We start from the raw sequence: 60,948 nt of genomic DNA on the forward strand, positions 1-60,948 counted from the left end.
TCATCGTTGAGAGTCTCTCTGCGCTCTTCGTGGAGGTCAAAGAAAAGGGACATTTTAGTGTCACAGATAGGAAGAATTCATATTAGCATACCGCACCACCCCTCCATCCCTCTGAGCCTCAGATTTCTTACCTATTAAATTGGGGAGTGGGAATGCGTGAGATGCGAGCAAGGTAGTGCAGAGCAAGCACAGGACCCAGCGTGTGCTGCTGAAGCCTCTGGAAAGAGAAGCATGTGAGCCTCCCATCTTACGATGTTTAGAGATGCTAAAGCGGTTGTATAATACTGTGACAGCCAGGAAAAGTGTGATAAGCTCGGATTATCCCAGACAACTTGATAGAACATACATGTGCCTAGGTAGGCAGAAAGACAGACAGACAGACAGTTGTAGGTACACACTCAGTCAATCCTTTCCAATCTGTAAGTTCTGCGTCTGCCGAGTCAGCCAACTGCACGTTGAACATATTCAGTGTCTATTCCAAACATGTGCAGAATTTTTCTCTTCATTCCCCAAACAACACAGGAGAGCCACTATTCCCACAGTGTTGACATTGTACCAGCTATTACAAGTTGCCTAGAGATGACTGGAAGTGTACGGGAGAATGTAGGAGTGATTACCGTGTCATCTTCTGTAAGGGTCTTGAGCATCTTTGGATTTTGGAGTTCAAGGGGTAATGCTGGACCCAGTCCTCCTCCAGGGTACCAAGAGATGACTGTGTGGCATACATACATATATATATATATATATATATATATATATATATATATATATTTTTTTTTTTTTTACATAGACACAGAGAGGTAGGAGGAGAGCCAGAGGGAGTGAGGGAGAGAGGGAGGGAGAGGGACAGAGAGAGAGGTGTCCAGCCAGTGATGTGTAATGATGTCACTGATCAGGATAACACGTGTCTTGTCTCCTCAGGTCTAGGAACCCCTCCAGTAGCCTAGTCAGGGATATTCCCTTTGTGTCAGGAGATGCCAAGATTTTCTGGCCTCAGTGTCTCCCACTCTTTTCCTAATCCCCATGTCTCCCTCCAGCACAGAGCACCTGGACCGGACAGAGCCAGGGGCTTCAGCAAGGCCTGACTGCCCAGACATTTTTGCTGAAAAAGGCAGGTCTAGCTTTACTGCCCCTGAGGAACACGGCCTTTAACTGCAGGGCTGTATTTTGCAGTCACTGAGGCTGGGGCTGTGTAGAGCCCACAGCCTAGACTTCTCTGCCCCAGGATAGCCATGTTCAAATGTGGCAAGGCCTCACCTCAGAACAGGTGACGCTCTGGGTCCTGAATGCTTGTAAGAACCCCTACCCCATACTTGCCCGGCACTTATGCTGTAAAACATTCACACTTAGCTGGTCACTCCGAGGGCAAGCCCCAGACCTGCAACCCCAACTCCTCTCATATGACTTCAGTAGGCTGCCTCAGCCCTTGGGCCTAAGTTTTCTCCCAGAAAATTTGTTAAAGGAAGTGCACCATCCTGGGTTGCTATGGGGAGCAAATAAAACAGCCATGAGCAATACAAGCAAACACCAGGTGGGCTCCTGCCTCCCGCCACATCCTGGGCTGGTCTCTCCCAGCTCCAGCCCGCCAAGACTGGAAAGCACAAGAAGACAATCCTAGAGGCAGTCCCTGGGCTCCACAGAGGGACTCTGGGGCCAAGCATAACAGCAGGTGATAAGAACTGTGGGCTGCAAACACTGACGTGCTGGCCTGGCACAGGGAGCAGCAGACCACAGCCCAGCGGCTCCTCATGCCTCGTGGTCACACCACTTGTTGCCCTGGAAAGAGGAGGTTCCAAAGGTACTCAGGGCAGACTGGCATGCGTGTCCTGAGCAGAGCCCTGGGACCTGGTCAAGCCTTGGCCTTGTGGTGAGAAGACCTAAGAAAAAGCCAATGGGTCTTTGCTCAGAGCAAGGGAGGGCCCCCACTCTGTGCCCCACCCTTGGCCATCGGATAGGTCTGAGTGTGCAGAAACCAAACCCCAAAGGGGCCCTATGGGCTCTGGCTGGGAGCGTGTGCTTGATGTAGTGTAGAAAAAAACCTCAGCAGCTGTCTAAGAGCAAACAACTCACTTTCCCTCTCTGAGGCCCAGGACTGCATCCAGAACACCAGACAGTCAGAAGCCACCCTAGACTGTGGAATGCAGGTTAGACTACAGGATGCATTGAAAGCATGGTGCCTCGAAAAATAGAGGGAAGGGCCAGGGGTCAATGGGCCTGATCCTCACTGAGGGGCTGGGAGCCAAAATGCTACCCATTGGAGGCTATGTGATCACTGGAGGGCCCCATTTGCACCCAAGACCCACAGTGGGGGCATCTGTGGACCTAATTATAACTGAGCTTAGAGTAGGATTCATGGCTATACTCTCAGAATTTGAGAGGTTGAGGCAGGAGAATAAGTATGAGTTCGAAGCTTTTTCACAGTGAAAGCCTGTCTGAACCAAACTGAACAAAGCTAGAGTTGGCATTGTGATTTCATGGCTTCCCTTCCACAGCTGACCCCCCTCCCTCAGAGCCCTTCCATATAGATGTGTCTAGCCTCAGAGTCTTAATGGCTTGTTCAAGGAAGCGCTGAGCCTACAGATGAGAACTTGTGTTGGACACAGCCTAGGACTCATCAAAGAACTGGGTCCCTGTCTTTAAAGCCCTTGTAAAACTGAAGACTCTGCACGGGTCCGGCAAGTTTCCGGTACATTCAACGTCCTACATTAACTGCCAACCTCAGTGGCTTTCTTTTTTTCTTGTTCTTCCCTTCACTCCTTCCTTTCCTTCGTTCTCCCTTCTTGTCTTCTTTCCTTCCCTTCTCACTTCCTTCTTTCCTTTCTCTATGAGGCTTGAATCAGATAAGCACCCCATTGCGTAGAAAATGGGGTCCAGGATCCAGGCAACTCATTCCCAAAGCAGACGTCAAGCCTTTCCAGACAGGAGCATCAGTAACCACAAAATGAAACGTCGGAGAAGCTATCCACAAGAGGTGCATTCTAAATGACCAAGGCTGTGACCCTGGGATCTTAATCCTGAGCTGCAGTAGAAGAGTGGCTTGCATGGCATCCTCTGGAATTGCTTCCCTGAAGAGGTCCAAGGATACTGAAGCTAGTCCGAGATATCCCACAGTCACCCCAGTGTCAGCAGGAGTAGGGCCACAGATCCTCCAGGCAAGGCTTCCTTGGCTACCACCTAGTGTCACCAACTTACCACCTAGGCTGAGGAAACTTAAGCCAGAGATACAGAGCCTGCAAGCCAGCCAGTTCTGTTCTCACATAGCTTCGCTGTAATCAGTGTTTCCCTTGCTATAATTAGGGAAATCAGGCTGTTTTCTGTGTTCCTGGAAGATGCCTGAACTCAAGCCAGCACCCTGGAGCTTTTCTAACGCGCTCTCCAAACAGGTCCACCAGCAGTGTGGAGGACTTGCCAGCACGTTCCCGCTTAACCAGAGACTCAGTCGAGTGTGCGTGCACACACACACACACATACACACACACACTCTCTCACACTCACTCACACATACACACACATACACACATGCACTCACACACACACTTAACACACACACATACACACATGCACTCACACACACACTCACACACACTCACACACATACAAACACACTCATACACTCACACACACACTCACACTCACACACACTCTCTCACACTCACACATGCACACACATACTCACACATACTCACACACACACATAACACTCACACACACATACACACATACACACACATACAAACACACTCATACACTCACACACATACACACACACTTAACACTCACACACACATACACACTCACTCACACACACACACACACACACACACACGTTCACACACTTCCTGAACTGAGAGCACAACCTCCTGGCCCCTGAGGACACGCCCTGGTGTTCAGCACAGTGCCGGGCAACTGTGGCTGCTGGGCTAGTGACTGAGAAACCAAGCCAACAGCTGCAAGAGAGCTAAGCCTCGCAGTTCATTTCTTGAGTCTTCAACCCAGGACTAGCACTTGGCCCGCCCCCTGTCCTTTCGCTCAGACACTGGGCACCGTTACTGAGGTCCCCCTCCCAATCACCTTCCATGGATTTCTCCCGTGGATTCATTCATTCAGTGAACATCTGTAAAATCATTACATGATCCGCGCTTTGGTTTGGAAGTGGGAATGGTTTCTACGAAGGACCAGGATTCACATTTTTTGCTTTTGTTGCCCTCTCTCCCATTGAAAGCCACGTTCTGAAACTTTTGAGGCCTAAACAGATAGCTTACCAGTTAAAAGCATTGGCTACTCTTCCAAAGGACCCAAGTTCAGTTCCCAGCACCCACATGGCAGCTCACAACTGTTTGTAACTGCAGTTCCAGGGGTTCTTACAGTAGAATCAGTTTAATCTTATTCCCGACCAGCTTACAAAGAAATGAGACTCAGACTATGGTTACTTTATTTGGCTTTGACAATTACTGGGGGCTAACCCCTCATCTACTCTTCTAACTGCTGGCCTGGCTACCTCCCCAGGGGTGTTCCCCAGATCCTTGCTGTTTCTCCTGGCTCATGATACCTTTCCTCTCACGGCGCCTTCTCCTCACTCCTTCTGGTTCTTCTCCTCCTTGCTTCTTCACCCCCAACCAGGTAACTGAAAAGCCCACCTATCTCTACTCCTTCCAGTAATTGACTGCAGCCGTATTATTTAACCAATAGTTTTAAGAAATAAGGTTCGCACAACAAAAGCTGATAAATGTGGAAATTCACTTGTAGGCCTAGACCTTTGGGTACAGCATCACAATACATACCAGCAGAGCAGACCTCACCTTCATACGGACACACATGCAGCCTAAATATCAATGCACATAAAGTGGGACTTTCGAATTGCTAGAACAATTGATGCTGGTTCGCTGGAGTTGAGAAATAAGTGACACTTCAGAGAGACCAGCGTCATTGAGGAGAAACGCTCTGGGAAGTGTTTTCCCTGAGTCAACACACAGAAAATATGGTCCAGAGGGGATCAAAACTGCATTGCATGCTGGCACCCATGCTTGGTGATGTGTAAGAGTCATCCAGGTGGTATTGGTTTTAAAGGCATGAAGGGGTCGTGGAGATCACTTGAGATGTGACACTGTGTGACAGGGCTGAAGTGCCTAAAAAGAGGCCAGGAGAGGATATTGGTGAAGGTGTGACTTCATTTGCAGTAGAAGCCCCAGAATTTGAGGGGTCATGAAGAGAAAGCTGGAGCTTGGCATCTGGCAAAGTCCCTGAAGAGAACCCGAGAAAGGATATGGCTGAAGGCTCAGTCCAGTTGCAGTAGAGACGCCAATATTTTAAAGATGCCAATCTGTGGAATGATGGCCAAGGACAGCAAGAGCTATGGTGCAGGACTGACCTGAGCCCCCAAGACAAGTTGCATGGGCACTGGATGGCAGAGCAAGAGAAGTGTGGCTGTCAGCGCCCTTTAGAGCCTGCAGGGCGCTGAGGGACTCTTAGACAGCAAGCACTGGGCTTTTTACACTGTTGAGTTTTGGGTTTGCTTTGGTCTGATTGTTGATTGTTTCCGTGCCCTGGTTCTTCCCTCTTGAAGTAAGAAAGTATTTAACTTTTATTTTATAGAATCCCACAATTAAGAGACTTTGAAATTTTATAGAAATTTTGGAATTTTAGAGAGACTTGAATATTTTAGAGAAGCGTTGAACTTGCATGAAACCAGTCATGCAATCAGATGCAGGCTAGCTCTCTGTTGTCTCTCAGAGCAGCAGTGGCCGTGCAGGGTCATTCATTCATTCTCTGGTTCACTCACTTGTATGCCATAGAAGTTTTGCTGAGCTCTCAGTGGGTGTTAAAAGAGACGCAACTCCAAAGTTCTGTGTGGAGCCATGGCACGACATGGGATTTAAGTGCAATGAATACACAATAAGCCCCACTGCATTGGTCAGCACAAAACTCCACACCTAGAGGCTGGAGAAATTGTTCTGTGCTTATGAGTGGGTATCACTCCTGCAGAGAACCTAAGTTCGGATCTGTATCCATGCCAAGTGATTCACAGCTATCTAACTCCGGGTCCAGGGGACCCAATGCCTCTGGCGTCACACACAATTTTAAAAGTAAAAGTTTTTTTAATTCTATATTTAAACAAGAAGATATATATACCCAGGTGATGGTGACACACCTTTAATCCCAGCACTCGGGAGGCAGAGGCAGGCAGATCAGAGTTCAAAGCAGCCAGCATGGTCTATAGTTCAAGTTCCAGGATAGCCAAGGCTACACAAAAATCCTGTCTCAGAGAGAGAGAGAGAGAGAGAGAGAGAGAGAGAGAGAGAGAGAGAGAGAGAGAGAGACAGAGACAGAGACAGAGACAGAGACAGACAGAGACAGAGACAGACAGAGACAGAGACAGACAGAGACAGAGAGACAGAGAAGCAGGGACAAGCAGACAAATAGACAGACAGACAGACAGACAGAGAGAAGACACTTCACGTCATGCCTCACCTCACTGAAAACTCTTGGAAGGCTGCTGTTAGAGTAGGAACAATCACACTGTTTTCTCTCACATATTATTGCAGGGAACAAACTGAGTCAACATTCTCAGAAGGCCATTGAGCTCATTCACACCTAGAATTTATCTTCAATAGAATGGGGGCACCGCATACAGCCTGGCAACTGGTCACGTGGCATCTTGATTGGAAAGAAAAATTGAAGAGGAATTGGGCTGAATGGAACACAAACCTGAATAAGCTTCCTACTTACTCATTCTCTCTCTCTCTCTCTCTCTCTCTCTCTCTCTCTCTCTCTCTTTCTCTCTCTCTCTCTCTCTCTCCCTTCTCCCTTCCCCTCCCCCTTCACCAATCCTTCTTGTCCTTCCTCTCTGCTCAAGAAGGAATTGTAGGGGACTGTGCCGAGTTCACAGAAACTTGGTTTCCTTTTCCCAGAGAAAGGAACTAAATAGCAGCCTGAACTCTAACCCAACACCAGCTTATTGACAACCCCAGACAGGGCTGGTTCAGATACCTCTTGCCGCCCCATAGCAAATCACCCATGACGCTCAGTGTCCTAGAACAGCATCAAGACTGGACTCAACTGAATGGTTCTTCTGCAACTGTGGTGTCTGCTGGGGTCGGGCCACACAAACTGACACCAGTACTCATGGATCTGTCATTTCCTCTAAGGGCTTTCTTCTCTCTTTTTCCTTCCTCTCCTCTAACAGGATAACTAAATCTTTTTTTATTGCAGTTCCGAGAAAGGTTCCAGCAGAACGCTTTTTAAGCCTCTGATCACACCAAGCTTGGTAATGTCTGTTGAACTAAGCAAGACAAAAAAGTCAACGTAAGAGCTACACACAGGTGTGAGTGCAAATGTGTGGTGGGAGTGATCTCAGTCTGCTCCAGAGGCTTCACTAGGATAATGCCTATTTGACCAGAGTACAGCTCATCACTGACTTAGCAGCACCCCCAACTTGGGCACCTGGGGCAGCTGCTCAGCTTCTGTACGCCTCTATTGAAAAGCACGAGCATATGCTTCTCGGGATCCTTTTAAGGCATTGGTGCAAACTTACTCAGCATTGGTCCTTCTGAATGCTTGTGTCCAGCATTATCTGGACCACCCAATGACACTCTCTTACCACAGGGAGTCAGAGACATACTGCAGATCCAGATAACCATCCCAGCTCATGGGAGAAGCTAGAAAATCCAGAGATTGGACCTCTGTGAAGGAGCAAGGTGAGCCTGTGCAAAGGAGAACCTACTGGGGACTGGGGCCCATTTCCCACATTGGTCCTCCCAAGATGACTCACTGCCATGAGATCACGGATCCTACCTACAGGTCACAGGCCACTCCCTCTTACCTGGAAGCTCCTCTGGGATAGCACACTGCTCAGAGAGAAAATGGAAATCTTCACTGGTACACATGAGGGAAAAACTGATAGAGATTATCGGGACATAAACATCTGTCCTCCAAACCATCCAAGTCTGGGCTCAATCACGGATGTCTGTCCCATCTCTGTCACTGGAAACTCGGTGACCCTGGTGAGTCATGTTGCTTTTCTGGAGCTCGGTGTTGAGAGAGATACGGCGCCATTGATGTCCCAGAGGTATCGAAGGAATTAGTTCAGCACACAAAGCATAGAAGTATTCGATAAAGGCTGTTCTTGCATTCACCTAGGGTAAGCGGTTTTGTTATTATAGTCACATTGGGGATGTGCGCCCTCTAGTGGTAGAGCCCCTCCCAGTGGTGGTGCAGAAGCTTTCTGCCTCGGGGGAGGGTTGAAAAGGGACCACAGAGTTGGTTAACTCTTCCAGAGGGGCTTTCCTAGGGCAAGAGCTGAGTTCCGATCCAGGGCCACAACAACGGAGTCCAGGAGCGGCAATCTGTGTATACAGAAAGAGTAGAAACTTTAACTCTGGACCCCTGGAAACTCCAGAGAACTCTTCACAAAGGAGCAAACCCTGTAGCTAAGGAGGGACTCAGAAAGGCTTCAAAGGCAATTCTCACTCTCTCTTTCTCTGTTCGATCCTCACTCTCTCCACCCTCCTGTTCTGCTTGAGTTGTACAGGCTGAGGTCCACAGAAGTCATAGGAATCTCCCTCATCTTCCAGGCCATCGGAAGCAGACTAGACCAGCCAGCACCTGGATTCTAGAGCCATGCTCTCCGCCCTCCAGTGCAAGGTCAGCTTAGCCCCGCAGGCGACAGAAGCCGAGATGTTTCATTGAAACACGGAGTAAAGTTTCGAAGAAGGGGAAAAGGCAGCAGGCGGAGTTCCCAGGGCTGGATCCTTGCCCAGCTGGTCCCTGGGCTCTGGGAGGGTGGGAATGACGCAGCCTGGGCCCGGCAGGTCTCTGGAGCACCATTCGCCGGGAATTTGCAGGCAGCAACAGCCAGAAGGACTGCGAGACTCTGGGAAAGACAGCTGAGCCAGTCCAGGCTGACTCACGGGGGCTCCGTGCATGGGGCACAGCGTGTGCTCAGCATCCCGTGTAGTTGGAAATCTGAGAGACATCCTCACCCCTACCCATGCACACATATACACCACCACCGAGAAGCACTCCACGCCAGCAGAGTGGGTGTACCTGGGGGTGAGGGATTAGAAACCTCCTCAGCAAAGAAGGGCCAATTTGGAACAGTGAAATCCCTAAGGGCTTGTGGGAGGGGGTGGCAGAGCAGGAGGCCAGGCGCAGCTGTGGGCTGAGGCCACAGACTGGACGCTGCACAGACAGACAGCTCACTTTCCCTGGACAGGCCCCCTTCTAGTGCCATGTGTCCTTGAAACCTTCTAGTAGGGTGAAGCTCATGGGGAATTCCACATGTTTTTGTGGGATCACCCCGAAATACAGATGGAGATGAAGCTGACACTGAAAAAGGAAGAGGCTTCAAGCTCCTGCGCCATTTCTACCCAGCACAACTGTCCCTGCGCCATTTCTACCCAGCACAACTGTCCATAGCTGTCCTCTGAGGTCCCCTGAGGGACAAGTGGGATGAGGAAGGAAAATCCGCCATCCTCCGGACCCAGGCTCTAGTGAGATGCTAGAACCATCTTGTAGCCCAGCAACCACCAACCTAGAGCACCTTCCCAGTTGTGAACCCCTGGGGCTAAATGTGTCTTAAAGCTATGCACAGTGACAGGAAGAAAGCAGCCTCAAATCCCAGCTCTGCCATGCACTCAATGGACACTAAGCATGTCGTTTTGCATCTCAGCTGCCCAGTTTCCTGAAGTGATGGGTAGCATCCTCTGCAGAAAGCATTTATGGGGAAAAAAGAAAGCGCCAACTGCTGCCTATTGGTTGAACCCTTTGAGACCAGGTTATGTTTAGTTGCTCTGGCCACACCCACTGATGGGGTATCAGTCTGCCCCATCACTGACAGCTCCATGGTCCCACTAACTAAACTACACTGTCAACCAATGACGTGTGAATAGCATACAAATGTCATTATATGTGGGAGCTTGTGTGTTGGAGTGGGGTGACAAGGCCCCAGAAGACACTGAATGAGGCACTCCTGTCCTTACCAGGACCTGTCAGGACTGAACAGATCCTGGCTTGGCAAACCAAAAAGAGAGTCTGAGAAGGGTTCTTCTTGGAACCTGGGATCCCTGAGCAAATCTACTCACCAGCCACCTCTGAAGCACCCCCTCTGGGACATACTTTAGATTAGACCCTCCAAACAAAGCAACTAGGGGCCCAACTCCATCATTCTCACGGCTAGGGGGAAGCCTGCTGGATACTTTAATGGTAGCAGGCAGGAGGCTTGGACACGTGTCTTCCTGGCGGGATAACTCACTAGTAGGAAGGCCTTCGGTTCAGACCTCTCCACTGAGCCCAGGACCTGCTTGTTTCTAGCTGGTCCCTTTAAGAAGAGAGGGGAGAGACCATTTTCTATCCTGTGCCCCTCCAGCTGCAGCTGTGAAACTAGGGCTCTTGCACCCAGGCTGATCTGGGCTAAGAGAGCCTCTGCTCACCCCTTGACCTTCCAGCCACCCCTCTCCTAGTCCTAAGCCCCCATGCTTTGGTCCTGGCCCCTCATCAGCCACAGTCATCTCAGCTGATCTTTCCCTGGCCGGGACTCCTGGCTGGGCTGCCCAGCCCTTCCCTTCCCACTCCGTGCTTGGCAGAAGGGTAAGCGTCTGTTCTCGAGCTGGGCCCAGGGGGGCTGGCCAAGGCTAATGAGTGCAAAAGAGGGCGGAGGGCTAGACTGTCTAAAACGAACCCCCTTTCCCAAGGAGCCGGCCCCGCCCACCAGGGGGGATGTGAGGTGAGATCAGCTGTGTACACAGAAGACTGAGAAAGTGGTTCTTTAGGCTTCTAGAAGAAATGACTGGCCAAAGAGATTTCAGACCCCCACAAGAACAGATAGACCAGAGAGAACAGGTAAGGTGAGTGCTGGCCCTGCCTGGCATCATGCTGGCTGCCTATCAGTCTGATGCTTTCCCACAAGTGGATCCCACCTCCCACCTCAAACCCTCTCCAAACTCAGAGGACTCCAAGCCCCTGTTTGGAGTATGGAGAAATGTTGGGGACAAGTCCAGGTGCTGCCACCATCACCTGTCCAGCCTCAGTTTCCCCATCTGCAAAATAGCAGCGATGCTACCCACCTGGCATTCATGTAGATGAACTGCTGGCATTAGACGGCACTCAGTTGGTGCATACATCTCTCCACAGGTCTGCTGGCTCTGCTCCCTCACCTGGACTCAACAGTCCCTGGTAGGGACTAGGTAGGGACCCCTGAGCACTGAGCAGTGGGTCAGCCCCTCCTCTCTGCTCTGCCATTTTCCTGCCTGAATATGACCTTGTTCAGCAGAGTGTGCACAGAGCTTCGGTGTAGCACTCCTGCAGAGAGAGTCAGGGTTCCGAGGACCTACCCTCAAGCTGTCCTTGTGCTATCACCGAGGGAATCAGAGTGAGCAAAGAGAGAGGCAACAGAAAAGAATGGATGCCCAAGGTTTGAGTCTAGACACCCAAGGTCAAGAATGGGTCTTCCACTGCCTCTGCTGGCCCAGTCTTAACCCTCGGTGTCTTGCCCTTGCTGATCCAATAATGCATGGAAGGTCCTAAAAGATTCCCTAAAGGCTTCAGAGCTCATGAGCAAGCCAGGGAAATGCAAATTCAGCTCTCAAGACATCTCTGGCCTTTCATTGCTTTGTTGAGTCAAAGAAAATACTTTGACCCTTTTATGGGGATTTGGGGAGGGGATGTTTGATCCAAGAGAAACAACTTCTGAAGGACTCCAGCCAAGAAAGTCCAAGGGCAGGGCCAGGAGGGTCCTCGGATCACAGCATGGGTAGGAAGCCGAGGGAGCGGGAGCCAGAAGACAGGCAGGTAGGCGGGGGACCTCCATTCCAGCTGCTGAATCTCTCTCTTTTTTCCCTGCTGCTGCTGCTGCTGCTGCTGCTGCTGCTGCTGCTGCTGCTGCTGCTGCTGCTGCCACCCCTCCAGGGCTGTGCAGAGCCACAGACCACCATGACTCCTAAAATGATGGCTTCATTGCCTGCTGGTGCACACTCGTGAACTCTATCATCCATTCCCTCAGCACCATCCAGGAACCTGCTCTCAGGTATGCTGCAGCCACACAGGACCACCCTGAAGACCCAGTGCCCTGGCTGGGGCTTATGTTCTATGCACCCACTCTGAATTCTAGGCCTCCCTAGAGTCTTCTATGAAGTTTTCTACCCATGTGTGAGCTAACAGGCAGGAGTGAGGTGTCACAGAGCACTAAATGGGCATTTTTAGCCTGGCCCTGGAATTGCATACTTCTCTTGCCTGTATTCCGCCAGCCCTGGGACAGCCACCCTGTGACTACTCACCTACAGGGGAGAGTGAGAACAGAAGAGACAGTTTTCATAGATAAGCAGCAAGTATGTCACAAGCAGGAGGCTGAGGAGGAGGAGGAACCAAGCCTATAGGAGCCTTGGTGCTTCTAGACGATGTGACCCAACCTGCACCCCTGTCGGAAGTGTGGAAAGGGTGGCTTGGGAGGAGCTGCAGTCCAACACATCACAGGAAGTGACAGAGACCCCACTTTTGGAGCCTGGATAAATATGTCATCTCTAGGACAGTGTCCTCACCAGTAAAAAGGCTTGTCGCTTGTAGCTGAGAGGTGGGACAGGCATGCACAGGAGGCGCTCCACACGTACGACTATCCTGGCCACTGTGGACTCTTGAGTCCACTCCCCAAGTGGAGGAGAGGAAAACGCACCCCCCTGCTCCCCAGTAAGCCTGGTCACAAGCATGTCCCAGCCTTGAAGCCCCAAGAAGAGGGGGGAGACTCCATGGAGGAGTCTTCACCCAGGTTCTGAAAGACCTTTCTGCCCCAAATGCTCAGAAGCCATGGACAACTGACATATCCATTGAGCCATTATCTAACAAAGGGGACAGCTGAGCATCTAAAACCTCCTATCCCCAAAACAGGACTGGTTGATAGGCATCACAGCATGTGCAAACTCTGATCCATTGCATGTGGTTGCCTGCTGGGCAGTGAGACTGCAGAGGTTTTTATCAAGGCTCCCATGGAAAACAATGCTGGGATCGATCAGTCATGTCTGCCATGGGTGAGAGTAGAACCTGGAATCTATTAGTCATGTCTGCCATGGGCAGGGGTAAAGCCCACTGCAGGCATTTATATTCCTCAAGGTTAGGATAAAGATTGGCCCTTCTTGCCATCTTTATTTTCTCCCTAAAATGTTTACAAACAGGCACAGAAGATGGGGTTAAATAAGCCAGAAAAACCCAGAGGACAAAAACCAAAGGGCTACTTAATTAAAAACCAGTTTAGAATTCCCAGCAACTCTGGTCTTTAGTAGCACCCAGCTATGTAGCCAGAGCCCAGTCAGCTACTGGAGCATCCTGAACTACAGCCAACATTCATCATCATTTCCCGTCCCAACAACGTCCCCACTTCCTCCTGGGAAGGAGCATACCTGACAGCAGGTTCCTTGTCCCCATTACCCACCTTCCATTACGTGTTCCTCAGCTGTTCCCCCTATACCCAAGTCTAGAGTTTGAACCTTGAGCAATGAGTCACATGGGTGGAAGTGGTGGCATCTGGCCCTGTTGTTCAAGCTCAAAATAAAGAGGCAATTCCCAATGCCTACCCTATCACAGATGTTTCTGCATCACACTGTAACTGTCTGAGTCCTCAAATCCCTGGTCGATGGAGGAGAACCTGCTGAGTTCACCGATATATCACTGAACTTTAGCAAGCTGCCTATGCGCTATTGGCATTCGGTAAGTTCACCCATTCTGAAATAACTGAATGAGCGTAAATCTTAAGGCTGGGTATATGGCTCGGTAATAGAATGCTTGCCTAGCATACACAAAGCCCTGAGTTCAAATCTCCAGACTCAAGAAGGGAAAGAAAAGGAAGGGGAGGAGAGGGAAGGGGATGGAGGGAGGGAGGGAAGAGATGGGAGGGAGAGGACAGCAGAGTCTGGAATTAGAGAACAGGATTCAAGCTCATTTGCTGTGTGGCCTCTGGCAAGCCTCTCTGAGCTTCTGTCCTCTCTTGTGTGAAATGGAGACAATCTAAGCATATCTTTGCGCTGTCGATGGATTTAAATGAAGTAGAGGATATGAGACACAGAGGGAGCTCTGATCGTAAGGGAGGGAAGAAGTGAGAGTTTTAGATGATTTGAAGATCATGTCTACCCCAAGATCACTGAGCAGGCAGAAGGCAAGTGTTGCCTTTTCCAAACATAGCTTGTGATGCAATGTCTTCGTTAACCAGAAAACTGAACTCAAAATAGCTTAGTCAGTCAGGGAACTGTGTTGACTCAAGACATTGGAACAATTTGGGCATTAACTTCAGGTAGGTTTTGATCTGCCTAGGTGCAAACACCTAGTTTCTAAGAAGCAAAGACTAAGTGATCAAACACTAATTCATGGCCCATTTACTGAGCACCTGAGAAGAAACTAGGGTTTTGTTTTGCCAAAGCAGATAATGAAAACTGCCCTTGACCTGACACGTAGAACAAATACTGGCTTCGATCACTCAGAGTTTTGTTTTGTTTGCTTGCTTTTTTTGTCTACATGCAACAGAAGCTGTGTTTCTGTTATTGTTATATTGTTTCTGTTATTCTGTATAGTTTAGTAGGTAAGATGTGTTTCAGCGCACAGTCGGAAGAGATTCTAGTCCACAGCCCTGGCTTCGTTGACTCTGAGCCGGTGCTGAGACAGAGCAGCGCATCATGACAGCAAGAATATGTCCAGAGGCTGCTCAGTTCCTGGTAGACAAACATCAGGGAAAAGCACTGATCCCAGCATCAATGTAACAAGCAGGAGCACGTCTGTAATTCCAGCACTGTGGAGGCAGAGAGAAGTCCCTGGAGCTTGCCAGTCTAGACAACTCAGTAAGCTCTAGGTTCAATGAGAGAGCCATATACACACAAACTAAAATTTAAAAAAAAAAAAAAGCAAGGTCAGCAATAAAAAACAACCCCCCACACACACACCCACATGTGCACACACACGCATACACACACACATGCACGCACGTAGGCGCACACGTACACGCACACATGCCTTCTGATACCAATTTTATCAACGTCCTATCGATTCGATGATGGAATGTCTGACATACACAAGTTCAAAAGAAGAATTTTTTTTTTCTGTCTTAACACTTTCGGAGTGCTCCATCCGTAGTTTCTTGACTCCCCACCTTTAGGAGAAGGTAATGGGGAAAGAACCTTCGTCAGTGACGAACAGGAAGCCGCATGGAGGAACCCACATCACAGCAGACAGGAAGTGGGTAAAGGGAAAACAGGAAGTAACCAGCCCATGACGCAATCAATCTCCAAGGACACGCCCCCCTATGACCTGCTTCCCTCAACCAAACAGAAAGTCCCACCACCTCCTTATGGTCTGTTCAGGAAGTCCCACCTCCTTATCGTCTGTTAGGGTTTTGAATCTGTCAGCACCAAATCATCTGAAGTTTAGGTTCCAAACCGTCTATCTCCAAAGCAACAGCCTTTCAGACACACCCAGAGTTGCGCTTCGCTGACCTCGTAGGTATATAGTAATCCAATCAAGATGAAAACTCAAGATTAGCCATTACATTAACTATAACCAAAGAAACGCATGGGCAGAAAGGATGAGGAGGCTGGGAACACGGCTTGGAAACAAACAGGATTCAGTGGTTGACAGAGCCAGGTCAGGTCGGGCCAAAGTCAGGGAGAGTGGCCTGCTGCTGCTGTTTGCGTATGAGAGAAGCCTTTGGCTTCAGGCTGCAGGGGGGGGGGGGGGGGCGCTGATGAAGAAAAGGCTAACTCTGTTCTTCAAGTGAGAGATGACAGAATCTCAGACAGGGCTTGAGGACTGAGAGACCCAGAGAAAGCGATTCAGCAGGACACGGAGCACAGAAGAGGCAAAAGTGAAGAGCCACCAAAGGTTCCAAGCTTGAGAGCTGAAGTGGCCAAGGCTGTGCCCTCCACTAAAGGAGGTTTGCCCTAACTGGGTCTCAGTGGGGTTGATGCAGGCAGTACCTTTTAGCCTACTCAAAGCCTGGGCCAGGGAAACCAGTCAGGGATGGACAGACCGCAGAAGGATGCTCAGCCTGGTATCAGACGCGAGGGTAATTCCAAATTCATTTGGGTACGGCGTGGGGCCTCTAGAGCCAAGTTCTGGAATGCTCTTTGCCTCTGGTCTCCTGCTACAGACATCATCTGCAGAGAATAGTCCCAGATGTAAGCATGATGATTTCATCAGGGTCCTCGTGTGAAGGGACACATGTGCAGGAGATGGCAGCCCATCAGACCGTGGAAATTCTGACCCAAGAGGCTGAGACACAACAATGCGGTGGCCTCCTGCCCCTGCTGGCCCTCGCCCAGTTCTCAAACGTGGCTAATTAGTGTAATGAATTATGACAAATGTGGATGGCGCCTCTGATTTGCTGACAGCAGATACAAACAGAGGCGCTGGCCAAGAACTCCAGTGCATACATTACACACACACACACACACACACACACACACACACACACACACACACACACCTCCGCCAAAAATAGCTTACCATCAGCCTGTAATCCAGCGACCTCCATCTGTTCTGGAATCTGGCTAGTAGCAAGCTGCTGCCGAGAGTGGAAGAGAAGGTTGGAGACATGTGGTCTCCCCACCTTTGATCACTCAGACTAGCTTCTCATCGCTGCTTCTCTCTGCCACATGCACCTCTGGTTAGTGAGACTAGCCAGCCCTGTAGTCCATCAAGGAAGGAGCTTGAGTTCTCCAAGGACCTGCAGTGTGCTTTATATACAAGACCAGAATGGCTGGGATCATCACCATGCAGAACTGTCGATCAGCTAGGAGGGAACAAAAAGTTGTGAATCCTCGACAGGAAAAACTAGTTGGCAATGATACAGGTAGCATGTGGATAGACAGAAACATGTGCGATAAGAATTTAACAGCTGTGTGTGCTCATGCGTATGTGTGCATGTGTGCATGTGTGCATATATGTGTGTGTGCATATTTTCAAATCTGAGTGAAGGTATGTGCATGTGTGCATATGTGTATACATAAATGTTTATTGCATGTGTGTGTGCATGTATAGGACTATTGGAATAATCCTATAATCAAAGAGAAGCTATAACCAGGACAGGGAGACAACTAGAGTTGGTGACTGATGGATGACACCCCATGGAACTGAGGGACAAATTGGATGAATGGATACGTAAGAGACAGATACGTAAATAAATTGGTAATAAACATATAACGAAGATGGTCAATAGTTAAATAATGGATAAGTTGATTGATTCTGAGACTGAATATTTGCCTGCTTATTAAAATGTATTTATAGTACCCAAATCAATGTAGTCTTTTGACAGGCAGTCACGTACACTGTGATGGTTAGTATTGATTCTCAACTTGACTGGACCTGGAATCAAGTAAAAGGTCCAGTCTCTGAGTGGGTGTTTGAGGACATTTCCAGGGAGGAGGGATGAGAAGCCCTTTCCCCAGAGCAAGCAGCCCAGGCATAAGGAGGTCTGAAAGAAAAGCTGTGCTTCCCCCCCCCCACACACACACACCCCCGGAGCTGAGGACCGAACCCAGGGCCTTGCGCTTGCTAGGCAAGCACTCTACCACTGAGCTAAATCCCCAACCCCAAAGCTGTGCTTTTTTGCCTGCCCACCTTTATGTCTTGCTGATGGGTATGTCTATCTTATTGCTGTTGCTGCTGCTGCTGCTGGCCATAGCTTCTTGGGCTTTTCAACATAGACTGAAGACTACAGCAGTTTCCAGGTAGTTCCAGGCAATTAGTGCCAGGTTGGGGATGCTGAGGCACCAGTCTTATAGAGCGAGCAAGTTCTCAGCCTTTCCCGTGTGCAGGCAGCCATTGCTAGACTACACAGTGAGTATCTAAATTCCCTTTGCGGTATGTTTTCATCCTTTTGGGGTTGTTCGTCTAGAGGTCCTGACAAATATAGACAGGCAAGGTTTAGGTCACCGGATGCAAACATTTTCAGCCAGCATCAAACAATGTTAAGTCCTCACCCACTCTCATTTCTCCTACTGGAAATAAAGTATCCTTTCTGGGACCCATCTGGGGCCAGACTCTGCTCTTGTTTGCCTTTGGTTGGTGATTTTGCTGTTTTGGGTCCCGAGTATAAGGACCCAAAGCTAAAGAGTCTGCTTTAGGGAGAGAGGAACATGTTATTGGGTTGTATCCCAGCAGAACTCACAGACCTAAGGCCCGTGAGTCCATTGCTAATGACTGTGTTGAATAAGGTGTTTAAAAGGAGCGTGCCCAAGGTAAGGTTGCTTTCCAACCTTCTTCATTTGGTTGGTGGAGGAACGACTCTCAGCTTACAGACTCCTCATGAAAAATTGCAGTCCTGGTTACATCGAGCAGCGAGACTCTGTGCAAACTGCGTATCCTCTTTGCAGCCACCCATCCATCCGCCTTCCACACTGCAGCTTCACATCCTTGTGGGACAGAAGCTGGCTGCCCTGGACTTCCCAGCCCTGCCTCCAGGGGTAGGGAGTGCCCTTTCTGGGTGCAAACTTAAGACCGGCCAGCAACAGAGGGACAGAGAGCCATGTCTGAAGACACGGCACCTCCCAGAAGAGCCATGTAAAGACTCAGAAACAGTAATTCCAAAAGAACCTGTTGTCATAGACCTGGAAGGACTGAGCAGATAAATGTCTCCCACCCACATACAGGCACAGGCACACATATGCGCACAACACATATAGACACATACACATATACACACATGTGACATACAACTGCACACATATACATGCACTGCACGCATACATTTACCCATTCACACAAGTATACACTCTCGCAACACACACATCCACGTACACTCACACGTGAATATGCACACTCATACACCTCCATGCAACACGTTTACACACATACATGCAGCAAGCATGCACATACATACACGCACACTTGCAAACAAGCACACACACGAATATATATCCACACATGCACACATGCACGTGAGCACACGCATCTGTCAGCTTCTGTACCCCCCGCATTTCTGTACATCCACATGCCACCTGTATGCAAGATCCCCAACTAGCTTTTCTTAAATTAACTCTTTTCTGACTTTCCTCATATGTACTTAAAAGGGAAATTTTCATTCCTTCCATATATAGAAAGTGATCATCAAAATATACTCACAACATTAAAATAGAAAGCAAATGTTCGTCCTGGAGCCAGCTGCAGCCCTCCCTCTGAAGGCTGAGCACATGTTTATAGCAGGTTTGTTCCAGCATGCACTCTGTCTGGGAGCTCCGTGCAGGGGAACCAGGGCTTACCCTTCCAGCCTAACTCAGGGCCCACTCAGGGCCCCTCTGGAGAGGGGACGGCTGAGGAAGGGAATCCTTGCAAGAGCTGTAGAGGACAGGGCTGAACCCCACGCAACCTCACCTCAGAACTAGCCCTGCTGGGACTGGTTGCTCTCCCCACATTATCCCTGTGTGCTCAGCACCGCTGTGGGTCCTGTCTCCTTCCTGAAGCATCCTTCTTTCTCTGGAGGACTCGCTCTTCAAACTCTATTTCCCCCTCTGTAGCATGGCAGCAACACACTCCATAAAAACCCAATAGATTCAAAGAAATTCTGTCACCTCAGCTGAAAAGGCACTGCATGGCTTTCTCCTGTCTATCTCTTTGCTCCACCATCCTCAGTGTTGTGACTTCCTCTCCTTATAGTTACAAAATGGCTCCCATAGCTCCAGCCATCACATCCTCACAAAAGCCCAAACTGATAGAGAAAAAGCCAAGACTTTGCTACACACTTGCTGTTGCTTGGAGAGAAGGTTTTCCTGTGTAGACTAGGTTGACCTTGAATTCACAATCCTTCCATCTTTGATTCCCAAATAGTGGGGTTACAGCTGCGTGTCACTGTGTCTCTCCCCTTTGTCTATAAGTTAAGAAGTCTCCCTAGAAAGATTCCACACCTCTATAACTCATTGGCTAGAGTGGCATCCCATGATCCTCTTTGAGCCAGTTACTAGCAAAGGGAATACAGTTGGCCCGAAGGGTGTCGGAAGTCCAGGCCCTTCCGTTCAGATTCAGGTGGGCGTGGCCTCTCTGAGGTCCCCATCCCCCCATTATGTGATCAGAGATGTCAGCCACATCTTCCCCAGCATTTTCCCTTTATGAATTTACCTTCAGAGAACCTAGAAACGCCCTGTGACCAACAGAAGCTTCAGAGACAATGGGTGAAACACATCTGCCTGTCTCTCCTTCTAGCCTCTTATGCACAAAGGCCAATACTCTACACCCAATCTCTCTGTGTGTCTTGTTCAGTCTCATTGAATTACTTCACACTTATGACTTTTTTTTTTAATACTGGGGCTACAGCTCAGAGTCTCTTAGGCACAAGCAAGCCCTTGACCACCAAGCCACACCCCGCTCCTAAAGGTATTGGGAAGCAACCTGTTGTGAGCTTGTCTTTGTCTCTAGCCTGAGAGACCCTTCCACCATAGCATGGATTTGCTCTAAGATCCATCCGGAGGCTCCAGGCAAACAAATACAGCCACGTTGACAGGATGGAACTGAATGGACCAGGGAAAGGAGGAGACAGGAGGGAGATGCAAGGCGGACCACACCGCCCACGGAGGCTGCAGTTATTTCCTGCAATGTCCTCCTAGGATCACCCCACCCCCTTTCTCCTTTCCTATATTTGTTCTCTTCAGCTTGAACGTGGCTTCCTCCAGGCAGGCTTCTCTGACTGCACCTGTACAGCCCTTCACGTGGTAGCATTTAACCTCAATATGGTTGCTCTTGACTGGTTTGCTTCTCAGCAGCACTTTTGGATTCCAGGGAGCCCAGTACAGAGTAATTCCTCAGAAGGAGAGGAGAAAGACAGGAAGACAGATCTGATATAAACTGCTGTGTGCCCGGGTTTCCAACAGGAAGTCTTCCTAAGGGACTCTGTGGAAGGCAGGCAAGTGGCCGATGACCAGAAGAATGTTCATGATTGCTTATCTGTGTATGTGCACCAACAAGGGGACAGGTGAATGGTCAGATGCATGGATGGACAGGTGTATGGATGGACAGGTGCGTGGATGGACAGGTGTGTGGATGGACAGGTGCATGGATAGACAGATGCATAGACAGATGCAAGCATTGACAGGTAGATGGACAGATACATGAATGGACAGGTGGGTGGACAGATACATGGACAGATGCAAGGATAGACAGATACATGGACAGATAAATGGACAGATGCAAGGATAGACAGATACATGGATAGACAGGTGGATGGACAGATGCATGGTTGGACAGGTGCATGGATGTGCAGGTGCATGGATGGACAGGTGGATGGACAGGCAGGTGGGCAGATGTATGGATAGATAGGTGGATGGACAGATACATGGATGGACAGGTGGATGGGCAGATGGATAACTGAATGCTTAATCTTAAGTTTATGTCTTCTGAATCAAGCTTCTCCTACTGCCCATATTTCTCTCCTTATAGGGAGACCCTGTACTACCTACCATTGAGTGCAGTGAGAAGCAAGATTTGGAGAATGAGAGACAGGTAGTCAAAACTGTTGCCACTCCTGACCCCAGCTATGCCTGAGCTCAGAACAGCCCAGCTAGCCAAGACATAAGCCATAGTTTGTCTTTTTAAAGATGCTGGATACCAGCAGGGAAGGCATAGCTCCCTCCCACAGGATAAAGGTATCGTGACTTAGCATCCCACCTGTGGATTCCATGTTCTAAAATTCTCCACAGCCCAGGGCAAGGCCCCATGAGCAATCATAGAAACTAGAGCTGCTCCCTTCTCTAGGAAAGTGGAGAAGAGGAGGGGAGCGACGAAGATCCTATTGGTCCCCAGGGCATGCGCAGGAGGTCAAGCTAGGACACAGCACTGAGGCTGAAGGTCTGTGGGTGAGTTCCTGAGAGATTCCTGTCTCTGGGCTTCTTGGAAAGTATCGCATGGTGGGTGCATCCCAAGTTGAAGGCCTGGCATGAGGACACATCTCACATGGCACAGGAACATCCAATGAGGGTAAGAACACAAAAAGAGAAAAACGTTAACCCCACAGCGTCAGGATCCTTGGAACTTTCCAGTAGTGTCAACCCAAGAGGGGCCCCCAAGCCTTCTGAAGGTGAGCCTGTTGGGTGGAACCCAGCAGCTACGTGTGTCCTGGGCTTGCAATGTGGTCTGAGGTAGGGACCCCAGGCAGAAGCTTCTCTGGTAGATCATGTCTGTGGTCCATCACTTTCACTTTCAGAGACTGCAGCTGGGTGAAACTGGCTTTTCCCTATCCCCATCCGGATCTAGTCCTGGCTATGTCAGCTCCTGTGTCCCCGGTGACTTGTGTGAAAATGTGCATGACAGAGGTACATCTGATCAGAGTCAGCAGGACTTTCTCTGGAGCCTCTGAGAATGGCGAAGTTGTTAACTTAGCTGGACAGAAGGTGGGAAGGACAAGAAACCTCTTCCCGAGACTCAGAAGAAGCACAACAGAATGGAGCATGAAGAAAATGAGCACCTAGATCAAGCTTTACCTGAAGCCTGATGCCAGCTTACTTTTCCATCATACATATTAATAAAGCTCTTGCTGGGCTTTGGCTTTCTGGGTTTCTAGCACCTGCAGCCCAGAGAATCTCAAACAACACAGGGACAGGAGTGGGGATGTGGGAAAAGCACTAAGGCTCTTTAACCTGAGTTCAAATCCTGTGGTGTCCCTTCCTGTGCCATGTCCCTGTCCCTTGTCATGTTGTCTCCACCACACCATGCCCATCCCTATCCCTGTCCTCTCGACCCTACACTCCCTAAGCCCCAAGCCCCTTTAACACCTGTGTGACTCTGGGTAAGCCTCTTTGCCTCTCTCATCCTTTATCTTTGGTGAAGCAAGAGAACCACCAACTTTTTGTGGAGGGAGAGAAGGGCAGATGTTTCTCCAGCTTAATAAAGCCGGAGGAGGTTGGGAAATCAAACAAAAGCCCTCCAGTGAGCAAGTTCCCTTCCCAGTACCTACTTCTTTACTGGTAAGAAGCAACTTAAGAGACCTGGAAAGAAATGAGAAAAACAGAAGAGGGCCGTGTAATGATGCTGCAACATAGTGACGTCTCAGCCTGCGTGGGGTGGACCAAGCGAGCCCTCAACTGCAGACGGTATTGGGAGCCCCCTTCCGCAGTGCAGCGGACAGAAATTCTAAAAGAGCTAATTAGGCCTGCACACTGCCCAGAGAGGGGGAAAAGGCTGCCTAATAACTGGCTTTCCCAGCAGGGGGCCACATCCAAGGCTACCTGCCACCTTCCCTCCTGGCCAGAGATGGAAACCTCAGCCAGAAGGCCAGGCAAGTTCTGTCCCAGGACAGCATGCAGAGCTGAGCCTAGAAGCCATCTGGTCCCCAATTCCACCTAATGTCTGCAGCAGACATTGAGGTAATTGCCTGGTTGGGGCAGTGCCTGGACATCTTTAGCACCTAATTCACTACTGTTTCTCTGGAAGCCCCATTCCCTGCCTGCAAGGGAAAGACATGCCTGTTTACAGGGATTTTAAGCCCCTGGAATCCTGGTCTGACCTGGCAAGGCTCCAGCCGACCCCAGAGCCAGGAGAGCATCTTTGGCTTCCAGCCCAAGCCCTAAGCTGCACGACCGCCACGGGCAGCCCAGCCTCCTGCCCCAGGCTTTTGGGTTCTATCCCCAACTCCACTCCCAGCAAAGGTGGAGGATGGGAAAAGTGAGACATGGGATTAGGGACATGGGTTCAAATTCCAGCCCAATCACTTCCTGACATGGGTCCTGGAAACAATACCATTCTAGGCTGGTCTGTTTTCCTGTCTGCAAAGGAGACACTGTGATGCCTCGGTCCGTTAACAGCTGAGATAGCAACAGTTCTGCTGGTGTCACCGGTCGGACTCAGGCACACACTGCTACAGAACCAGCAGGAAGACTTCATCACCGCAGCACCCCCGGTAAATGCAGAAAGCACCTTGTCCCCAAACTCACTGTATCCCAGATTTAGTGTCCCTCCATACCTCCTGCCACCATCTTGAATAGCTATGTCCAGACCCCTTTGTACCCTTATCCAATGCCAGTCACAGATCCCCCACTGTGCGCATAAGTAGGGCAATGAGCTGGTGTCCCCTCCTGAAACCTCTTCCCATCTGACACTTCTGATCATAGAACCAGATGGAGGAGGGATCTAGCTGTCCAATGATGAGGACATCCTGAGTCAGGCTGGGTTATAAACCTAGAGTCCCTGCTTCCTCTGTGGGTCTGGGCTGCTGCTTCTCTGAAACAGATGGGCAAAGACCAGGGAACAGAGTATCCCAGCTCCTGCCCAGCAGGATGAATCCCCTGTTGTCTCTTTAGAATGAGACATCAGCCCCATGAAGTCAAAACAGTTGGGACGTGAAAGATAGCACCCTAGAAAGGATTTGCCTGAGGCCAGGCAGGGCGGATGAACCAAGGCACACTCTGGCTGCAGGTACTGTCCAGAGAATAGGAAAAGCAGTAACCAGCCTGGAGATGCTGAACATGGGGTTTGTATCTCTGTTCCATCGAGCGGGAAGGGACATGAGGGGCACCAAGACCATGAAGGGCAGACTTCAGGGTTCCAGAGATTGACTTAATGGGTTTGCAGGAAATGAAAAAATGGCAAACACACAGAGACACAAGAGAAAAGCTGGGATCAGGCAGTCTGGACTCTCGGATGGAGACGCTGTGGCATTCTGGAAGCTCAGTGTGCTTGTTATATACAGTTAAACAGGGAGGCAAGTTTAGCTGATCTCTGTAGGGGCCGCCTCTCTCTGTAGAGACAGTCTCTCTGTATAGGTTAGTCTTCTTTCTGTAGGGGCAGTCTCTCTCTCTGTAGAGACAGTCTCTCTGTATAGGGTAGTCTTCTTTCTGTAGGGGCAGTCTCTCTCTCTCTCTCTCTCTCTCTCTCTCTCTCTCTCTCTCTCTCTCGGCAGTCTCTCTCTCTCTCTCTCTCTCTCGGCAGTCTCTCTCTCTCTCTCTCTCTCTCTCTCTCTCTCTCTCTCTCTCTCTCTCTCTCTCTCGGCAGTCTCTCTGTGGGGCTAGTTTCTCCCTGTAGGGGCAGTCTCTCTCTCCATAGAGGCAGTCTCTCTCTCTGTATGGGCAGTCTCTCTCTCTGTAGGGGCAGTCTCTCTCTGTAGAGACAGTCTCTCTGTATAGGGTAGTCTTCTTTCTGTAGGGGCGCTCTCTCTCTCTCTCTCTCTCTCTCTCTCTCTCTCTCTCTCTCTCTCGGAGCAGTCTCTCTGTGGGGCCAGTTTCTCCCTGTAGGGGCAGTCTCTCTTTCCATAGAGGCAGTCTCTCTCTCTCTGTATGAGCAGCCCCCCCCCCCTCTCTGTATGGGCAGTCTCTTTCTGTAGGGGTAGTCTCTCTCTGTGTAGGGATAGTCTCTCTCTGTAAGGGGAAGTCTCTCTCTCTCTCTCTCTCTCTCTCTCTCTCTCTCTCTAGGGGCAGTCTCTCTCTGTAGGGACAGTCTCTCTTTGTGAAGGGGCAGCTTCTCTCTGTAAGGGCAGTCTCTCTTTGTAGGGGCAGTCTCTCTCTCAGTCTCTCTCTGTGTACGGGTAGTCTCTGTAGAAGCAGTCTCTCTCTGTAGGGGCAGTCTCTCTCTGTGTAGGAGCAGTCTCTCTCTGTAGGGGCAGTCTCTCTATGTAGGGGTAGTCTTCAGGCTGTAAACATCTGGGGAGAGAAATCTACAGAAGACGTTTTCTGCACACGCTATCAACCTCACATACCAAAGAAAGGCTTTGCCTCTGAGCTTCGGAAGCTTTACCATTTTCCCATAGGTCTGAGGCTTTGGTCCTTGACATGGCTGGCTCATGTCAACAATACACATTCATTTGAGAACTTCACAAATTCAAGAGCTTCCTCTGTTCCCCACAGAAGCCAAACCAGGGATCAGGAGTTATATAGGCACCTCCAAGCATCCAGACTCGAGGTCAAGCTATGGCATTAGAGATGGGCAGGGCTGGACTCAACTCCTAGCTTCTGTTTCCTTGCCATGTAATCTCAAGCAAGCAACTCTTTCTCTCTGATCTAGACCTACCAAGCATAGTTAACAATGTTCACCAAAAAGGCCACTTGAAGTGGGCTGCAGTGCACAGCATGAGTTCTGAACATGGTGAGTGTGGTCCTGAGATTCCCTGCACAGCTGTGTGGTGAAAGCCCGTCCTGGCCTCCTCCCTAGAGTGAGCGTTCCTAAGAAGACATTGTCCGTGGCAGGGAAGTCTTCCCGCTGGCCCCCTATGCTTATCACTTACATATTTCTCCTAACTCAGGAAATACACCGAGCATGCTAAGCAAAAGGAAGCTGGGCCACATCTGCCTGCGTCTTCCCACCTCAGACCCAAAGGCCCCAGTGCAGCCTGGGGGACAAGCTTGGAGGCTCGAGCCATCTTGGGGATGCTACTTCTGGGCAGTCAGAGTCGGCAGAGGCTTATGGGAGGCCCCACGGTATGTCCTTGAAGAGGATCAGAGCACACCAGGCCTTTTCTCCTTTCCCTCTCTTCTTCTAGGCCATGATGTAGCCATGAGTAAGACTATGGCCTGCCACATGCTTCCCTTGTAGCCTCCTCCTAGACCCACACACTGGGGTTTTCATCAAGAGTTTCACTGAGGCCTTGGGTAAATTGGTGATTGTGTTGAGTCTGGGAGTATTTCTCTGTCAAATATGGAAGGAGGCCATGGGCCTGGGAAGGTTCCTGCCCTGCTTATTGTCTTACTTAATGCTCTTGGCCAAGCAATTTTATGTTTCTTAGCCTCAGTACATCATCTACAAATAGGACAACCAAAGAACTTTCCCATCTACAGGGCACCTAGAGAACTTCACAAAGTTCCAAGGACATAGGCTGTGTGCCTGGCAGGAGGGAGAACCAAGTGGCAGGAGCTGGGGACGAGGTGGGGGTAGGGGTGGCATGTGAAGGTGGTGGGCGGATCACAGAGCAGATTCGCTTGTCCAGGGCAAGCTTTCAGAAGCCAACCAACGCCTTCCCTGGCCGGACGACTTCCCCCTCCAAATCCCTTCCGCATGTGGGACCCCTCCAGTCAGTCTCTGCAGGAGGAGGGGTGAAAGAACAGAGGGTCAGGGTCCCCTCTCACTTCCAGAGACAGTTATCCTGAAGGGACACCCCCACGCCCCAGTTGAACCCCCCCCAAAAAAGGGGGTTCCCGGGAGCCTTGTCTGCTTCCAGCCCTGGAGTCACCCTGGAAGAGAGGGGTCCTCAAAAGTCACCAAGGCATAAATAACCCTTACTCTCAGCACAGGAAACTCAGGGATGGAACTGACCTCAAAAATCCAGCCTCAGCTTGACCAAACACTATGGAACTCATAGACTGTGATGGATTCCCAGCACTTAGCAAGAGTGAATGGACAGGCACATCAGTGAAGGAATAAATCAGAATCACTAATGGTGAAGTTCCCCATGGGCCCGAGGTAAATTCCCCAGGGCCCAGACGAACAAGGCTTGTGAACAAATGGCTGGGTTTATTGCTTTATCAGGGACACTGGGAACCTAATTTCTCCAGCGATTCCCATCTGCTGGGAGGTTGCCTGCTCAATGCCTTGAATAGTGTGCCCCAACACACAACCACCATGTTGAATGAAAAGCAAATGCATGATAATGGCCCCAGCCGTCAGCATTAAACACCGAGAGAAAGGAAGCACCAGAGACGGCCCTGCCCCAAGCCCTGTCCCCAGCCACCACACTCTTCACCGGTTTGCTTTTTTTTTTTTTTTAAATAATTTGTGGGTTGTTTTTAATTGTTGGGGCAGTAATACTTGGTTCATGAGACTGCAATATACAGAGAGGTGAAATAAATAGCTTATATATATAATATATATAATATAGCTGGTTTTAAAATATTCCCTTATCATTGGTGTACTAGGTCACGTGAGTCACGGAAGGTCCATAGCAGCATCCTCCAGAACTGCGGGCAAGGCAGGCCACCATGATTGGACGAGGCGTCTGTCGTCGGAAGGTCGAGGCGCGGAGAATTCTCAGGGGCGCCTTCCCTGCGCGGTGTCGCGGGACAGCTTGCAGTGGACAATAAATAAATGACTGCAAACCAGAGAGCGATTCTTGTTGGAGTCTGGGGCAGGGAGGGGGTGGGGGTAGGGCACTACTTTTCCTTTTTTTTTTTTTTTTGTTTTTGTTTTTGTTTTGTTTGCTTTCAGAACCTTTGGGGGGGAAAGGACTTTGGTTTCTCGCAGCGTCAGTTTTCTCGTTCAAGTCCTCCTCTGGGGTTGAGTTTTGAATTGTCACCTCCTAGAGAGAGGCAAGCACCTGTGGGTTGACAGTGGTCCCCTTGTGTGAGTCCTTCGTCATGGGGTTCAGGTCAACAGTGGAATCATATCACCCCTCCCCCCAAGACTTTTAGGTTCAGTTTTTGTCTTCTTTTAAACACAATGTACAAAAATAGAGATTTTTTTTCCTTATTTTTCATGTAAAAATATTCCTCTGACGTAGTTCTCTGGGGGGGTGAGTGTGACCGGACCTAGCCGGGGTGAGTGGGGCGGATCCGCCGGGATCGCTTAGTAACTGTGGTGTACTTGAAGGGCTTCTGCAGCTCAGTCTGTCCCTTGGGGTAACGCTTCATGAAGTGCACATCTTGCTGGTTTTCGCGGGTCTTGGGACCCTTGCGAGGCCGCCCCTTCTTGGTGAAGCCCACGTACCAGCCTGAGTACTTGGCTGACATCAGGGCCGTGTAGTTGTTTTCCAGAACCTTCTCAATGAACACGCACTCCTTGCTAGTACCATCAGGCTGCAGGAGAGAGAGAGAGAAGAGGGCGTCAGAGCCTGGTTAAGTGTGCCACACAGCAAACATTACTCACAACCACAGCGATGGCTGGGTACTGGGTCCACTGCACCCAAGTCCCCCCAGATCTAGGAAGGCTTTGCTCAGCTCCCAACCTCACAGCACGAGCACATGTACTTTATAGCCACAGAGCCACTAGACAGAAGTGCCCGGGGAAGGGAATGAAGACAGGCACGAGCAGATATGCCTGGGAAAACATGGCGAGCAATCAGATACCAAATTCTGCTTAAAATTTCACTTCACAAGCACTATAGAGCTAGACCTAGAAGAAGATTCAGAAGTCGTACTAGAGCCCAGCGGGGAGCCTTTTGTCAAAAGGAAAAAATAAAAGAAAAAAGAAATTGAAGGAGCAAAGTTTCGTGGAGAGGGCACAGGGCACTTGGGACAGGGCAGGCTGGGACAGCACAGCAGACCGGGTCTAACCTCTGCTTCCTGATACGCAGAGTCTTTTGTTATAGGCCCCTATACCTTCTCCCATCCTCCACCCAGGGAGTAGAGCTCCACTGTCTCACAGAAGTCCACCTCATCCTTAAAGAGGCTCCACATCATCCCTACTAGATCTAGCCAATCAAATAGTAGCCCCTCCCAGACATGTGACCCAAGCCCACCAATCAGTGTGCTATGTGGGTCCAACTCCCAGTGCCCGAAACAAAACAAACAAACAGAAAAGAAAATGGGTTTAAATTCGAGGTATTTGTAAGGCTGAAATGAGGGCAGCCATTTTACCAACACGAAGGGAAATCCTGCTGCGCAGCGATGCCAGCCGTGAGGAAGCAGAGCCAAGCAGGGGAATGAAAGAAACAACCAAACCCCGGTCACATCATTTGGGCTCTGAATCCAGCTGCATCTGCAGTTCACGTTACCTCACCACCATGCGGGCCAACGATGTCTCATTTCCTTTAACTCAGCTGATGTTTTTAGTCTATCATTTGTAAGAGAAACGGGTCCTGGCAGATCTGCCCAAAATCTGACATTCAGTCAGCTACTCAACTCTTCTGCGACACAGTTCAACACAACTACACTCAGTGTGGGATGTGGCACGCCTGAATACTTAGTATGAAGTAAGCCAGGAGCCTCCAAAAATAAGGCGTAACATAGCCAAACTCCACAGGCTGCGAGCGTAAGGGGGCCTTGGAGTCTCGGGTTGCCGAGTAGATCTCTTGAGGGCACTGATTCTGGAGCCAAGAGCCAAACGAACTCTAGCACATCCTGTGACCTCAGGCTACTCAGTCCTTGCTCCAAACCTCAGATTCCTCACCGAGCAAAAGAGGACAATGACTTCTGCGTCATTGCGACACACACAAGGAATGACACTTGGAAAAGAGTCTGACACACAGGGGGACTCTCCAGGTTGTTCCTCAAGAGCAGGTGGCTCTGTTGGGACTGCCCTGAACAAAAGACGATGGGGAGACAGCTTGCAGCCTCCTTCTGGAACAGTGATTGCTGGATGGGAGAGAGTAGGAAACACAGAGTTGGACGGGCTGACCTAGCAGCACAAGTTTCCAGCGAACATCTCCAAATTTAGGCCAGGCCCACTCCTCGTTCCGGACGGCTGCCCAGCCAAGTTGGAAGCCCAGCGGTCTGGCTATGTGTGGAGACTGAGGTGTGGGTTCCAGCCTTTTGTTTGAAGTGGAAAACTGGCCTGAGCTTCCAGGGACATTTACCTTTGAGAGGAGGGCAAGCTTACTCCCTGCAGACAGAGTGCTGAACTCGGCAGAAAAGGCCGGGGGGGGGGCGGGGGGGGAATGCCGTCTTTCCAGACGGCTGAAGGATAGAGGGCAGGTTCGAGACACACACGATACCCAGAGGATAGTCTGGGTAGACATTGTAGTAAGACTATTAGAAAGGAAGGCAGAAAACATGTGTAAGGCAGGTCGGGGAGGCAAGAGACCTCTGGGTTTTGGGTCTCTCTCATGGAAAGGTCTAGAAGCTCCTCACCCAATTCTCGACCTGAGTCAAAGCAACCTGAACCAAAGCTAGACAACGCCATTCTGTGTCTGCCCTTCCAAGGTTGCTCTGAAACTGCCATCACTAGGACGCACCCTATGACTGCCTCTTCTCTCTCTAGGCAACTCCTTCCCTTCCTCAAGAGGCAATGGTCAAACTCAGGTGCAGCCTGCTGTTGGCCTTGTAGCCTTTCTGACTGAGTCCATAGGTGACAATCTTTGCTCACTCTAGTCTTCACTGCTGGGTCCCAAAAGCCCCTCTGTGTCCTGAGATGTTAGAACCAGCCCAGAGCCCAGCTCCCCAGCCTTTTGAAGTAAACTTAGATATGTACTGAACATTTGTGGTTAGAACTTTACTGGTCTACACACTCCATTTCTGGAAGTCTCTGGCTAACCCACTCCTCTCCTACCCCCACTTGGTCTCTCTACTCCTTCATTCAGTATTTACTGATTGCTGACCACAGGCCAGACATTCCCAAGTACGTTATGTCATTTTGCCCTCTTACGTCATTGAGAGCGACTCTACCTAGAGAAAGGAAACATCTAAAAGAGTCAAAAGGGCTTGCCCAAGGTCATGGCACTGGAAAGTGTGGCCCCAAGCACACTTGTCTCATGTCCAGTTCTAGAGAAGTCCCTGGGGAGAAAAGAGGAGGCGGGGTGAGTGGTGCCCCTCCCCCCAAACTCCTCACCTCCCTACCGAGCCATGTTGGACAAGAAGTAAAACTGGGTACAAAGTAAAAGTTGGGTTGCAACAGTGTAGCACAGTCAAGCTTTCAGGCTCAGTGCTTATCTACCTTTACTCTGTGCCGGTCCCAACACCCAAGACACAGAGGGGCTCTTGGGTTCAGAGGTAGATCCTACCATGAGTAGAGAGTTTCCAACATGGTCTGAGCCAGAAAGGCTAAGAGTGCACCTGAGTTTGGCCCTTGTCACTGTTTCTGAACACTTCTATGGCCCTAAATCACCTACAATTACATTAAAAAAAAAATCAATGTCTGGGCCCCACCTCAGAGCTTCTGACTCTGCTGGCCAAGACAAATAGGAGCATCCGTTTTTAGAGAGCAAACAGGAGCATCAGTTTTTAGAGAGCAACCTATCACTCCAGAGCCTTGGAAGGTTAGTGGAAATCAGTCTTCCCTTCCACTCCCACTTCCCTCCCACCCCCTTACTTCCTGAGAGTCACAGTCCTTCCATGTGACGTGTCCTTCCTGATGACATCACTAAGTCACACCTCACCTAAAACCTAGAGACTTGTTTTTTTTAGCTCTTTTGGGGGTGGGGGAATCCCCTTCTGCTGAAAACATGGAGTTTTCAATAACTTACAACTAAAATAGTCTTAAAAAAAACACCTGCCCTGAAGGACTCTGCAGCTCTGTTGCTCCCTAAGGACAGGCAAGGACAGATGAGGAGATTCTGGTTAGCATATGATAGATGCTCAAAAATTCTTTCTGGCCTGTGCTACCTTCTGCCCAAGTGGTTATGGTTCAGAGAAGTGACTGGCAGCAGGCTACCAGAGCATGCAGGACTGCAAGACTGCAAGACAGATAAAAGGAGTGATTCCTGCCCATGGCTGGAGCATCTGAAAAAGCGGTTTTCAGGCCCCAATGCATAATCCCTGTGCTGGCCACTCACAAGGTTGGCACCTATAGCCCACAGGAAGGAAGAAAGCTGTCCTGCTTAGGTATTCCATCTAAGGCAGCAGAGGCCAGAGTTCCTGTGGGTACAGAAGTGAGGTCAAGTCCTGCCTTCTGGCTGGTGATAGTATAGCTCAGCCCACATAGTGCCTACTTGACATGCACAGAACTCTGGGTGCATTCTCAGCACCACACGAAGCAGGGGTGTTGTACATGCCTCTAGTCTCTGCACTTGGGAGGTAGAGGAAGGATGGTCGGGAGTCTGTGGTCCTCCTTGGCTACGTAGGGAATTCCAGAGTCCCAGAACAGCCTTGGCTGGAAGAGACCATTTCTCGACAAATAAATAAAGTAAAATAAACCTATCTTCAGAGGAAGGAGGAAAAGACGGTCAGTCTGAGCCTACTTAAATGCTAGCATGGGTCCCCCTTACAGACAAAGCCCCAAGGTTCACTGGGACAAGGTACCTAGTGGGCCACAGTACTAAACTCCCCGGCATCGTTCCTGCAGACCCTGCCTCTTTTTGCCTTCTGCACCTGTCAGGCTCCACATGAGCTCCTGACTGGGAAGGGAGGGCAGACCTGAGGATAAGGAGGGACATCAAGCTGAGCAAGTGGGGCCTGGGGTGAGGGTAGGGATGGCATAGACAGCCGAGGTAGGGCCATAAGTTAGCTAGGGGCTAAGTGAGTCTAGAGACCATTGAAGGCGAGCCAAGAAGAAAGGTCCATGGAGAGAGCAGGATAGGGCTGGAATGGCTCATGCGTGAAGCCCTAAGTCTACATCTCAGAGATGGTGTGAGCAAAGCAGAGAACCCAAGCTGGGCCCTAAACTTCCACGGAGAAAGAGAAGATCAGTTGAAGACTGAAACTTCCCAAGCAGGCAATGAGGGTTGGGGCAGAAAGAGCTGAGGGTAAGCCCAGGTTGTAAGGGAGAGACACACCAAGCCATCAAAGATGGGACTCCCCACACAGCCTGGGTGAGCAGGGGAGGGGGTCATCGACAGTCTACCAAAAGCATAATTCCCACCCAGCACAGGTGGATGGGGGCCATCAAGGCTTTGAGCCCAGAAGGGTGACCGAGGCAGTTGGGCTGGAAGGACAGTGCAGAGGTGGAGGCAGGGGACTGGACCTGCTTCCCCACTGTGCCTTGAGCCAGCTGAACCATCACCAATATTAATGACGGGAGAGAGGGCAAGGGGGCAGGAAATCAGAGCCGGCTCCTGTGGAAGCAGTGACTCAGCGGCCAGCCAGCAGGAGGCGGCGGTGGCTGCAGCCAGAGGGGACTGGGCGCTCTCCTGACCCCGCGATGGCACTCCTGGGGGTCAGGATGCCGGGAAGAGCGCAGGCAGGAGGCGGCATGAGGCGGCACCGCACTGCGCGCGCGGGTACCGGGCACAGAGGGAGCAAAGGGGAAAACCGAGTCTCAAACTCAAAGCAGGTTGGTCTGGGAGGAGGCCCAGACGGGCAGGAGAACAAAGCGCCTGACGCGGGGCTGGGCAGCCGCCGCAGGAAACTGCTGGCCGAGACCGGGACGGGCCAGGCCAGGGGACCAGGCACCCGCCCCTGCCCGCCGTCCCAGCCGCTTGAGGGACCCCCTCGCCGACCAGCCTGCGACGGCGGAAAGTGAGTCACTAATTGAAACCACTCCTAGGCATCCCGACGCTCTGCGGGTCACTATTATTTTGGAGTTTGGGTTGGTATGGGTGTGTGGCTGGAATCTTTCCCTTCCAAACCCGGCTTTGAATCCTGCCTAGCTCTAGTGTGGGACTTGGGACAAGAGCCCAGGAATGTGGCCAACCCTCAACTTTCCCACCTGTGAAATGGGAATGGTAGTGGGTCCAACCTGTCAAAATTATCAGCAGTTATTTTTTTTTAACCCAATGCCTGGGAGATAGTAGGTACTCAATTAAAGGAAGCAGTCATCATTTATGTGACAATTCCTTGGTCCTCAACCCAGGGATAAGGGGTCAAAGAGCAGAGCTAAAGGCTCAAGAAATCAAATACTGCTTCAACAGGACTGACCATTCTCCCCTTATCCTGAGTATAATAAAAATCAATTTCCCTGAGACCTTGTTCCTAAGCAGTGGTCTGTTTCCCATGCCATCTGTCCAGACTGACTTCACTCTTGGTTCAGTCTTGGTTACAGAGAGCAGAGGACAGAGAGGTGACTTAGCTACAGAGCTACTGTGAGTTGACAAGCTCCTCTTGAACCTTTGCGGGGAGACATACCCGTGACCTTCACGAACAGGCACATGAAGGATATAAAGAGGTGAAAAGCAGCCTTCAGATCGTATTCAAGCCCTGCAAGTGTGCACACACACACACACACACACACACACACAAATGCACACATAAGCATGCACATGTATACACACGCAAGCACATCCATGCACACACACGTGTATGTGAACACACTAACATACATTAATGTGCCACATGCAGCACTCTGGCCTGTTCCAAAGTAATAAAATCTTCCTGAACCGCTAGAACCATGGGCCCCAGCTGAGGAGCAACTGCTTCAGGACGTGGAGGCGGTGGCTGCTGGCTCCGGCTGCTGCTGAGAACCCCTGGTAAGTGTTAAGATGATGATCCCTCAGTCACAGCCCTCGGGCTACAGGTTCCCTGTTCCTAGACATCCATGAGTTGGTTGTCCCAGGATTCCACATCCTTCCCCATCAGAACCCGGGGCTCTTGGCACCAAGTGGCAACCATAAATAGACCTCAGCCTGACTGCTGCAGGGACCAAAACAAAAAACACGGTGACAGAAAGAGAGGTCATCGAGTGATACTCTCTCCCATCCAGATACACATCACATCTGGGCCCAAAAGGGCCCTGGGTGGGCTTTGCTGGTTTTCCAGATCTGGCTGAATAGGACCCCAAGTACCCATGGTGCCACACTCACCTTCCCCACGAGCTTGCCTTTTCGGTTCATACACAGGTAGAACTCTGTCTCTTTGCCCTTGATCCGGACTTGACTCCCGAAGGTATCCGTCTCCACTAGGAGCTGGGCTTCGAAAGGCAGAAGGAGAATAAGACAAGCTTTTTAACCAGAGGCAATGGTATAGTCTAAACCAGCAACACACTCCCTGACCAGATCCCCTGGTCCCTTATTTCCCCAAAGTCAAGCAGCACAGGGGAAGATTCTCGCAGGTCCCATGAGAGCACTGACTCTGGAGAGGGTGAGAGAAACTGTCCCCTCTTTCCTACAATCCAGTCTGAGGGCAGCTCTGCCTGTGGCCCTTCCCCCTCATACATCTCCAGGCTCTCCGTTCCACTCCCCGAGTGGGACCAACAGTCATTCAGAATACCCACAGAAGTAACCAAGGGAACACACAGAGAGAGCGACAGACAGATGGACAGACAGACAGACAGACTGACTACGGGACCTCATGCTGTTTCCTTCAAAAGTTAGGTCAGATGTCCTTTTCCCTCAGAGCAAACATCTGGTGCCCCTACTGATGCAGCTTTCGCACCTTTGACCTGGCCACTTGACCCAGGAAGACACAGAGGTGACAGTGCTATACCCCTGGTAAAGAATCCATGTTCAGAGTCGCCTCCCCACCCCCGACTGAGGCCATCAAAACCGATGGGTAACTAATTTTCAAGAGCACAGAGGTCTGATCAGGACCCAGTTCTCCCCACCCAGGACTGGAGCCTACCCATGCCTCAGCATCAGGATGGAGTTGTCCAAAATTGCTACCCCGAACCCCTACCAGACAAAGGCATCAGCGACCTCCTCCCTTCGGCTAGTCTAGGTTTCCCCCTATAGGATTCAGTGTGGCTGGGGTGAGCTCTCACTCCGGTCTTGAACTCTGGACCTGTTCTCCATTGCCACTCCCCTCCCCCATGTTTGTTTTCTTTGGCTGTGACCCTTCACTTCCAGCACCTGCCCCTCCCTCAGCTACAAAAGTTTCATTTCAGTGACAGGGGACTTGCTTCTCCATAACAAAATCATAGCCTCAAATTCCTGAGTACAGTACCCTTGGAGCCGCAAGAAGTGTACCCCAGTGCCCCTAAAATACACTAGGTATGATTTTAATAAAAAAACATTTACAAATATAGGCCCTGGTGCCCTGCTGTGAAAATTGAAACCACCTGGAACTTAGGATCTCTATAATTAACCTAGCCCTCCTTTGACACCACTTCTAATTAAAATATGATTCCCACCTTAAAAAAAAAGAATTTACATAAAATTTAAAGACCTAACAAGAATTCTGTAATTCTGGGAGGAAGGCGGGGCGCATTCTTCTTTCTGCCTTCCCCCATCCCCAGTAAACACCGAATCAGAACATGAACAAGGGCTTGCTGCATTCTGCTTACCCTCGCTCAAAACCTTGTCCTCTTTCTCCACTCGTTAGATCCCCAGAGGGAATGTCCCCAGCTTGCTCTACCATCTCCTGGCAGAACTCAGGCCTCCGATACTGAGAAAGTTCTAGAAGCCTCTATGGAGCTAAGTGTATACGGGGAAGGTAGGAGTCGGGTATGCCTAAATATGGACTTGACCCCGGGGCTGTACCTCACTGACTTCTGTGTGGCCTGGAGCCACAGGGTCTTCACCAGCGAAATGAGACCTGCCCTGACCCTCAACAGGCCCTGGGAGGCCAGTAGAATGGCATGAAAACACTCCACTCTAGAGGTCAGAAGGGGAAACTAACCTTCATTTTTAGTTTCCTAAAAGCTACAAAGTGGAACCTTTCCTGGAAGAAAAGGAAACCCTGCTTCCTGAGGCCCCGTCCCTTGCTCTGAACCAAGTCAACCTTCTCCAGGCCCAAGAAGGCCACCCCAGATAGGGCATCTGAGAGCACCCACAGGTCTGTTGCCATCGCACACTGTGTGACTTGAACCCTGACGGGAGCATCACACCCCTCTCTGAGCCTTAGCTTCCTCTCTGGTGCAAGGGGGCATCAGGCTCAACCCTGCTCTATTTCATTCTGGAATCCTGGATGAAGTCAAGCCTGGGAGGAGGCCAGGCTCTACTGGGAGTAGGGAGACAGTCATTAAAGGAGGAAACATTGGAGATAGGGCCCAGGATACCACCACCCAACTAAGGGAGGCTGCTCTGTCTGCCTCCTTACAATTAAAGATTACAAGATCTGCCTCCATACAATTAAAGCCCCGCCCCCACATCCACAGGAACTAAGTCCCCATTTCCCAAGGTAAGCAAGTGAGATGCCCACCAACAGCCCAGCAGAGGGACTAACTACAGGATTGGCTGGCTCTGAAAGCCACTACTAACATTGCCCCACCTCTCAGCAGCAAGGACCCTGGCCATCACCACCACCCGTCCCTCCTCAAACTACATCCCCAAGGTGGGTGCTGATATCCAAAGTGGCTGGGGCAGAGTCTAGGGCTTCAGTTCAACTCCACCCTCCATAGGCCTGGCCACTCCATCCAGCCTGGGGAGGGTCTGAGTCTAACCACTAGCAGTCTGTTCTTCTTACCCATCCTGACCACGGCTTTCTGGAGAGTGACCTAGACTCCACTCAGAGAGTGACATAATGAGGGAGCCAGGCCAGAATTATGTAAAGTCTTTGGGGAGTAATAGTCCGGCAGCAGCCGCAGCAGGAGAGAAAGAGGAACAGAGGCTCCACCCAAGCTAGGTTTGCTCCAGAGCCTTCCTGGTCCTCTTCATCCTCCACCCGCTCCTGAGAGCCGAGCTCCAGTGATGCAGCTCGGGAGAAGCCTCATCTTGGTTCAGTTCCATTGACAGGGCCTACAGCTGGCGTGGAGGGGGTGGGGATGGATGATGGGGGAGGGGGATAACATTATCTGGCCATCCCTCCCCCACCAGTCTGTATAGATCAACAGCCACCTCCTTCCATCACTCTTGTCCCTACTAGTGTTCCCTCCACATGTCAGCCTGAAGCATCCTTTAAAAATCGTAGATGCTTCTGTCAGTAAAGTACCCACTGTGCAGCGTGAGTACCTGAGTTCAGATCCCCCAGCAACCCAAATAAAAGTTGGGCCCGCAGAGACAGGCAGATCCACTGACTTCACAAGCTCACCGGCCAGATAGTCTAGCCAATCTGTGATCTCCAGGTTCAGTGAGAGACTCTTCCTCAAAATTAAAGATAGAGAGTGATGTTGACCTCTGGCTACCCATGTACACAGACACAATTATGTCTCTTCCCTGCTGCTGCAAACCCTCCCAGTGATTGCCAAAGTACTTAGAGAAAATGCAAACTCTTCATTGGGATCCACATCATCTGCCTCCTTCCTCCATCCCTCCTTCCTCCTGTCCTTCCTTCCTAGACTTCCTCCCAATCTCCCAATGCACACTGACTCCCTTGCTATTACTCTGACACACCTAATTCCTGCTAGAGGCCCTTTATGCTTGCTATTTCTTCTATCTGAAGGTTGCTTTGTCCAAACCTCCTTTTCTTCCACGTAGCCAAATATCATCTCCTTGGAGATGCTGTGGTTTGAATAAGAATGGCTCATGGCCTCATACATTTTTCAATGATTAGTCTCCAGGGAGTGGTGTTTGAAAGGATTAGAAGGATTGGGATCTGTGGCCTCGCTGGAGTAGATGTTGGAGGAAGTGTGTCACTGGGGATAGGTTTTGAGGCTTTAAAAGCCCACACCAGGCCCAGACACTGTGCTTTCCCTCTCAAAAAATCAGGATGTAGCTAGCTCTCAACTACTTCTCAACACCACGTCTGTCACGTCTGCTGCCATGATGATAATGGACCTAACCTCTGAAACTGTAAGCCAGCCACATTAAATGCTTTCTCTTGTAAGAGTTGTCTTGGTCATAGTGCCTCTTCACAGCAAGAGAGGAGTAACTACAACAGATGCCTGCCCTGACTGTACTGCCTGATGTTAGTATCCCTTCCCCAACCCAGCACACTCCAGTCCCCCATGCCACATTCCAACACTCTATTCATTTTATTTTCTCTATGCGTTGTTGTTGTGTCTGTGTGAGGGTGTCAGACCCCCTGGAACTAGAGCTACAGACTGCTGTGAACCCCCATGTGGGTTTTGGGAATAGAACCTGGTCCTCTGGAAGAGCAGCCAATACTTTTAACCACTGAGCCATCTCTGTGGCCCAATATTCCATCACTCTCAAACTGTTTGTTTCTATTGTTTAGATCTTAAATGTTTCTGCAAGGTCCATGTGTGGAAGACTTAGTTTCCTGCCTACAGTATTACAAGACCCTTTCAGACGTGAGGCCTGGGGGAAGAAGTTAGGTAATCTCTCTCTCCTTCTCAGCTATCATGAGGCTGGCTCTGTCACATACTCAAGCCATGACATTCTGCCTTGCCACAAGACCAGGGGCAAGGGGATAGCCAATCATGGACCAAGTCTTCAAACCTGAGCCCAAGAAACCTTACTTCTTTTTAACTTGATCGCCTCAGATACTTTGTTGCAATAATAGCAACACTATTTGCTGACCTTTCCATTGTGCAGGTGGTCTCCAGGAAGACAGAACAGCTCTCCTTACTCCAGGAGTAAGTGATGGAATCTTGCTTTTCTGTAACCTCAGCCCAGGCCTGGCTCATAGTAAATGGCCACTAATTAAATTACAGTAGGTGCATGGAAGCCTTGGGATGTAGGCAGTGGCCAACATGATTCAGGAGCTAAACCAAGATTCAGGATGGTGACAGGACATGTTACAGAGCACATAGTTGGTGATGACAAGTTTAATCGGCCTCTGATTCAATGTCCTTCCTCACTCCATTCCTTCCTGCTGTGACTCCTTACTGAGCTATGCCTTGTTGGGACTCTAGACTACTACCTACCCATCCCCAGCCACAGTGACAGACAGAAAACTCCTTGCTGTCTAACAAGGGAAGTGCATGACCCAGAAGTAAATGAGTCAGGGGCCTCCTTTGCTTCTGCCTTTCTGTTGGGCTTGTGATGTGCAGGACATGGCACTATCTCATCTAACCATCATCCTTATGACGATCAGCACTGATGTCACTGTCCCCATCTCACAGGTGTACAAACTGAGTTCCAACAGTATGCACATGGGGCTAAAGTCAAACTCAGGCAAGCTGGCCACAAAGTCTTGGTCTGAATCTGCCCTCTCCACCCTTCCCTTTCCCTACTTGGGACATTTTCCCTGGGTGAGTGAGCCCTGGCTGCAGTGGTAGGGCTTCTCTCTCTGGCTTTGCTTTCCTGAGACAGAATTGAGTGAGTGGTTCATCCCTGTCCCAGATCCATTTCCAGATCACCTTGAAACGGGAGGAGTCCCGAGCCACCCTGAAGAGTACCCCTGGAGTCAACATGGGGAGATGGAGAAAATCTATGGGGGCTCCCAGGTTGGACTAAAGCCATAGACAGAAAGGAGAGGGACTCCCCAAACCCTCCAAGAAGGTGGGGCAGAGGGCGGGAAGAAAGCTGCATGGGCAGAGCGAGGGAAGACACTATGGGCCCCAAATGGCAAGAAGGGACAAGTGGCCCCATGGATGGACTGACATTGAAGCGTAGGTCCCCAGCTGGCCTTACCAAAAACAACTCAGGGCCTCTGCTTTAGACTCTGGGTTTGGAGGGTAGGAAATGGAGTCAGAGAGACCTGGGAGCTTGCTCCCATAAGAGGCAAATCAGAGAACAAAGCCAGGATGGGTTAGATCTCCCTGTACCCAGAGAGATCCCCCAGGACTGGTTCAGAGCACAAGTACCTGTGAGTGCACATTCTCTCTCTCTCTCTCTCTCTCTCTCTCTCTCTCTCTCTCTCTCTCTCTCTCTCTCTCACACACACACACACACACACACACACACACACACACACACACACACACACCAGGGAAAGAAGGCTGGGCAAAGAACTGTACAGAAGTGCCTGAGGGACCAGCTGACACATTCCCACACCACAGAGCTACTGGCTCTTTTCCAGACATCTTCCCAGGAGGAAATGTCCTTGTCTCCAAAAACACCAAGAGGTCAAGTCACCTACCCAGCTCGCTCTCTCTCTCTCTCTCTCTCTCTCTCTCTCTCTCTCTCTCTCTCTCTCTCTCTCCTCTGAAGGTGAGCTAGGTGACACGAAGCAGAAAGAGGAGGGTCCTTTCTGGAGCCATCAGCCTGTTGCTGTTATACATACACGCTCCAGTGCTCAGAGTCCCCTTCTCATAAGTCCCTGGGGACGTTTACAGGCCACACAGACTCACCAGGAAGGAAGAGAGGAAGAAAAGAAATCAATAGGATTGATCAGAAGCTTTATTGAATCCTGGCTGTAGCTTTAACACAAGATTCATAAGACGTGGGTGGCCGCTGTTCCCTGGGGACAGAGGCAAGGACAGAGGATGGGAGGCCTAAGCTGAAATGCAAAGGCCCCACTCAAGATGAGAGGGCTACTAGGGAAGCCAGGTCTGTTCATTTAAGTATCCGCAAGGCAAAAACAGATGAGAGGAAGGGAGAAAGAAAGGCTTTCCTGAGCACTGGGCCACGTGCCCCCTGTGTGTGCAGTAAGCTTTTTGCTCTACTGTCCTGAGCTGACTTCCTTGTCCCTAGTCTTAGATGTACCCTGGAGGTGTCCCTGCCCTCAAGCCATCCTGATCACACATCTCTGCAGGATACATGACCCCAGAGGCTCGGACAGAGACAGAGCCGGGAAGTATGTAATGGTGCCCGACTAGAAGAGGAAAGTAAGCCAGGAGAAGGGCAGAGACCAGAACCCTGTTGAGAGGACAGCAAAGTGGGGGGCTGGGTCTCAGGAATGTAGAGAGCATCCTAGGCCTTTAGATGACCAAGGCTGGTACCATGCCTGGTGGAGCACAGTGCACAAGAAGAGGTGATACAGCCTGAGATTGTGGAGGGATGGGCGTGTCTCATGAGCAGAACCACTTCAGGCCTCCGGCTGACCCGCATTCTGAGTGATAGGAGTCTCTGAGCATTGGAGTAGTATTTTGGACTAGTAGACAGAAGATGGAGAACGGGACCAGAGACTCAGGACAAAAAGAGGGCTCTCCAGCCTCAACCATGCTAGCTGGTCCAAAGAGCTCTTGGCTCAAACCACCTTCCAGAAAGTACTAACATAAAGAAGCAGCAAGATCTGAGGGTCTACAGACCAGAAGCCCTGTACCCAACAGAGGCCACCCTTGGGCGCCAGACCCGGCTCTGAGGACTCCAGGTGTTCACCTGGCATTTGTGGTACTCCTCTGTCTCAGCAGGTAACACAAGGATGTGTAGTCAAGTGGGTGTCACAAGTCTCTGGGGGCCCGGGCCCAGCCCTGAGAAGACAGAGCAGATTCCATTCCGAAGTGCCCCTGCATCCCACCGCCCCTCCCCCAGCAAGGCAGCTCCCGGTGCAGAGAAGCCGCCCATCCTCCTGCCCTGCACGGTCACATAAATCACCCTCCCAATAATATTTGTATTGATCATCTAGATTGGAAGCCTCAGTGGGCTCCATTGTCTCACTTCCTCTCCCAGGGCTCACAGATGGGATCTCCCAGCCTCATCTGCGTTTCTAATAGGACATTCAAATGGAATAGGGGCAGCCCGCAAGGCCCCATGCTGCCCTGGGTGTTGGGGGGGTTGGAAGATCATGTAAACATGTTCCTCTAGAGAGAGGATAAAGATCAAGTATTTGAGGAGACAGAAGAGCAGCAAGCCAGGCCAGTTCTAGAAACTCAAAGCAGGCTTCCATCAACCTGAGTGCCGTCAGCACTGCAGCAGCTCAGACAACACCGGGACCCATGAATCACTGAGGACATCTTGAAAAGACCCCTCTCTCAGAAACCCTTATGTGTGTAAACGGCTAATCCGAGCCTGGAACTGTACAGATGAGAAGTGGGGACAGAGAGGGTAGCCGCGTACTAGAAGATTGCAGAGTGGCCCAGTTGAAGCAGAGAAAGTCCGAAGGGCTAGCAGCAGCCTCTGAAACGGGGGTGAGCCTCTTTGAGACTCATCTCCCTCCCCAGCTCCTGCCTCCCATCCCAGGGTGTGGACAGATGGCTCAACCAGAGTCTGACCCCCCTCTCTGTACTCTCCAGCCTGGAGGGGCCAGAGCGAGCTCCGGGGACACCCCAGGAGGGCACCTCCTCCCGCCTGGCCAGCCAGCTGCCCCTTCCCTGGCAGCACTGGGCAGAGGGTCCCAGGGAAAACTACCACCTGGGTCTGCCCTGCACAGCCCAGCATCTGGGGGGTGTCCCGAATGAGAGTCAGAGGACCTATGAGGACGGACACTGTGGTCAGAGCAAGGAAGAACAGGGACCATGGGGAGGGAGGAACAGAGATGGACCAAACAAAGATAGAAAGGGGCAGGAGACAGGAAGGGGAGAAAGGAACCATAAAGAATAGCTGTGCAGGAAGCAGAGAAGGAGGCAGCTGGCCTGGAGGTGCTGGGGCCCAGGACCCAGCCCATGTTGCCCAGCCTGGCCCAGCCCCCAGTGTGGTGCAGCTGCCTCACTCAGGGCCCTACCATGAGGTCAGTCCTGCCCTGAGGCTGTGGGAAAATAAATGGTGTCCGAGATAAAAGGTCCAAGAAATTATTTGTCTTGTTGTCATGACCTGACGGCAACGGGCAGGACCGACAGGGCACCATCCCAGAAAGGCGAGGCTCACAAGCTCACACACACACACACACACACACACACACACATGACCCTGCCCAAAGAGGTAGGGAGACTGGGGACGGGGGCATCCCAGAGATGGGCGAAGACCAGAAGGACTCCTGGTAGTGCAGAGCCTTTCCTGTCGAGGAATTTTAAGTAAAATATCTACGGGTTTAGGGTTTGCACGGTGACTGTCTTGGCTGAATCCTCTCCAAAGCACTGACGAGGTGGAATTATGTCTGCTCTGTTCACTGCCCAGGGCTTTCATGAGCCAGGCTTAGGAAGAGAAAGAATCCTGGTGTCCCTTATGTGAGCCTCTGCAGTAGGAGAGCGGTACAAAGGTCCCTCAGCCCTCCAAGGAGAACTGAGCTGCTCCTGAGCCAAAAGAGAGCATGACCAGAGTCTTCTACCCCACAAAGTAGCTGAACCTCGGCCAGAAGGAACTGTGGTTACAAGAAGCAGCCACTAATTTTTGGGCATTCCCATCCAAGCCACCATGTAAAGGCACTCTTTTTAATCACGTCTTAGTGTCCCCAATGAGCTTCTTAAGGAGTCACTAATGCCTCCCCATTTTACAGACTGGTAAGCTTAAGCCCAGGAGGGCTGGTGCTGGTGGCAAGACCATGCATCCAGCACAACACAGAGCTGGAGATTTGAATGGAGACTCTCCAAGGCTGGGGAGACTGTGGGCGAGGGATATGGGTTGGATCTGGCACATACCATACTTGTCCCCGTCCTCGCCACGGGCACTGATCCTACGGCCCAGGACTTGAATGTGCTTCCCACTGGTCCTGCTGTAGAGCTGGTACAAGCGCAGCTGCTTCCGACTCACATCATCGCGAGCCCGAGTCTGGTTCTCCACATGGATGCGGAAGTCCACGTTCTCCTCGGCTGCCAACACCTATGCGAGGGGAGGGAAGATGGTGAGTCAGCCCTGTCTCTCCTCTGCACCACCTCTGGCCAGGCCCCATTTCACAGACAAAACAACCGAGGCAGCTGGAAAGTCAAACAGCTGAGAATCGAGCCGAGGTATATAGTTCTCCCCACTTGCCCACACATGGTGTCTTCTGAGACCTCGGTATGCAGATTGCTCTGCCTCAGTTTCCCTTTTGGCACAGAGGCCCCTAACTCAGTGGCATCCGAGGAGTGTCTGAGCAACTAGGAAGGGAGCCAACATCCACTGAGCTACGGTTGGAGGGACATGCGGCAGGGAGGAGGCAGGATGAGCATCTCAAGTACTGCCACTGGGCTAGAGGACAGCATGCCACCTCTGCCCCAGGATCTCCACGGGGGGCCTTCACATTCATGCCATGGTCCATATCCCAGGCCTCCAGTCTCTATCGGCCATGGTAACTCCATGGATCTCTGACTAGAGGTCCGCATCGGCCGTACCATCTAGGAAGCCTTCTTAGGTTGTACCAACAACCAACAACCGAGAATACAGCCACCCATGTGAACAGTATGCACACATCTTCTGCTCAGCCTACTCCAGTTTTGCCCTGCTAATAACCTAGACTCCACCAAACAAAGCCCTCCCACAGAATCCTCCCTGTCCACCTCCTCAGGGCTTCCTCACACCCGTACAGAGGTCCTTGCTGGGGCTTCCAGACCTGACTGGTAGCCCCTGATGCTTCCTTCCCCCTCCTCCTCTCCTCCTCCTCTTCCTCCTCCCCCTTCTCCTGTCACTTCCATGCCAGCCATACCACCTTACTTTTTTTTTCTTTTCTTTTTTTCGGAGCTGGGGACTGAACCCAGGGCCTTGCCAGGGCCTTGCTCTTGCTAGGCAAAGCGCTCTACCACTGAGCTAAATCCCCAATCCCGACCACCTTACTTTTAAAGGCTTTGGGACCTTCCTAATGCTTAGCACACACCAACCCCAGGCCCTTTGCACATGCTCTCACTTCTATTCTGATGCTCTTTCTCAGTTCTCTACATTCAGATTTCCCCCAAGTGTTACCTCAAACAGGCCCTCCTTGGATTGTCCTACCCCTGCCTCTCTCCATGCCTCTACTCTGCTTTGAGATTCTTTCTAGCATATGTGGTTCAACATGTCGTCTACCTAACTCAGTTTTGTCTGACCTGAACACACTGGTGGTGCAGTGAAAGCCAGACTGTGCTTGCTCGCTCTCCTGCTCTCTCTCTCTCTCTCTCTCTCTCTCTCTCTCTCTCTCTCTCTCTCTCTCTCTCCTCCCCCCCTCCCTCCCTCCCTCCCTTCTATGCTGCTAGCCCTGCAACCCAAGCACAGACACCCAAGCACATGTTCAACAGATAAGTGAATGAATGAATGAGTGGTTGAACAAATGAATGAATGAACAAATAAAGTTCTGTCAGAACATTAAGCACTGAGTTGTGTTCACCTGTGCCTGCTAGTTAGCTGCATGGCCCCTCCCACGTTATAAACCAGAACAGGTTCTGAAGCACGGGTAGCGTTATGGGTTTGTTCTGTGGACTCACCAAGCCTGACACACAAAGCTAGCACACAAGACCCCATTCCCAGAAACGAGTTGCCCACCCGAACTTTGCTGGAGCTCTCTGGACCCTGGCTACCCAAGACCTCTCAGCCTTAACTGCAGGTCCGTTTCTTCACAATGAACTTGATGAAGGCACCACCCACTTCAGGGGTCGCTTCAAAGATAAAATCCAAAAGGCAGCATGGCAGCTACTTTCCACATCTGAGCAAATACCAGGACTTTTGACAAGACTCCAAGTGAAGCTCAACTAAGCAGATGTCGAGGTTCACAAACGTCCATTCTGCAACTACTCAACCACTGCGTGCCTCCCTCCCTCCATCTCCTCATGGCGGCCAGCCTCCTCCACAGTACCAGGACTGCCTCTCCTCCAATCCTGGCATCTAGGGAGGAAAGAGTCCAGGACCCAGGAAGCCCACACCTGGAGGGCGTTTTTCTGGAAGATCCCACACTTGGGGCCACTGCCTCTTCTGGAATGATTCCTGGAGCCAGTTTACTTCTGTTTCCTCCCCCAAAAGTAGGCAAAGTATCCTTGTCCTCCAACATCCTTCTTCTCACAGGACACCCTATCGACAAGAGGTCAAGCCAATCTCCTCACCCCCAGTTCCCACGGGGCGCTCCCTGCCCCTGAAGCTGGCCTCTCGTAATGATTTTCTTCCTCGCCCACTGGACAGAAGCAGTAGAGTGACCCAGGGTCAGCAAGGTCTATTGGGTGCCCTGCATCAGGATATGGGGGTACCATCCATCTTGCCTAGCTTCCACCACTTAAGCCATCCTCTGACCAGGTCAATTCCTAGGGTCTCTGCCAGATACCGGGCCCCTCTTCTAGAAAGGCTGGATACCTTGGACTGCCTATTAAAACCTCTGGTGGGCTCAGGGCACCAGTCCTTTATACCTACCATTACAAGCCGGCTTGAGAGATCCTCTCCTGACATTACCTCACAGGGCAGGATCACGAACATGCTGTTGTCCCCAGAGTTAGGATAATCAGGCTCACCCCTGGGCATCAGTTTGTCCCCAGGACGAAATCAGCAGTGCTTCTGGTGGTGACTGGCCAGGAATAAGGGACACCTGGAGGTCAACAACCAGCCTTTCCCTTCTCATCCAGATAACTATGGTGCCCAGCGGGCAAGAGATGCCATGCTACGGGTGTTGCACACTGCTTTGCTCCAGACACCCTGCTAAGAAGACCCTAGACATGGCCCAGATCTGGCCCCATCAGTTTCCAGAGCTTTGGGATATCAGGGAGCCAGAGAGAGCCCATTTCCCAAGTTGAACGTAGAGACCACTGAGAACTATAGAATTGGGTACAAGTATCTGGAATTCCAGGTTCTGCTCCCAGAGCCATGCAGGGCAAGCTTGTCTTGGGAGAGTCACTGCCACTGCTTTCTATCTGAGTGAGTGGCAACTCTCTGGGCTAGGGTGCCTAAGAGCAGTCTGTCTGGCTGACGTCCCTCCAACTGCACAATGATCAGAGGGCTTGAAAAGCTTCAGGACGAACAAAAAAGTCACAGCACACAGTAGAGAGCAAGAAGTCCTGATGCAGAGACAACATGGCCCCTCCTCCCTCAATGCTACACCCACAGATGATCCCTGGTCAAAGTGGGGCCTCCATAATGGGTGACCGATAGTGTCCATGCAGCTTTAGACTCTAAGTATCCCAGTCCAGCCCTTCCCTTTGCCCTAAAGACTGGGCTCCGGTGGAAATATTTGCTCCCCGGGCAAGAGCTGCCCATGAACGACAAGAGCCCTATAGGCTCGAATCGCATTCTGACCTTGGGCTCTTCCAAAGCCTCTGCCTAGGAATGGCGACAGGGTGCTCCATAGACAGAGCCCACAGGCCTATGCCTGCAGGTTACCTGGCTCCGCCCACAACAGCTGACTTACTTGATCTGTTTACCCTCAGTTTTCTTGTCTGCAAAATGGGGATCGTTTGTAGCATTTGCCTTGGGGAAAATGACATTAGTGACCACAGCCATTTCATTCTTTCTTTTTTAAGTCTGGCTTAATAAATAGCTATGGGGTTCTTCATCTTCGTGTGTGTGCTTGTGTGCAGTGCATACTTGGGGGAGGGAGGGTATATGCTGAGGTGCATGTGTGGAAATCAGAGGACAACCTTGGGGGCCAGTCCTTGCCTCTTACCTCTTGAGGCAGGGCCTCTCTTTCTGTTATTTTTCTCCGCTGCATACATCAGGTTGTCTGGCCCATGAGCTCCTGAGAGCCTCCCCAGTTCACCTCCTGTGTTGTCACAGGAGTGCTGAGATTACAGGCACACACCACCACGCCCAACTTGATGTGCCTTCTAGAGATTCGAACTCAGGTCCTCACACTTGCACAGAAAACACTTCGCTCGCTGACCCACCTCTCCTGTTCAACAGTCACATTCTCTAAATACTCACGATCTATCTCTCCTCAACAGCCATGTTTTCTAAATAGCCACCGCAGGTGACTTATCCTGTAAAATCACCTGAGTGAGGTCAGAAGCAGGAACAATTATCATCCCCATGTTCAAGTTGGGGAAAGTGGAGCTTTGGGGGAGGTCCTAAGTCACGGAGTTAGAGAGGAGAGGACTCAAGATTCAAACACAACTCCTGAGTTTAGAGTTTAAGTTCCTCTATCCACTTCCTTCCCATCTACAACCATTTTCCCTTGCTCTTTTTTTTTCTTTTTTTTTTCTTTTTTTTTTTTTTTTTTTCAGAGCTGGGGACCAAACCCAGGGCCTTGCTAGGCAAGCGCTCTACTGCTGAGCTAAATCCCCAACCCCCATTTTCCCTTGCTCTTACCACTTCCTTCTCATCACTGTCCCTGAATCCTTGTTTCAGCTATACCTGGACAACATAGGACCAAAAGTATTAATTGGGAAATTCTAGAGATGAACAATTATGTTTCTATTCAGAGCTGTCATGAGTAAGCAGTCCGATGAAGTTCTGTGGCACTCTTTGACCAGCGTATCCAAGCTGCATCCGCTCCCCACCCATGTTAGTATCTAGGCTATCAGACCCCACTGTCTTGGTGCTTGTGCACGGGGTAGCCATCCCTGGAAGATCTGAACACGTATCTTGCAAAGAAAAGGATACAGCTGCACTTGGGACAGGAGCTGGATCAGAACTCATGGATGCACGAATGAGGGGGGAGGAATGCCATCCAAGAAGAGGTTAGTCTCTTGAACTAACTCCCCTGTGCAAAAGAGGAAATAGAGTCCTATTGCCCAGAAGTGAAGGCTCTCCCTGGTCCCAAGAAGGACAACCCACAGGCCTCAAGTAGTAGCAGGAGACGGGGCTTTTAGAGCTCTTCCAAATTCTGGGTTCAAACCCAAGACTTTAGGCCATCTAAGAATGGACCCCAGTAAAGTCAGCCTCCTCCACTCCAAAAGGCAGCCCTCCAAATGCCTCCTCAAGGGCGGCCTGGACTCCAGCCCGGAGTCAGCTGCCAGTTACATCAAGAGTGAATGAAACTCACATTGGCTCTGAATTCCTGGACATGCACTAAACACTGCCTGGGGGGCCATCGGCCTCTTCCTTACCCAACCTGAGCAAGTGTAAACTGTACTCCCCTGTGCTCCCATTACATGGGGAAGCACAGAGAGGACAAGGGACTTGCTAAGGTGCACAGGAAGGACACAGCAGAGCCAAGATCTGAACACATTCAGCTCTGAAGCATTAGTCCCTCCAATTGCCCTGCTTCACACGAAGGGGAACAAGGCGCACCCCCCACAGTCCCTCCCATGCTCCATCCTCCCATCAGCTCAAGCACATTGGCCTCTCTCCTCGTGCTCCCCACACCCACCACAGCCTGGATAGAAAGTGAGGCCACAGAGGACCTTTCCCCACCCCCAGCCTGTCCATTAAGCTCCCAGGGCTATCAATGTATTGATTGGCAGCACCAAGCCATCAGCATGGGTGGGGCACTGCAGAATGGGGGCTGGGCCCAAGCTCCAGCCTCCTTCTCCCCATACATCAGCCGTCTCCATACAGATCGTCAATATGGAGCAGATACTCAATCCTGGATATAGCCAGGACAGGGACAGGACTTGTGTGAACTGAGATCTTTTTCCCTTTCCCTTCCCCCTGCCAGCATCTCAACATCACTCCATCTCGCTGAGGCCCCGGGCCCCCGTAGTCATGAAGCCCAGATGGCAAACAAGTTTTTTTTTTTTTTCTGGTGTTTGTTGTGTCCATGAGGACCTCTTCCGTCAGCCCAGTTCTGAGCATGACATTCCAGCAAACGCAATGAGTTTACATTGAACAGACAATGCTGTTCCCTCCTTCAGGTAGCCTGCTCCAAGTGCCTCAGAAATCTTACAAACACACGTGCAAGCCTACACACACACACACACACACACACACAGGTTCACGGCACACTCCCCATCTGGCCAGCTGCTCTTGGCCGAGATCCAGTCTCAGAGTCCTTCATCATAGAACCCATTGTCCTTCAAGTTCTACCCTCCAGCCCCATCCCTCAGTTACCATTACTTGTGGGCTGGGATACAGGTATGAACCCTTAGGGGCCCAGTACCTGGCCTAGGGGCAGCAAGCACAGGAATTCAGGTCCACATCCAGACCCCCAAACCCTTTGTTCACTAAACTGAGAGTCCAGTCAGTACCCAAGGGCTGCAGCAGGGGTCTGCTGTCCCCTAGATTTCTAGAAATACATGCAAACTTGGTGGACAAGCAGGCCTCAAGACACCACAGCTGAGAGTTGAGGCTCTCATTTACTTAACATCTGCAAAGAACCTGGCTCTGTGCCAAGGGCTCCCCCAGGGACCAAAGTCCTCCTCCCAGCATCCCCAAGGGCGAGCCTGTATCCTGGTGCTTCCTTAAATAATGATAACAGAGGGGTCAATCCATCCTCTCTATCAATACAGCTAGTGAGTGCCCCAAGACAGGGTGTGACCAGTGGACTGAGAGCTGACCCCCGGCTCTTTCCTGTCCCTGCAAATTCCAGCAAAGAAGGCAGGTGGTCAAAGACAGTAGACTAGTGCTACGAGATTCCAAGCCAAAAGGTGGGGGGAGGAGGAGGAAGAGGAGGAGGAAGAGGAGGAGGAAGAGGAAGAGGAGGAAGAAGAGGAGGAAGAGGGGGAGGAGGAGGAAGAGGAGGAAAACCAAAGTACTAGTGACCTCCTCGGATAGCACACTGTCGGAAGCTGAAGCCTTGATGAGCAGACCCAGCCTAGGGGCAGGATACAGGAGGTATGCCATAAATGTCCAACTAGTTAAGACTGGTGCCATAGTTGAGTGTCTACTGCATATGTCATCCAAGCTATGACCTTCATCACTCCTATGTGGAGAATGCTTGAGGAGTCTGCGGTAGTCATTCAACTTTTGAAATAGGTTCTCCCCATCTGACTAACCTAAACCCCAGGCTGAGTCACCATCCTGCCTCAGTCTCCCCAAAGTCAAGTTACAAGTGGGTGTCTCCATGCAAAGCCTTAGGAGTCGTATAATTAGTCACTGTTTATACATGATGAGGAAGCAGTGACTCCAAGATGTCCAGGGTCTTGCCCAAAGCCATGCAACCTGAATGTGGAATAAGATGCCTGGGCCTAGTTTCAGACCTGCACTACCCACAGACCAGAGCTCCCACTGTCACTCACCCAAGGAGCCTTTCCTCGCTTTCTCGAGCACGTGACAGCATATGGTGTACTAGGACACAGCATCCTGACACAGTCACTCAGTTATTTGACAGGTGTTGGCCATTCTCTGTATAATAATTCTTATTCATTTAGTTCTCACTAACCCTTCACATTACCTCACTTTACAGATATAGGGAAAACAGAGGAGCGGGAGGGTGAAGGCCACAGGTCATGGGCTGAAGAGCTACAGAACTGAAACTTGAGCCTCTCTGTGCATGAGGCCCTGCAGAAGCTTTTGGTGGCCTGCTCCTACCCAGCTGGATAGACCCAGCAGAGCAGTGGCTCTCAATCTTCCTAATGCTACACCCTTTAACATGGTTCCTTATGTAGTGGTGACCCCCAACCAGGAAATAATTTTGTTGCTACTTCATAACTGTAATCTTGCCACTGTTATGAACTGTAATGTAAATATTTTTAGAGACAGAAGTTTGTCCAAGGGGTCACGATCCATAGGTTGGGAACCAGTGAAGTAGAACAAAGGTCCAGGGTTAATTGAGCCAAGGTAGAGACTCATCATGCAACCCTGAGCTGACCAGTGCAGTGTCTCTGGCTCCGTCATCAACAGGGCAACATTTTAAATGTCACTTAGATGTTAGAGCATAAGAACTACCAGCCAGGGGGCCTGGAGAGATGGCTCAGTGGTTAAGAGCACTGACTGCTCTCCCAAAGGTCCTGAGTTCAATTCCCACCTACTACATGGTGACTCACAACCATCTGTAATGTGATCCGATCCAGAATACTCATATTTGAAATAAATAAATATTTAAAAAGAAAGAACTACCAGCCAGTCAGACCACAGCCTGCAGAGCTGCATACCCTCTTTTGTTCCAGAACAAATTCATACTCAGGCCCACGGTGTAACAGCAGATCTAAGCTCATCCTAAAGTCACGTGCCTCTCCTCCTGCCCTGGCCCCTGCCCTGGCCTATGGGGATAGATGTCAGTATGCCCAGTATTTCCCAGTGGTCTGCCAGCAGCCTTAAAGTCACACACAGGACACATACAGGTTCATCAGAACAGCTCTTGTTGCCTTGTTGAACACACACACACACACACACACACACACACACACACACACACACACACACACCAGGCAACAGAGGCAGCAGAGACTCCTCCTAGAACCAGAGACACAGCAGCCAAGCCCAGAACTGTCATCTATTTCCTCCCCTTAGAAGACAGGGAATATTTCATTGGAGTTTTTGTTTGCTATGGGGGGGGTGGTTTTTTGTTTTGTTTTGTTTCTTTTTGTTTTGTTTTTGCCATTTCACCCTTACAGAAGTTAAGCCCCAGAGAGGTTAAGTAACTTGTCCCAAGGTCACACAGCAAACAGAAGGCAGATCCACAGTTTGAACCAGGCTGTATTAATCGAAAGCCCTTAAAACACCTTTTAGCTTGGGCCCTGGAGTCAGGCAGCCAGAGTTGCTTTCCTTGCACTGTGTGACCAAAGGCAGTTACTGTGAGCTGCTGAAGCTCTTGCTCCTCAGAATTGCCTAATCTCAAGTTGGTCGTGTGTTAGAACCTGGCTAGCGCACGACAGACACCCAGTGAAAATGACGGGCTTGAGCTGTTGTTGTCAGCAGCCTGGGGCCCAGCACCCCTGTGTAGCACCTGGATACAGGACAAAGTTCTACTGGGGATAGACCTCCTCCGGGTTCCATTTCAGCCTCCCTCTGGAGACCTGCAGAACCCCAGAGCTGTCCTAGCACAGGGAGGAGGCTACACCTGTGACTATGACAGACTGCCCCCCAGCCCACTAACACTGGCTGTGCCAACCACAAGAAATTTAAAGAATCCACCTTCTTATCTCAAAGCAAGTGGGTGACCTTCCCTGGCTGCAGGAATGCTGGCAGGGTGCCCCACCCCTCCCCTCTCTCTGCCTTGGGAAGGAGGCTTGGAGAAAGCATTAAGTCTTCTATGACATTCAACCCCCACCCCCCCCACACACACACACAGCATCCACCTCTAGCTCTGGGGTGCTAGAAGATCAGCACTCCCCCACCACCACCACCATCCCCCCCACCCCCACCCCCACCCCCACCCCCGGGAGTGAAGCCTCCTGACAGGGGCAGGGAGGGAGCTGTCCTCAACTAGAGTCACCTAACCTCATGAGAATTTACACAAGACTTCCCAATAAAGACCCCCCAGCATGCTTCCTGAGACTCTTTTCCCTGCTAGCAAACTTGAGGGTTCCTTCTAGAAGAGATAGAACTAACACAAGGTCTTAAATCCAGTTCTTGGCTTGGAGCCATGACCCTGAACAAATCCTTTCCTGGCTAGCTCTGTATCTTCTTTCTCTCTGTGTGGAGCAGGAATATGACCCCATCCTACCTGACTTCCTTGTAGAAAGCCGGAAGGCTAAGATTAGCTTCCTCTCTTGCACCTAGGCAAGTCTCTTCCCAGAAAGCGGAAGGGTTGCCACAACGCCAGAGCATCTGACAGTGTTCTCTTCTAAGGCCAGGGGACTGTCTAGGTCTCTCCCAGGGCCAAAGAGAAGCAGGCTAAGTGTTGAATGGAAACTCAGGAGAATGGACCAATGAACGATGTTGCTTTGAGATATTACAAGTGCCATCCAACAGGACAGCTTTCTATTCTCCTCTTGTCCCAAAGGACACTGTCCCCTAGCCTCTCCAACCTGGCCAGCCTAAAGGAAGGGCCTAAGCTTCAGCGAGGATGCTAGGTGTGGGTGGTCAGTCAGGAGTATGAAGGGAACTGCAAACTTCAACACCTCCCGGGGAGACAGGAAGTAGCTCTGTGGGAAGAACAAGGAGCTGGCAGGAGGGATAAGAGACTGGAGGAAGCCCTCCCCCTCTCTCCCAGCACTGGCTGACCTTCTGCTAGCTTGTCTGAGGAAGGCAAGGACCTAGTGGAGCCTGGCGGCAGGAACAATGTCCGGCAGGTGCCGGCGGAGCTCCGTGAAAAGCCGGGCCCGGTGTCATTGTCAGAGCTTAGCCAAGTGCAGAAAAGCAATTTACTGGTCACGCTGCCTGCTCCCCGCGGAAATTTTTAAAATTCTTCCGATTTGAGCTATCTGTGGTGTTCTGAGTCGTGTGGAGAAAGGATGAAGGGGTTTTATTAAATTCCCAGCTTCCCGCTTCCCAGGGTGGCCAGTGGGTGAGGGCGGGGCTCACCACACTGGTGGTGGGCGGAGGACAGTATCTACATTGAGTGTATTCATGGAAACCTGTCTTAGTGAGGGAAATCCATTTGGGGCCTGGCGACTGAAGGCTGGGAGGAGGGGAGGCACCCAGAAATTCCATTGCTAAGACTGCACCAATCCCTAAAACAGTAAGGATAGAAGTAAATTGTTTTTTCAGTTAGCCAAGATGCCTCGCTGGGGGTGGGGGTGGGGAGATTGACAATCAGCAACATGTCTTCTGGCAACTTCTGCTTATCGGCCACTTTTCACAAATGAGGAAACAAAAACCCCTACAAAAATCACCTATTTCCAAGCCCGGGGCCCCTCCTCCACATAGGATGGCCTTCTGCTCTTCTTACACCAGAGGCGTTCCAACTGTAGGCGCCCCTGTGCACCCTGCCCAGGACTGCACCTACTTCCACAGCATCACGCAAACTTGCCCCTGCAGGGTTCAGACTGCAGACTCCCTCGGTAACCCACACCTTTGAAGCCATCCTGGTCTCTACCACTAAGGGCCACTCCATGGTCTATAAACTGTAAAAGTAAACATGAGCCCACTAATTGTTCCCCCTGGTGGTTTATTTACCTTTTAGGAATCTTGGTTTAAAAAAAAAAAAAAAGTCTAAGGATTGCTATGAATGAATTCTCTTCCAGACATACCAGATTCGAGCACTGTTTTCTGAGTGATCTTCACGAAGACCCCTAGCTGGTCCCAAGGATAGAAACCAGGGGTTTAAAGACGCCAGCCCAATGCAGGTCAGATGTCTAGAGGCTGGAGGGGACAAAGGGGCAAAAGGAAGGGGGGTGGAAAAGACAAGGCTCCCTCACCTACATGGATCCTGCCTCTTGACCTAACCCAAGCAGACCACCCAGATCTTTCTTAAAGATGCTGGCTTAGTTCTGGCCAGGAGGTGGAGGTGGAAGCAGAGTCCAGACCCCTTCCCTCACACACACTCCCATCAGAGAACACAAAGACCACCCGGCAGCCCCTCCCCGGCCCTACTTAAAGAAGAACCGAAAGCAGCAAGCAAGTGTGGGATTGGGCAGTAAGACCCAAAGGCTCCTTTCTGCCTCCACATCCATTTCCTCAGCTCCTGCCCCAAGCTCAGCCCAGCCAGACAAGCAGACCCCCTGGAGTGACCCTGGAACCTGCCTTCTGCTTGGGAACTCAGCTGCAGACAGACTAGGCAGCCTATGCCTGGCACTGGCCTTTTCTCTAACATCGACCATTCCCACACCCTGTCCCCCACCCCCTCACCACATAGGGTCACATCTGCTTGGGCAAACAGCCAGCGTTAAGTTACTGACTCCAGTTGTATTGATTCAAGAAGTCACTGGGGACCCCAGCCTAGCCAATAGAAGGAAAGAGTCATCAGTCTGTCCATCCATCTATCCTTCCAGCCCAGAGTCTCAACTGGTTGCCCTGAGTTTCATGCCTGTCCCAAGGAACAGTCATGATCAAACTAGGAACCACAGCCCAGAGACACAGACAAGATTCCTTGTACCAGAAAGGAAGAGAGGATCAACTCTAGCCGGTACACAGGGCTGTCTCCAGGCATCTCCAGAACTCAGAAGGCTACAACCAAGCATCTTCCCATTAGCCCTGCAAGGGCACCTGCCTTTCACGGAGAGGGGGAGGGGACAGATAATCCTCTTTTGGCCTATGTCCAGTTTATTCAGCGTCCCCTCCCTTGTAGCTGTAGGTAGGTAGGTAGAGGTATTGGGCAGCTGGTGTTTCCTAGTCTACTGCCACCCCTCCCACCCGCCCCACACACACCATGCTGAGGCAGCCCTGGTCTGGTTCTAATCGGGGCTGAAGTCGACTCCCTACCCCCCCCCCTTTCCTTCATTTCCACGGCTTTGGAAGCCAGAGCATTCCAACTGTCTGTGTGCCAAGACCTTCCCGAGTCTGAAAGCTGCTGAAGTAACAGATCAGATTTTAGCAAGTGCTTTCCAGGCTGAGCGCCAAGTCCTTTTCTGATTCACAGAGAGCGAACCGGGACCAAGCAGGGAACAAGCCCTGGGCTGCACCACCTTGGGCAAGGACATGTGGAGCAGAACGCAGCAGGATAGGGAGCAGTCAGTCTCTCTCTCTCTCCTCTCTCTCTCTCTCTCTCTCTCTCTCTCTCTCTCTCTCTCTCTCTCTCTCTCTCTCTCTCTCTCTCTCCCTCTCCCTCTCCCTCTCCCTCTCCCTCTCCCTCTCCCTCTCCCTCTCCCTCTCCCTCTCCCTCTCTCCTCCCACCCACAGAGTAATTTACAACTAAAGCTCTCTCTCTGGACTCAAAATCCACTCAGCTGAAAACAACCTTTTTGTCTGCAGGGACAAGCAGGCTGTAAAGGGACAGTTGGCATAAAAATCTCTAGGTCCCTACCTCGCCAGCTGTGCTCGGGGGTTGGAGTCCCACACATCACTCCGGCTGAGCCCTCCGGCTCTGGGGGATCTCCCTACCGAGGCCAGCCGAGGCCGCGACAGTCCGCACTGGCTCAAGCAGTAGCTCCTAGCCCTTGGCCTGACACCGACAGCGCAGGACGCGCGCGAAGCCGCCCTTCCGCGCCCTGGGAACAGGTGCACTGGGCTTGTTGCCCAGGAGGGGTGGGGCACCGAGAGGGGGCGCGGTCCCGGGAAGGGGGGTCAGCCCGCACCTCGAAGAAGAGCGCGCTGAGGTTGGCGGGGGGTTGGGAGGGGGGACAGGACACGACTCTCAGGAGCCCACGTACCTGAACCTGGAAGCACAGCAGTAGAAAGTGTAAACACCTGCAGGAGAAAGAGGGAGAGGTCAGTGGGATCAGAGGAGAGACCGCAGATGGACAGACAGACATGCAGGCAGAAAGTCGGGCGGGCAGACAGCCACACGCACAGGGACAGGCATCCAGGCAGGGTGGCCAGAACCGGGTGGGTGCTTACAGGCAAGTGCAGGCGGAGGGCGCTGAATACATCGCGGGGCGGGGGGGGAGGCGGCGGCTCCTAGCCCAGCCTGCACATGTCCGCTCCCCGCGGCCGGGACCGGGCGCCTCCGCCGCCGCCGCCGCCGCCGCCGCCGCTGCTGCTGCTGCTCCCTCCTCGCCGGCTGCTTCTGCAGACTCTGCTGCTCCGGGGCGCTCCGCGGCGCGCCCTGCGGCATCAGCGCCCCGCGCGGCTCCTCCCGAGCGCTGCGCCCTCCGAGCCGGCGCGGGGGCTGTGGGGCGACCGCGGTGCGGGAGGCGCCCGGCCGGTGCGGGGAAGCTGGACTGAAGCGGGCGGACGGGAGGGCCGTCTGGGCGTTCGCGGGACGTGGGCAGCCGGTTCAGTCCAGGGGCAGCATGCACGGCGGGGACTGCGGCTGAGGCGCCGCGGCCGGGGCGCGAGGCTGGCGGGACCGGGGTCAGCGCTCCGAGGCTGGGGCGCGCATCTGCAGTGCGAACGCGTCACGGCCGCTCCGTCTGGGCGCCCGCCGGCTCATGTCTCCTCCTCCGTGTCTCTCCGGCCGTGCACATCGCCGCCTCCCACCGCTGGCGGCGGCCGGGGCGTTTTCTACGCGCGGGCGGCGAGGGGGCGGGGGGCCAGGGGCGGGCCCGGGCCCGCGCCGGCACAATGAGGATGCGGGGCCCGGGGGCTCCCCCCTCGGGGCGCGGCCGGACGGGCGCTCAGCGCGGCTGGGTGCGCCGCGCCCACATCAAAGCCGGCCCTGCCTGCTCGCCTGCCTGCCGCGGCCTCTCCACTGCCTCCTCCTTCTGGCGGCGCAGGGTTGGAGGGGAGGCACTCAAGACTGTCGGCTATGGGACTGGCCGTTCAGCCGGGCAGAACCCACGAAGCTGGAGCTGGTGAGCTCTGGAAGCCGTCGGAGCTCTGCGCCACAAGGCTAATATTGGCCGAATGGGACAGGCGGAGTTCCCAAAGAATGCAATTAGGTGCAAAGGGTCCGTCCTCCCTCCCTCACATTTGCTGTTCGTATTCACATCCACTAGTGTTCGGAAGCAAGAGGAGGACAAACAAGGCCCGCCCGGTGAGGTTGACTCAACTGAAAGGAGTCGTGTTTACCCTTACCCTTAGGCCACTCGAGATAGTGGCTTTTCCCAGACACCCACCACCACCACCACCACCACCACCACCACCACCACCACCACCACCACCACCACCACCACCACCACCACCACCACTACACCACCACTGCACCCACCACCACCACCACCACCACCACCACCACCACCACCACCACCACCACCACCACCACCACCACCACCACCACCACCACCGTGGGGTGACTACAGTAGTAAAGCCTTTTTCTGTTCTTGTCCCTGCCATGGGAGATGGGAAAGTCTTGGGGGCGTCTCTCTCCCCACCCCTGCTCTGGGACTCTAAGGTCGGTTCTAAGGATTCCAGCTGCGTTCTCTGCTGTGACCCGGGTTTTGGAAGCACACGACTACCACCTAGCGGCTCAAAAGTGTCGCTGTAACCTCGGCCCTGACTGACTCCCTGACTGGGAGTAGCCAGGACTCTGGTCAGCGCTCACTCCAGGCCCTCTTCAGTTCACACACTAAGCAGCTTGTTTTCCTGCCCTTGATCACCAACCCTGAACTTTTTCTGTCCTCCTATTAACCCCAAAATGTAGATATTGTTGTCAGAGGCCTGCCTCATTCTGTCTAGAGCCTAGGTCAGCCAAGTTCTGCTTTGGACTGATGCTAAAACTAACAGGTCACAGTGGGCAAGAAACTAGAGAACGAGCTCAAAATGCAAAACTCAGGAATTCGGATTATTTGGTTTAAAAGCCTTGTCCGTAGCTGTGGTTGCTATTCCCCTTTCGCTGGAGCATACAGTGAAGGTGCTGCTCAGTGGTGTTATTCCTGAAGTTATAGAAACATAGTAGTATTTGTTCCAAGTACCAGACCTCCCTGCAAGCTACTTTCAGTTTTTTCAAAGTTGAGGCTAAAGGGACAGTATTAAAAACAAATCCTGAAAACCTTTGCAAAAATCGAGTGTTTTGAGATAGTTCTTGCATGAAGCGAAGTTGATTTTATGTCGTTTGTCTGGCTGCCTGAACTAGCCTTGCAAAGTTATTATAACTTCCTAAATTCTGGAATGAACAAATTCAGAATGAAACGACAAACCACAAATAGGGATGAACCAAAAAGCCCTTGGTTTTCTTTACAGACTGCCACTCAGCACATGTGTGTATCTGCTGACATGTTTCATCTATCTTCTAAGAATAATTTCTTCCTTTTCCTCTGTGCATTTTACTAGTATTTTTTACTACTTTTGAATGCAATGGGTAATGCAATGTCCCACCTACAATGGTTTGGTGACCTCAGTCATCACACGAGACAGCCCCAAACCCCAAAAATCCAGTAGTGTTCTGAGAACATTCAAGAATCAAAAGTTCAGGGTGCTGGGGATATAGTTTGGAGAGACTCACAGTTCAATTCCCAATACTCACTAAATAATAGGATAAAAGTGTACAGATCTATAATGTAAGGCCTGCCACTCCAGAGGTAGAAGCTGCAGGATCTGTTCAGGCTTATGTTTGGGTCCAGCCGGGTGCTACATTAGACACTATCTCAAAGGGATGAGGGCTATAGAGCTGGCTCAGCAGTTGAGGACTTGTGTACCTGCATACTTGTGACATACATAGTTCTTTAAAAATCAAATCCTAGACTCGAATGTTCTTCCTTGCCAGCAAAATATAGCTAACTATAGACATGACAAAGACAACCAAAGACTAGCTGACAATAGCTATAATTCCAATCTTCTCATCTCAACTTCATGTAGAAACCAGACCACCATTCCAGTTATAGCATTGAAAGTTATGTTGACTTTAGCCACTTAGGTCACTCACAATTATACCCTGAAGCCCAGTTTGTTACCGATACATATTTATCAGTGACTTTTGAAATGTTGAAACTCACTCCACTGTTTGAAGTCCTACTGTGTTGTCAGTCCTAAGTTAC

At 51.2% G+C, this 60,948-nt stretch overlaps 1 protein-coding gene across 4 annotated transcripts; it reads right to left on the bottom strand.

The window, feature by feature from the left end:
• Positions 1-27,616: 27,616 nt before the first annotated feature.
• Fgf18 (fibroblast growth factor 18) lies at positions 27,617-58,511 on the bottom strand. 4 transcript variants are annotated; one of them, XM_087571087.1, is made up of 6 exons: positions 58,243-58,511; positions 57,932-58,038; positions 57,745-57,781; positions 44,509-44,689; positions 35,195-35,296; positions 27,617-28,661 (listed from the first exon to the last, which is right to left on the bottom strand). In XM_087571087.1, exons 2-6 carry the CDS (start codon positions 57,961-57,963, stop codon positions 28,657-28,659), a joined length of 357 nt encoding a protein of 118 aa, XP_087427213.1. In that variant the 5' UTR covers positions 57,964-58,038; positions 58,243-58,511; the 3' UTR covers positions 27,617-28,656.
• Positions 58,512-60,948: the final 2,437 nt, after the last annotated feature.

Source organism: Rattus norvegicus, chromosome 10 (assembly GCF_021556685.1).
Source record: "Rattus norvegicus strain SHRSP/BbbUtx chromosome 10, alternate assembly SHRSP_T2T, whole genome shotgun sequence".
Lineage (NCBI taxonomy): Eukaryota > Metazoa > Chordata > Mammalia > Rodentia > Muridae > Rattus > Rattus norvegicus.

Excerpts from the sequence above, each read along its gene's own strand:
- Fgf18 (XM_087571085.1), bottom strand. The coding sequence starts at position 57,963 with ATGTATTCAGCGCCCTCCGCCTGCACTTGCCT. Across the intron at positions 44,690-57,744 it reads TGCTGTGCTTCCAGGTTCAG|GTGTTGGCAGCCGAGGAGAA; the intron begins GTACGTGGGCTC and ends CCCCTCGCATAG. Across the intron at positions 35,302-44,508 it reads CGAGGACGGGGACAAGTATG|CCCAGCTCCTAGTGGAGACG; the intron begins GTATGTGCCAGA and ends TGCCTTTCGAAG.